Source organism: Lithobates pipiens, unplaced genomic scaffold (assembly GCF_037356315.1).
Source record: "Lithobates pipiens isolate NorthernLeopardFrog02 unplaced genomic scaffold, aLitPip1_a1.2 Scaffold_16, whole genome shotgun sequence".
In the NCBI taxonomy this organism is placed as follows: domain Eukaryota; kingdom Metazoa; phylum Chordata; class Amphibia; order Anura; family Ranidae; genus Lithobates; species Lithobates pipiens.
In genome coordinates, this window is record NW_027507748.1 from 127,804,943 (window position 1) to 127,877,031 (window position 72,089).

A 72,089-nucleotide genomic window follows, 5' to 3' on the forward strand; every position below is an offset into this window, starting at 1 on the left:
TTCAAACAGCCGAGCGGCTGAAATCAGCTATCTGGAGATGTGGAAGGAAAATGGAGTGACGAGGAACAGCTGAATACTATCACTGGCAGAGAAACTGAGTAGCAGAGTGTTTGAATGGCTGAGCAGGTCCTCTCCCTTAGGCTACACAGTTTTGTTGCTCTTGTTTGAACTTGGAAGCTGGTAAGCAGGTGCGGGGACTTGGATTATATTTTTTTTTAATTCTGCATTTTCCTTACTGTATTTTGCAATTTTTCACATAAACTGGGAACAGTGCAATTCTGGAAGGACTACAGTGTATTTGGCCTAAAATGAACTCCTGCACTATGTGGTAGCTATCCAGGGTATAGATTAATATAACCCTGATTGTATTTTATTTGTATTTCTTCATAGACATTTTGTGCATTGCACTTTAGTGCTACGGATATTTATTTTGTGCTTTTAAAATGCTGCCATTGGTACCATTATTACGTCTGAGTTATTCAGTTAAACAGCTGATGAATTATACCAGTTTTTTGGCTCCACCATGTATTGCGGTGATTAAACAGCTGGGACTACTCCGCCGCCCACGTTATATCCATAGAAGCTCTCGGCGAAAGTTTGTTTGTTCACAGACTAATCATACCATCCCGACTCTTTGGTCAGCAATACGAACTGTTACTTCACGCATGCGTCAGCGGCGCGCTGGTGATCATCAGTTATGTGGTTTAAACATTTCTATGGCAACATCGCTTGCTGAGTTGAAGGAGAAACGTGGGGTGGATTTTAGTCTGTTGCGACCGGTGCGAAGATGTGTTGCGTTTTCAAGTAGCAAAATTGAACTTTTAAACGCACAATCTATCACAAACAAATCGTGTTTTATTCATGATCATATTCTGGATAAATGTTTGGATTTTATGTTCGTTACAGAGACTTGGCATCAGCCAAATATTTTTTCTTCTTTAAACGAGAGCTGTCCTAAAGGGTATAGTTATCTTGAAATAGCCCGTAGCACAGGGCGAGGTGGGGGCCTGCTAGTTATCTACCGCAGCCATTTGGAGCTATCTTTGCAATTAGTACCAGATTTAGTGTCATTTGAATGTCTTGCTTTTAAATGTAAAATTCCTTTCCCTGTGTTGTTCATTCTTGTTTATAGGCCACCGAAAATTAGCTCATCATTTACTGCTGAGTTGTCAAATCTTTTAACAACCTTTTGTATATCAAATGTAAATGTTATTATTTTAGGAGATTTAAATATTCATGTTGATACCCCTTCGTGCCATCCCGCAGCGGAATTTCTTCAGCTGCTGGATTGTTTTAATTTAAAACAACTCGTTGATGTCCCCACACATACTAGGGGGCATACCTTGGATCTGGTCATTACGAATTTTGCTCCTTTGACTAATTTGCAGGTGTATGACCTAAGTGTGTCAGACCATATGGCTATTTCAATGGATTTGATATCATCATCCAGTTGTTATAAGCCCAAGCGGGACATTTGTTTTAGAAACTTAAAAAATATAAATCCTGAACTTTTGGCAATGGATTTTCAGCATCTATCTACACAATTTTGCTCTGTTGATGATGCGGTGGCTTATTATAATAGCCAGCTTAGCAGTCTGTTGGACTTTTATGCCCCACTTAAAACGAGAGCTGTTACTTTTACTCACTCAGCCCTGTGGTATACAGATGAGCTTCGTAAGATGAAGGCAGTGGGACGGGTTCTTGAACGGCGTTTTCGAGCCTCTGGCCTCACTGTCCATAAACAAATTTACCGGGAGCATCAACATCTATATGCACAGTCCCTTAAGGAGGCTAGGTCGCAGTTCTATTCTAAAGTTATACAAAATAGTTCAGGAAATTCTAAGCAGCTCTTTTCAACTATAAATCAATTGCTTAAGCCAAATTCGCCATCGACTACTGCTATTTCGGAAGAGCGGTGTAATGAATTTATGGATTTTTTTAGATCCAAGATTGATCATATCCGTTCCTCTCTGTCTGGTCCTTTGGCTCAAACTGTCCATTTAAACTGTTTTGTGCCACGACAAATGGATCATTTACCAGAGGTGTCATTGGAAGAGGTACAGGGTATTGTTAAGCGAATGAAGCCCACAACCTGTTCCTTGGATCCTTTTCCAACTCCACTGGTAAAAACTTATGTTTTAGTTTTAAGTCCATTGATTACTGCTGTTGTTAATTACTCTTTTCGAACTGGCCATGTTCCTTCCATTTTAAAAAGTGCTGTTATTAGACCACTGCTTAAAAAATCCACTTTTGATCCGGAAGTCCTTTCTAATTATAGGCCTATTTCTAATCTTCCCTTTTTATCTAAGGTACTTGAGAAAGCAGTTGCAAGTCATCTTCAGGATCATCTCAAGCATAACAGCCTTTTTGAAAAATTTCAATCAGGCTTTCGTTTTGCTCATAGTACGGAGACCGCTCTTGTTCGGGTTACAAATGATCTTCTTATGTCATCTGATGCCGGTTCTCCGTCTTTACTTATTATGTTGGATTTGTCAGCTGCGTTCGACACTGTCGATCATGGCATTCTTTTAGATAGTCTTCGTGATAATGTTGGACTAAAAAATTTTGCCTTCAGTTGGTTCGAGTCATATCTTACAGATAGGATTGAACAAACTACATTGGGTCATTTTAAATCTAAACCGCATATGGTTACCTGCGGAGTTCCCCAAGGGTCAGTGCTTGGCCCGATTTTATTTATTCTATATCTTACTCCCTTGGGCCATATTATAAATCGTTATAATATTTCTTTCCATTGTTATGCTGATGATACACAGCTTTATGTAAAAGCTGCAGCTGAAACTCCTTCAGTGCAGTCACCCCTATCAGTCCTTACCGCCTGTCTGGAGGAGATAAAGGAGTGGATGGAACAACATTTCTTGCAACTAAATAGCTCCAAAACTGAGTTTATTATGATTGGAACATCTCACCAGATTAAATCATCGCTGATAACAAGTATTGCCTTTTCAGGCTCTAAAATTCCAGTTTCGTCTGTTGTCACTAATCTTGGTGTAAAAATGGATTCCCAACTCACTTTTGAAGCTCATATAAATCAAGTATGCAAGACTTCTTTCTACCACCTTCGTAATATCTCTAAACTTCGTCCTATCCTTTCTTTTTCCGATGCTGAAAGATTGATTCATGCCTTTGTCTCCTCCAGGCTGGATTATTGCAACGCACTTCTCATTGGGATTCCGAGAAAGAGCATGCAGAGGTTGCAATACGTTCAAAACTCTGCAGCGAGGATCCTAATGAGAGTGCGGAAGCATGAGCATATCACTCCAATTTTAAAATCTCTTCATTGGCTGCCGGTCTCTACAAGGATTGAGTATAAGGTCTCTCTTCTTGTGCATCAATGCATACATGGACAAGCTCCACCTTATCTTAAGGAACTTCTTAGATTGCAAAATCTACCGCGTTCCCTTCGCTCAACTAATTTGAATTGTTTAGAGGTTCCAAAAACTAGGTTGAAAACCATGGGAGATAGGGCTTTTTGTGCTGCTGCCCCACGTCTGTGGAATGCTTTGCCTGATAGTCTGAGGGTTTCTCAGTCTACTGAAAATTTTAAAAAGGGGTTGAAGACTTTTCTTTTTAGCAAATGTTTTGTAAATTAAGCGGTTTGTTTGTTTTTATTGTAATTATGTAGCACTTTGAGGTCTTTTGATGGAAAGTGCATTATAAATAAAATTTATTATTATTATTATTATTATTTTTGTCGCAAACCACCATTCCTGGCTTAAGCTGGCGTGGCGTCAACCACCTCTCGGCCTGCCCCTGCAGAGCTGACAAAACATCCGCCCCAGTGTGGCTCCTGTCCCCCAAACAAACCAGCGCAAGCACGGCATGGCATCGTTTTGCCTGCGTACTTGCGTAGCCCCTGGAACGCCTACGGAGCACCGCTGGTTCTGAGGACAGAGCACTGGAAGAGGCCATGGAGGAAGAAGAAGAGGAGGGGGTGGAGGAGAGAGGTGTGTCACAACCAATAGTAGCATTTTGGAGGCGTGGTGGCGGAACAACCTCCAACACTACTGCACCTTGTCCTGCATCCTTCCCAGCAGCCAGAAGAGTGACCCAATGGGCCGTGAAAGACAGGTAACGTCCCTGTCCATGCCTGCTGGACCATGAGTCAGCGGTAATATGCACCTTACCGCTGACCGCCCTGTCCAGCGAGGCAAGGACATTGCCTTCCACATGCCGGTAGAGAGCCGGAATCGCCTTCCGTGAGAAAAAGTGGCGTTTGGGGACCTGCCACTGAGGAACCGCACATTGTACAAACTCACGGAAGGGGGCCGAGTCTACCAACTGAAAAGGCAGCAGTTGAAGTGCTAGCAATTTAGCCAAGCTAGCATTCAACCGCTGGGCATGTGGATGGCTGGGAGTAAACTTCTTCTGCCGGTCCAGCAGCTGGGGCAGGGACATTTGCCTGCTATAATCGGATGTGGATGTACCACTAGCAGATTTCGCGGAAGCACTTGGCTGTGACACACCTAATTCTACACCTTCATTCCTCTCAGAGCAGGTTTCAGAGAGGACTGAAGGTCTAGTGGGGTTGGAGATGCCAGCTGATGAGGAGCAAGGAGAGGTCCGCTTTGTTCTTTGGTGTGGGTCTTTGAGGTACGCTTGCCAACGAGCTGCATGGCAGGTCAACATATGTCTGGTCAAGCATGTGGTGCCCAAGCGGCTGATGTTTTGGCCACGTGAGATACGCTTGAGACATATGTTGCAAATAGCAGCGGTGCGATCTGATGCACTCGTCTCAAAAAAGGCCCACACCAAAGAACTTTTAGAATAACGCGCAGAGGAAGCACTCTGCGCAGGCGGAGCTCTGCGGTGTGATTCAGTCGGTGTGCTGCCCCTAAGCTGGCCCCCAGAGGGCATCCTGCCTCGTTGGACATGTGCCTCCTCCTCCTCCTCCCTCCTTCCAGGCACTCACGTGGAGTCAGTGCCCTCATCATCCCCTCCCTCTTCATCGCTGTAGCAAACCTGGCAGTATGCTGCAGCTTGTGGAACATGACTGCCAGATTGCTGTCCTTCTTGAGCATCCCCTCTCTCTGCGCTCACGCTACTGCCTTCCTCTAGCTGAGTGTCATCATCAGAGCCCACCAAACACTGGGCATCCTCCTGGAGCATGTACCCAACACTGTGCTCAAAGAGTTCAGGAGACTCCTCAGGAGGACGTGGTGGGTCTAGGGAAGGAGTCACTGATGATGACATTGAGAGGAGGGAAGACGATGCGTTGGCAGCTGCTTTGCTACTACCCTGAGACTGGGTGAGAGAGGATGAGGAGGATGAAGAGGGCTTGGTCATCCACTCTACCAAGTCGTTGGCATGTTGCGGTTCAACATGTCCAGCTGCAGAAAAGAAGGACAAGCATGTCCCATGGCCACGTGATGATGACAATGCACCGCGTCCACGACCAGCACTGTTGTCTCTAGACACAGAGCCTGCTTGCCCTCTTTTATCGGCTCGCGCCTGTCTGCCTCTCCTTGCTGGCCTTCCAGACATGGTAATGGCCTGAAGGGAGTTGGGTAAAACAGTAGTTGGGTAGTTTATAATGTGCTGGAGGCACACAACACTCACTAAATCATGCAGATGCCTTTTTTATAGAACAGCAGAGATAAACGGGTATATACAGATGTATACTGTGCTGTGCTGGAAGCACACACAACTTCCAATAACTCCTGCAGATGGCAATTGGGCTCAAATAGAGAACAGCTATGTAGGTGGATTATAGCGGTATGTACTGGGTACAGAGCACGCAGACAGCACGCACTATCTCCTGACACTACTGACTGCAAGCTCTATTATTAAAGATGGACCACTAGCTATATAGGTGAGGTGAATATCACGGTGTATACTGCGGTCAGGGCACGCAGACAATAACCAGAAAACAGCAGAGTTAAAGGGGTATATACAGATGTATACTGTGCTGTGCTGGAAGCACACACAACTTCCAATAACTCCTGCAGATGACAATTGGGCCCAAATAGAGAACAGCTATGTAGGTGGATTATAGCGGTATGTACTGGGTACAGAGCACGCAGACAGCACGCACTCCTGACACTACTGACTGCAAGCTCTATTATTAAAGATGGACCACTAGCTATATAGGTGAGGTGAATATCACGGTGTATACTGTGGTCAGGGCACGCAGACAATAACCAGAAAACAGCAGAGTTAAAGGGGTATATACAGATGTATACTGTGCTGTGCTGGAAGCACACACAACTTCCAATAACTCCTGCAGATGGCAATTGGGCTCAAATAGAGAACAGCTATGTAGGTGGATTATAGCGGTATGTACTGGGTACAGAGCACGCAGACAGCACGCACTATCTCCTAACACTACTGACTGCAAGCTCTATTATTAAAGCTAGATCACTAGCTATATAGGTGAGGTGAATATAGTGGTGTATACTGCGGTCAGGGCACAGACAATAACCACTACACAAGAGCAAGATAGGAAATCAGCCAAAAACGATTGGTGTGTAACTGTGTTGAAGGTACACAGAACACCCACTGCTTCAGATGCCAACACACTACACGAGGCCGCCTCAAAGGCGGCCTTATATAGTGTGGGGCGTGCACTACACAGCCTGAGCTATGATTGGCCACAGGCAGGATGCCTGTGGCCAATCATGGCTCTCCTCGCTGCTGGCGCTGCGATTGGCCAAGCATGCGGGGTCACAGTGCATGCTTGGCCAATCACGAGCCAGCAATGCACTGAGCCATCGCAGTGCATTGTGGGCCGTGCCCGCCACACGAATTTTGACGCGAACGGACCAAGAGTTCGGATTTCGCCGAACGGACGAACAGCCAATGTTCGAGTCGAACGTACGTACGTACGACTCGAACACGAAGCTCATCCCTACCCACAACAATGTGCCTCCCTCGCATTTATTTTGCTATATGCAAATGTCTCATGCGTTTAAAGCCCAAATAATGCCCAACTACATGCAAATAGTGCTATCCAATCTGGAGAGGTTCACAAGATTTGAATGCACCAGGAAACCGACCTTGGTCCTGTATGCACATGTCCTTAGGGTCTCCTCTCCAGATCTGTCAAAGCTCTGTCAGCAATGGACACATGACATCCCTGGACTAGACTCTGAGGACTGGGAGGACATGTGGGATTTCACCATCAAAATGTTGGTCTCACTTCGAGACCGCCTCCAGGATTTCTCCAGAGCTTCTCCCATCCTTTTTAACTCCCTACCCCAATCTGTCTGACTGTCCCCTAATCTATCCATCTTTAGACGATCCCTTAAAACCCTTCTCTTCAAAAAAGCCTATCCTGCTTCTAACACTGTTTTACTTCCTCCATCAGCTCATCCCTCCCACAGCTATTACCTTTTGTATCAATTGACCCTTCCTTTTATAGATTGTAAGCTCTAACGAGCAGGGCCCTCTGATTCCCCTTGTACCAAATTGTAATGTAACTGTAATGTCTGCCCTCATGTTGTAAAGCTCTGCGCAAACTGTATATAACCTGTATAATAATAAAATACTACACCGGGCATATACTACCCCATATAGATTGCATAAAATGAGAACCTCCCTGTCCTCGGAGTGTTGGAGGTGTACAGGGGATCCGGGCGACTTTATACACATCTTCTGGGCCTGCCCAGCAATTAAAAACTACTGATCACAAGTACTATCTGTAATACAAGAAGTGGTGGGAATAGATATAGCCCCAACCCCGCAGATATGCTTTCTAGGCTTAGTAGAAGAATAAGCCCCCAGGATCGCAGAGAGAACTCTCATTTTCTATGCCAGGAAAATGATCAATCTCCGCTGGAAAAAACATGCCCCACCGTCCATATTGCTATGGAAAACACATGTTAATAAATTATTACCACTCTATAAGGAAACATACCAAAATAGAGGATGCCCCAAAAAATACGATAGAGTGTGGGCCAAATGGCTAGCAGAGGCCTCCACGGCAACCGCAGACTGACTGAGCATGTACATAATACCACTCTACGGGTGGATGTGATTTTGATACATTGGGTGACTTCTTTGTGATGTAATCTCTGATACGGGTTTATTTGATATCTATAAAGGTCCTTTGGGTTTCGACTGAAAGATCTGATCCTTAGATACTTCAATTGAGCAAGAGCCAATACAGCATTAGGTTGTTTGTATGTTCTTTTCTTGTAGATGTGTTACAGCAGTATGTCACTAGAGATGGAAGCAGCCCAATTGCCGGCTGGCACTGACTCCTGCGTGGGTCTAGTCCCAATGCTGTGGCAGGTTTACTGTTGTTTGTCTGTTTGTATGTTTTATACTCAATAAAAAGATTTAAAAAAAAAAAATTGCTGAGCCAGCAGAGCATCACAGTTTGTGCTAAAAACACTAAAAACTACATCCTTAGCACTAATAAATTGTAAAAACCAATAATAGAAAAATAGATCATGTACATTATCCCGTGTCCAAACTGATTCTCATAGATCTCCTACTAATGAGTCAATATTATATAATCACATAAATAGCAGAAAAAATTGAAAAATATATATATAAACAAAAAACAACATCTACCGATCAGAAATAAAACAATTAGTATCAAAATCCACGTTCAAGCCTCCCGGCATTAAAACTTTAGTCTTATAAATCCAATAAGATTCTTTACGGCTAAGCTGGTGGATGAAGTTACCACCTCTCCAGTGTTTTAAAACTTATTTATACTTGACTTGTTTTAAAACTTACTTATACGTGACTTCTTCATGGGGATAATCATACTATCCTCATGAAGTCACGTGGTATGACGTAACGCGTAGGGAGTGGCCGTAGGACAAACCGGAAGTAGAGTAAGACTGGCGGAAGAGGCCAGACAACCATCTTCCTCACTGTGATTTTTATTTTATCTGAAATGTGAGAGTCTTGGATACTATTCTAATAAATTTATCTGCTTATTTTAAACTACTACACTATTGGAGTCCTCTCTCTCTCTCTCCTTCCCCTCTCCCTCTTGTTTTTGAGCCACACACTATGGAATAGATTGGAGAATCTACAGTGCAAAGCCTATATGCTGGGATTGGCCCTCTAGTGGCGGAAGTTTTGTATTACATCCCTCACCTGCATTTCCTTAGTGGCTTAATACAGTGAACCAAATGAGAAATTCCTGGGGCTATATTTGATCTGCTTGTTTATTCTATCTCAAGGTGAGAGTTCTGAGAGCCTGGACTAGTGGACTTTGCATCATTGGTCCCCCTTTTTCCATATTTTATCCTCACTCATTTGTGTGCTTTTTTTGGACTATTTTTTTCTTCTTATACATTTATTGACTGTTTCAAGCTTTTATAATTTTTATACATTTTTTAATATATTATATGAGTGGCACGATTTGCGCAGGACTCCTTGTTTTACCTATTTCACTTGATAGTCTGTGTTCACTATTCTGTCCCGCTGCATTTTTTGCACTATTGATTAGCACATGCACTTTATATCACTCAGTGGTTCACATGTTATTTATTTATTGATTATATCTTTTTCTATAATTTTTTCTATTTATTTATGAATACTAGTTTAGATATTGATTCACTTTAGTCACTTTATTACCAAGTGGCGCGAGGGCTTATTTTTTATACACCTCGTGAATGATACCTTCAAAGAGTACCTTGACCTGTTTCTGATCATTTACCTGGATGACATTTTGATCTTCTCAGCATCACTTGAACTCCACCAGGACCAAGTCAAGAAAGTACTAAACACCCTGTGAAGTCTTAACTTGTATGCTAAAGCAGAAAAGTGTGAATTCAAGGAGCCGTCCATCCAGTTCTTAGGGCTCATAATCTCCACTGAGGGGATTTCAATGGACCTTGATATAAACAAACTCAAGGATAGATCCATAGAAAAAAACCAAGCTTTACTCACCGGCCAGCCCACTGACAACCGAATCTAACAGTATGCGTGAAAACAGGGGTTTAGTCTGCACACATTTACAAATAAATGCGTAAGCCACAGAGAATCGTCAAGGCACCCTGGTATCTGTGGTCCTATCTCTAACTTATGAGAGACTCCACAGTGGGTGCACATGCATTCTAATGGATAGGTGGAGGACAGGTGGACTGAAGGGAGCCACCCCTTCTTAAAGGTACAAGAGCACACTGAACACCCAGCAAATCGCACAATGGCTGCAAAGGTGCCAGTGCGCCGCCTGACCAGTATAACAGTAATTCTACAACAAAAAAGGTGTCCACCACCCCCACCTATAAATGGCCTTTGCAGTGAGTAGCATAGGAAGGCTACATATGATATAAACAAACCCAAGGATAGATCCAAGGAAAAAAACAAGCTTTACTCACCGGCCAAAGCTTCAGGATGAAAAATTATAGGAAGAGATAGTCACAGCCCTTTTGTTTCCAGACAGTGCTATGGCCCACCTTCTAATGCAAATGCAGTGAGCCGGCTGCATGACAGGCATATCCATATGTCCTCCCTGGTACCCCTACCCAAAGAACACCCCAAAGAAGATGTCATGTCTGCAGAAAATGCGGATTTAGGTGAGACACCTGTTTTATTGCCCCTCCTGTCCTGACCAGCCTGGTCTCTGCATCGGTGACTGTAGGGTACAGCACTACACAGTCCTAAGGCACACTAACACAGGGTCTCGAAAATGAGATAGCAATCACATTTTGAGAGACCCTAATCTGGAACGTTCAGTTTACAGTTTTTATAAAAGTGAAAAAGTAAAAAAAAAAAAAAAAACACACACAAAAATACAAAAAAATATATATATAAAATAATACAGCCCAAAAGAGTTGGTTTTATTTTTCTTCTCTATTTCTATTGTTCTCTCTCTTATGTTCGCTCTCTACTGTCCGTTCTATTGTTTGCTCATTATTTTTTTATATCTATTGTTCTCTCTCTCTGTTTTATTTTTACTATGTTTTATTGTATTTGCTTTGCAGGTGTGGTGATAATAAGACTCTGAAAAAGATGACCTCACTTCTCTCACCACAGACTTTTGGGAAAGCCTTGTGCCTACTCTTTATGCTGACACTGATGGTGTTTCTGCCCACGAGTCATCACTGACTGTATGTATTATCCTAAGGACTTTGGCACCCTAAAGATCATATGCACCCCCCCTTCTAATGGAACAGTAATTAGACAAAGGAGGCAATCCAACGTGGAGGGCCTAAAGGACTCATACATACCCTTCACTGATAAAATGTTGTTACTTCAGTATAAGTATTCTTTTTCTCAGAGGTCAGATTATGACAAATGTTGGGTATGTAATAAATTGCATTCAAGCACACTCCAAATTCCTCTTTTAGCTGCCCCTGTAATTATAACCCAGAACTTAATATAAATTTAAGAACAGTTTTGAATAGAGGAGCTGGTGTCAACAATCCCGTGTTTCGTTTTGAACCAGTTGGCCACTGCTCTGAAAGTTTTCAGGATACTATAAGCCAACGGTCATTTTCCCTAGGGGATAGTGTATATGTATGGTGCAGCAAAGAATGCTATCCATGGATACCGATTGGTACCCTTGGGTGGTGTTATTTGGCCTCATTGATTCCAGTTATGGGAATCATAAGAAGATGAAAAAGGAAAGCACCAACATCTTTTGAAAGCTAGCGCATACCCCATTTACCACCTTAAACACATAGAGAAAAGAGAGTTGTTTTCTAATAAAGACCAAGCCTGAGCATAGTTTCCTTCATGGACAGGATGGGGAATAGAAATAATGAAGAGATTGAAAAACTACTCCAAAATTATGGATGAAATTATTGGAAAAAAATCTGTAGACATCAAACAGTTAAGTATTGAACAAAGGGCTATTTGTAAACAACTAGATATGCACGAAGTAGCTACCGAATCCAGTGCTGCTCTAACTGGACTCTGAAGTAACGGAGGACTATGAGTGCTGCACATGGATTCATAAAACCAGTATTGAAGTTCCTGATTATTATGATATAATTGATAAACACCGAAAGTAGGTGTCAAACCTCCAAGCTGAAGCGAGAAATATTGCCAAAGATGGGTAGAACCCCTTTAAAGGGACTAGGAAGATTTTTTTGGTTCCATTTTCTCTTGGTTCTGAAAGGCAGGAATGTTAATTTTAATGTTCCTGTTTTTTTCCTTGTTATATATTGTTCAAGCTTATTCAATGTATCTGTAATTATACAATGCAACAAAATGACCCCACACAGAGAACATAAAGTGATCATGGTGAAATCATGTTTTATGATTTAAGAGGGGATTGAAGGAAGAGAAAGAGTTAACATGAATGAAACTTGAATATAGCTGACAGAGGAATAATCTCTTATTTTTAGGGGCTTATTTTTCACAATGACCACAGTATAGATAAGGTCTGGTAAAAACTGGTTTTGAAATGATGTCTTCAGACAAAGTCAGAACATCAGTATTACATAGTTAAATTATGTTTTCAGGTAATATCCCCTGTCAGCTAAAATACTAGTTTAAGACTATGTCTGAAGGCTAGATGTTCGTATAAGGATTATGTGTCATGTAATGACCTCTGTCCTCCCTCTCTCCTTCTCTGTAAGTTGTGCAATATTCTTTGTTCATAATTTGTGTAAAGATACAAGTCTTACCATTAAAGCCAAGCATTCAGTGAAGGACTCTCTCTTGTCTTGTGAATTGAATGCTTCCAGACCTCCGAAAGAATTCTACTGATTGTCCCAGGTCTAAACAGAATTAACCCTTACAACAAGCAGTACAAGTCTTGCTGGTCATTGCAGCACATACGGGGATTTGCATCCTCTTGGCTTTCAAATGGGGAACCCATAAATGAAAAAGTAACACCATGTTTCATTATAAAATACATAATATCTTTTAAATCACGCATTACTAATGATACTTCAATTACAATGAGCAATAACAGCTTAAAAAAAAAAAAAAAACACAAAACAAAAGCAAAATGAAAACTACTGTATTTGACAAGATAACTGACCATACAGTCAGATATTTATCTACAGTTGGTGCAGCGTAGGGCTGTAGGTCAGACAATTCCCATTACTACTGCATCTCACCTTCCACAATATACATTATGTGTATAAATTATAATATATAAAAAACAATTACAATGTTAATGTATAAAGAGAAAATAAACATTTGTATAAACACTGTATAACAAATAACCTTAGGCCCCTTTCAGATGGAGTGGAATCCGTCCAAGTGGATTCACCTGATCTCTCCGCTGATCCCCCTGAGCAGACAGATGACAGGTTAGCAGAGCAGATATAGACACAGTTGGCTTTTCTCTATTGGGCAATCAGGCACTCCAATTCCATCCGATTGTGATCCGATCCGATCTGCCGGATGGATGGGCAAAGGATCCCTGTCTGTCTGTTTTTAGCGGACCGAATTGAATGCCAGCGGGTGTCAGCAATAAAGAACACTGGTTGATCCGATTGGGTCTGCCTGACAAATAAGAAGGCGGACTGGATCAGTCTGCTGGTGTGAAAGGGGCTTTGAAAAGCTCACAAATATTCAATAAAATACAAGCTTACGGATCATGCATGTGTGGCCATCCACAACCAGAAGTCACCTTTAATCAAAAGATACGATATTCAAAATATGAATTCAAGTAGTTAAAGCGGACTTTGTAGTAAAATTTGAAGTCTGCCTATGAGGGTTGATTTGCTAATGGCAAACAATGTGTTCACTTTAAAAGGAAAGTTGCTCTTTGCAATGGATTGTAAAAGCACACAAGAAAAAATTATGTTTGTTATTTCCCTGCATGTTATTTGGGTATTCTTTGCAAAATGAAATTTCCCCACATTCATTAAGCTCTAGAGAAAACTCACTTGCAAAGTGTAAATTCCTCTTCAAAGTGAACACCCTATTTGCCTTTAGTAATTAAAAGGCTATAAGTGAGCCTCCCATTTTACTGCAAGATCTGCTTTAAAGCAATTTAAACATTATATATATATATATATATATATATATATATATATATATATATATATATATTCATATATATACACATACACACACACGCACACATAAATATTTATTTATAACAAATATGTTATATTTATCTGCTTTGTGCAATGGTATTGCACACAGCAGCCCCAACCCTATTCTTCTGGAGTCCACCAATGAAGCTCTCGATAAATATAGACTTTCACCATGTCAGATAGTGTAGTGAGTTTGCCACATCCCTGTATATGTAGAAAGGTAGTTTCCCTCCAAAAGGGAATTCAGACTTTAAATTGGCAAAGACACTAGAAATTGATTAAAAATCTGAATTTATTATACAAATAACATGTAGATTTAAAAAAAATCATCTGAGCATGATGATTGTAGAAACAGATATTGACAAAGACATGATTACTATAAAAATAGAACATAAAAAACAAAAACACAAAAATATGTAATATCTTGTAATAAATTGTATGATATAATAGGTATCACTCCATTGTCCGTTAGTACTTTCCAGTGTCCGACATCCGGGATAAGTTCTAGTGGGACCCAATGCTCTTCAGCTCTCAGCTCCTCCTCTGTATCTAAATAGGACTTGGGTAAGTATTTAAGGACTTCAACTACTTGGTTCATATTTTGAATATCCTGTTTTTGACTAAAGGTATTTTATCAACTCTGAGTTAAGTCTAAGCATGCTTGCTAACATTATATAAACATGCAAATTTATACTCATTGATTTTGATGGATGGTACAAATCCCATCCTATATTTATGGCTATTCTGAGACACTTGAGAAAAGCCCTTATATTAAAGCCGCTGATCCATTTGTTTCTATTAATATTCATCTGTTTTTTGTTTTGTTTTTAAATAAAATTGTTCATTGTACATATATATGCATATGTATAAAGTGTGCCTTTGTATAAAGTATATATTCTTGGCAAGTAGCCTCATTAAATACATCATTCAGTCTTCTTTTCATCCAGAATTTGCACAACCATTACACTATAAGTAATGAGAGTGCAGACATTATGGAGAGGAAAGTCTTTCAACCTTCGTATTCGCAGATTCGGTTGTTCTGCCAATGGTCTGATCCATCCAGCAGGCGTCTTAACAATCCAGAGGTAGCAAGCAGCAAGCGCCCCACTCCTTGAAGACCTTTTGATAGGACTTTTAAAAACTCTCTGGTAAAGTAAACACATATAATCAGGTTTGTTATAAATATATTGTTAGACTTATGTATCACTATCATTAAATAGAGTCTTCAAGAAAAAAACAGCTTTGGGATTTGGACTTTACCATGTAGCAACATGAGTGATCCTCACCCAGCATTACCCTCTAGTAAGGAGCAGTAGGAACCACATTTATTGATGCTTGCATTACTTGGTGATCAGAATTCATCATACTAAATTGAACAGTAGTTTCAGGTCATAAAACATTTAATAAAAGGTAAGCCCATGATGCTGGTGTCACAGAGCATCAATTTTCAAAAAAAAAGTACAGCTAAACCTGTTTTTCTTTAGACTGTCAAACTGAAATTCTATATACCTGCATAGGAACAGGGCTGGTGCTAGGCTATTTTGCGTCCTAGGCAAAACAAGCTACTTGACCGGGGGTGGGATGGTAGGAAGCTGACAGGGGGATGAAGATGACAGGGATGGAGTGGTAGGAAGCTGACATTGCGGTACAGGGTGTGGACTGTTAGGATTCCAGGCACGGGGGATTATGATGAGGATGGAGGGGGTGGGGTGGTAGGAAGCTGGCAGTGGGGTACAAGGGAGATACAGATGACAGGGAGGTATGGGGGGGTGATTAGAAAATGAATGATGACAGATGACAGTGGGGTACAGGGGGGACAGTGCGGGGGGTGAAGATGACAGGGGTGGGTTGGTAGGAAGCAGGCAGTGGGGCACAGGGGGATGAAGATTACAGGGTGTGGAGTTGTAGGATGCCAGGTACAGGGGGAGTATAATTAGGATGGAGATGATAATGACAGGGGGTGGGGTGGTAGGAAGCTGACAGGTACAGGGGGATGAAGATGACAGGGGGTGGGGTAGTAGGATGCCAGGCACAGGGGGATTAGGAGGAGGATGGAGATGATGATCACAACTGACTTGGGTGAAGATGACAGGGGGTGGAGTGGTAGGAAACTGACAGGGGGTATGCACATGACAAGGGATGGGGTGGTAGGATGCTGACAAGGGGGATGAAGACGGCAGGGGGTTGGGTGGTAGGAAGCTAACAGGGGGATGCAGATGACAGGAGATGGGGTGGTAGGAAGATGACAAGGGGGATGAAGATGACAGGGAGTGGGGTGGTAGGAAGCTGACAGTGCAGTACGGGGGGATGAAGATGACAGGGGGTGGGGTGGTAGGATGTCAGGCACAGGGGGATTATGATGAAGATGGAGATGTGGGGTGGTAGGAAGCTGACAGTAGGGCACAGGGAAATGCAGATGACAGGGGGTGGGGTGTTAGGAAGCTGACAGAGGGTAGGTAAGGTGGTGGGATGCCAGGAGGCAGGGGGAAGATGAGGAGCACGCTAATGAGGAGCATGATGATGATGACGACAGGTGAACAGTAGGTGGCATCATATCATCGGGGCTGTGTGTGTGTGAGGTCGCGGGCGGCTGGTAGCGGGGATGTTCGGGGCACCCTCGGTTAGGGAGTGACATCCCAGCCAGGATGCTGTCATTGTCGGGCAGGGGTAGCTGGATTGTCATGCTGTACCTTGAGAGAGACTCTGGCAGACTGGCTCCCCGAGGGAGCTGCTCAGCCACGGCGGCCATTATCAGCACTCTGCACATGGTAGGAGATCTGCAGAGCGTGGGAGAAGGAGAGGAGCCGGAGGAGGGGAGCACATGGATCCTCCCACTCACCCAAAAACTGTTGGTTCGAGGTTGCGATAAGCTCCCAGCACCTCCTCCTGTTCCTTCACAGGACTGCACGGCAGCGCCTTGCACCCTGAAAGGACTACTACTGTCACACATTGAGTGAGATAGGAAACCAGTGGCCATAGCTGCGTCTAGGCGGCAGTGCCCCTTAGACGGCTGCCTAGTTCGCCTAGCGGTAGCACCGGCTCAGCATAGGAATAGAGTAAGAAACAAGAAAGAGATGTGTTATTTCTCTGATCTCTCAGTTGTGAGTCTAAAGCCTAGTACACACGGGCCGAATGCTGGGCGGCATCAGCCGGTTCAATAGAAATCGGCCAACATGCGGCCCATGTGCAGGGCTGCTGATAGAAATCGTAGGGCCCCATACAGACTACCTGACAGCCCCCCCCCCCCCCCCCCCCGCCCATGAAAATATTAAAGCTATATTTCGCTAAAATGACACTAAAATTATTTGCAGACACCAATACAACATAACTCACAGAATTCCTGCTAAATCAAAAAGATAAAACTGAGTTAATAAATAAGTATGAAGATGAGATGAAAAAAATATACAGGCTCCGGGATCAGAGAGACAGAGGGAGAGATGTAGTCTGTTCCCAATAACAGCTAATCACATGTAAACAGACTTGCCGGTTATCGCAGTCCTTTCCTCACACGCTGTCACAGTGTGAGGAGAGGAGAGCCAGTAACTGGCAATTCTGATAGGCTAATCAGGGCACTGATCATCAGTGTAGCTCATCAGTGTCCATCAGTACAGCTTATCAGTGCAGCCTAATCAGTGCCCATTAGTGCCACCTGATCAGTGCCCATCAGTGGAGCTTATCAGTGCAGCCTCATCAGTGCCGCCTCATCAGTGTACATGGATAGAATGCAGAAGGGTTATTAGAGCCTTTGTTAACCACCTCAATACAAGGCATTTACACCCCCTTCCTGCCCAAGCCAATTTTGAGCTTTCAGCTGTTTAAAGTGGTTGTAAACTTTGACCTACAGGTAAACCTAGATTAAGGCTTACCTGCAGGTCCAAGAAATATCTCCTAAACCTACACGGTTTAGGGGATATTTACAAAAAGACAGACAACGCTGTCTAAGGCGCATTCGCGCCATAGACATCGGCGCGCATGCCGCTGCTAACGCCGATATGCCGTTAGAGGTGGCTCCCATGTGCATGCGCGGGAGTGACATCATCGCTGCACACTGTGAGTCGCAGGAGCAGCGATACATGGAAGAAGATGTACGCTCCATACTACAAGGGACGGCAGTGACATTGCTGGCTCCTGTGTCAGGTAAGTGACACAGAATGGGCTACTATGCGATGCATAGTAGCCCATTATGCTTTACCTTTGCAGGGAGACAAAGAGGAAGTAACACTCATCAGGGTTTACTTCCTCTTCAAATGACAATTGTGCGTCATGCCACACTGTACCGAAACAGAATTTTTATAATTTTGTTCCCATAAATAGAGCTTTCTTTTGGTGGTATTTGATCACCTCTGCTTTTTTTATTTTTTGCTAAACAAATAAAAAAGACCTACTTTTTGAAAAAAAAAAGTTCTTCTTTTGTTTCTGTTATAAAAATTTTGTAAATAAGTATGTTTTCTCCTTCACTGATAAGGCAGCACTGATGGGCACTGACAAGGTGGTACCGATGTTGTGGCACTGACAGTGGGCACTGATAGGCAGCACTGATGAGTGGCACTGATATGCAGCACTGTTGAGCATTGATAGGTGTCACTGATGGGCACTCATGGGTGGCACTGATGGGCACGGTTAGGTGACACTGATGGGCACTGAAAGGCTACACTGATGGGTACTTATGGGTGGCACTGATAGGTGGCACTGATAGGTGGCACTACTGGGCACTAATATTTGGCACTGATGGGCACTGATAGATGGCATTGATAGGCATCACTGATGGCACTGGCCGGCATTGGGGATAGGCACTGATTGGCAGCTGCCTGAACACTGATTGGCATTTCCCTGGTGGTCTAGGGTGGCATACCTGGTGGTCCAGTGTGGTGGCAATACCTGGTGGTCCTGGCGGCGTCCTGGATGGGCATCGGAGGGGGGGGCAGCGGCTGTACTGATAAACAATCAGCACAGACCCCCCCCTGTCAGGAGAGCAGCCCATCGTCTCTCCTCTACTCGCGTCTGTCATGCTCTTCCTGTTCTCATCGTGATCAGCCGTGATTAGACATGGCTGATCATGTGGTAAAGAGCCTCCGTCAGAGGGTCTTTACTGAGATCAGTGTAGCGGCATGTCAGACTGACACATCACACCACCGATCGCGAGATGCGCGCCACCACGGGCGCGTGATAGCGGCGGCTTTGGAGGGCTGTCATATGAACGAGGGCCACGCCGCCAGCCATCATTTGACGGCCAGCGGATGGGAAGTGGTTAAAGTGTTACTACTCTGTCCTTATTAGGGAGATTTCCTTTCATTTCTTGGCAGAGACAGCAACAGTAGAGAATTCCAGTAAGGATACTATCTGCATGGAGTTTGCATGTGCTCCCTGTGCTTGCATGGATTTCCTCCAGGTAGTCTGGTTTCTTTCACATTCCAAAGACATGCTGGTATGTTAACTGGCTTCTTTCCAAAATAGCCCTAGTTTGTACAGTATGTATGTGCGAGTTATAGGGACCTTAGAATGTAAGCCCCTCAAGGACAGGAAATTATGTGAATGTACAGTTTATCAAGTGCTACAAAAATTGTTGGAGCTACATAAATATCTATAAAAAATTAAATATTAGAATGGGGAATGTGGAATTCATCTAATTCTCAATTTAGAGATTGTGGTACATTGAGTGTAAACGATGTATGGGCTTTTCTCAATGGATTAGAGGAGAGGAGGGGGCAAGTCCCCTGTCTTTAATGACATTTGGCCCAAAGACCCAGAGCTACTAACCCCTGCCATGCTGAAAGTTCAAAACCAGGAAGAGGACCAGGCACCGTACATAAAAAATTTCTTCATTGTGCAACAGCCTGTATTATGTGGGACATACAGGAAAATGATGCGAGTGTAGCTATAGGGTAAAAAATAGTAAAGTAGCCAGATCTTCATAGACATGCATTATATTGTCTCTCACCTGAGCACTTTCTTGGGTCCCAGACATTGGAAGTCACAGCTCATGGAGTACAAGCCATAGAAGGTGGCCTTAACGTTCAAACTACCAAAAAGATCACGTGGGTTTAGCTTGTAGATGTCAAATGTTATCCGTGCAATATCACGGCTATTCTTTGGTTTCTCCTTCTGCAAGGAGTATGACAAGACACCCTGTAGAGAAAAAGGTGCAAGCTGAACATTACATTATACATGCATACAATGCACCACTTTGGAGAACATACTACATGAAATATATTTTAAGGTTGAATATATATTGTATTTGGCAAAGAAGAATAAAATACAAAATATGACAAAGTTATTTACACATCAATATATTGGGATGAGGAGGGGGTATGGGAGGGGAGGGAAAGTAGTGGGATCAGGCAGGAACAGAGGGGAGAGAAGAGCGAAGCAGAGACTGTCCTCGCCCTGCTGTATAACACATCGACATGCAATTACAAACAGCTTCATAAACCAGCAACAGTTTCCAATATGAACATTAGTGATCACGTGCTGTGTCTTCACTCTTTGGACACCGCCCAAGGTTTCAACTTCTTATCAATGATCTGTCCTCCAGTGGGGGATATCAGATGGGTCATTATGGGTTGAATAATAAATAAATAAATAAATAAATAATAATAAAAAAAGAGGGGGGGGGGGTAGAGAGAGACTCAGTATACATAAAATAAAGGTAGCTAGCCAACTTGCCTAGTTTGCACTGTTGTCTATCTACCAATAATCACTGACCCCATCCTCAAGCCCATAGACTGTTGAGGAAGCACTCAGAGGTGGAATGGTGGCGACATAGGGACCACAGTGCGACATATTTGCCTGCAGTTCCTCCATAAGCATTATATCATTGAGGATGTCCAACCACCCTGACACGGAGGGGGTGGAGTCCTTCTTCCAATAAAGTGTAATATTATGACGGGCAGCCGAGAGAAGGAATCTTAAAAGACATTTTTTTGGTGACTGAATTGAACCAGGGATGATGGATAGGAGAGCAACTAGAGGTGAAGGGGACAGAGAAACATGATACATATCATTATACATTTCAAAAACGTTATCCCAGAATGGATGAACCTTGATACAATCCCACCATACATGAATATATGATCCCCTTCCTCCGTGACATCTCCAGCAAGTGTCTGTAGCAGCGGGGAACATCCTGTGTGCCAAGACTGCAACTCTATACCACCTTGAGATCAATTTATAATTCTTCTCCTGTGTGAATCCCGACCTGGATGATTGGTGAGTAAGTGCAAAGGCGGTGTTCCACTGTGCTGGAGTTATCTCAGCACCTAGGTCACTGGGCCATTTGAGTGTATAAGCCGGGAGAGTGGTACAGAGGTTGGATGTCTTTGTATACAAGTGACAAGGTGTGTTTGGGAGTCTGCGAGAGATTACACAGTTCCTCAAACAAGCTGAGAGGTCTATGGATTAAGCCTGAGAGGTGTAGTGATCTACAAAGGAGATCGTGGAGAGCCAATCCATGGTGGTGGAGGGCTGTGGGACTGTGGGCGACTGGAATAGTCCTGTGGAGGGGTGAACAAATTGATTAGCCGTAGGCCATTCCTCTCGTCTGTATGTACCAAAGTGTTCTCTAGAGAGGGAGGTAGACAGGTTTACGTTATCAAAAAAAAAGGAAAGAGGACTAGGGTCTGTGGAAAGAGCAAGTTTACTAGCTTTATTATACCACATTGTGATGAAATATATTTTAGACTAAGCTCACAGAAGTGTTGAGACAGCCGTTGAGAAAGCAGGGGCGTACGTACAGGGATTGGCATTGTGACCTGGCCCAATGCTCCAGGGGGTCCCCTTAATGTCTGGATAGAAGGGCAGTGGCATGTAGAGGAACTGATCCCTCCAAGTAGTCGCTGAATGCCTACTTCTATTCATCTCCCACCCACAGACATTCAGCGGCTGCATGTGGTAAATGGAGGGCATCAGTTCCTCCACACGCCGCTCCCATTGCCTCCCTATCACTTTCCTGTTGTCCTGGGCCCCTGTGTCCTTCCCCCCCCCCCCTGCAGTGCTGCTGGGTTTCCTCCTACCACCTCCTGTTGGCTGCTGCAAGGATGGAGAGTGGAGAGTACCAGCCCCTTCCTTGTTTTAATGAATAGTCAGTGATCAGTAATGATCACTGCCTTTTTTTTTTCCCATTCATAGCTGGGGCATAGTAAACTGTGTTTACGAATGAACGGGAAGCTTAGTAGAGAACTATTCCTGTCCATTCAATCTTTCCAGCTGAGGCTGCAGAGAAAGGGACTGATGGATCTGTCCTCAGTTCCTTTCTCTGTCTCTGTCTTTTCACCAAAGCCCTTCAAAGGTGCTAAAAGGTCCTAAAAAATATATGTCAAAAAATAATAAAAAATAAGCTGGTAAAAAAATAATAAAAATTGACACCAGTGGCGGAACTACCAGGGTTGCAAAGGCCGCACTTACGACTGGACTCTGGATTTCCGCCACCATGGAAGGATCCCAAGATGACAGGAAGGTGGCCTGCTGCAGGACCATAATAAAGGGTCCCACGATGGAAGTAAAAGACCCCAGGATCAGTGGGAAGGGTCCCGGTCAAGGGCCAGATGAGCCCTCTATGGTTTCTTGCACTGGGGCCCTGAAGGTTCTAGTTACACCTCTGCTAAAAAACCTCTAAAATGCCTATAGCGCTAGTTTACATTTCAAATACATTTTAAATGCGCCATATAGACATTACAAAATGATTTCTAAAGCTTTTCAAATGCCTGGGTTTTTTGGGGGGCAGCAGAGAAAACCAATAAAAGAGCCTTGCTGAAGTACTCCATAAATGAATTAGCAGAACATGTTTGTAGCTTGCTTTAATTGACTTAAGGCTAGGTTCACATCTATGTGGCTGCGCTTGATGACTTTTTAAGGCACATTTTACATTTTTAAACCCTTGTTTTTTATGCATTTTTGCATGCAGTTTTTTATTAATTTTACAGCTTTTTTTTCTTTTTAAACACACTGTAAACATACTGTATATAGCTGCTTGCTAAGCAGGGGGCCGAGAAGCCAGCCGCTGTGTCCTTAACAACCGATGAGTCATCAGCTGTCAGCGGGGTTCACTGCTGACAGCTGAATGTAAAAAAAATAAAGATTGGCAGCAGAAAAAAATCGTGAACAAAATGGCATGGGGTCCCCCCTCCACCCCAGGTCCATACCAGGTACTTTGGGGGGGACCCCACGCAATTAAAAAATTGGCGTGGAGTCCCCACCAAAATCCATACCAAACCCTTATCCGAGCATGCAGCCCGGTAGGTCACAAGGGGATGGGCTCTCTGGGTGATGTCATCGGATGGCCACGCCCCATGGCTATATAAGATGCCAGATAGTAGGCGAACACACAAAGGAGGAAAAACAGCCACAGAAGAAGATTGGATTTTTTTTTATATCGGTTAACCGGTGGCAAGGAAGAAGACAACAGTGAGAGAAGATAGCACAAGAAGACAGCTTGGTGAGAAGACAGCAGCGGGAGAAGATGGCGGCGGTAGAAGACGGCAACAGGAGAAGGCAGCAGCGAAAAAAGATTGCTCGGAGCTATTTTTTAAATAAGGACTTGCCAAAAACCGGGTCTTGGCTGATGTTTTTACATTTCACTGCTTTTTGAGGTGAATGGGTAGGGGTACAATGTACCCGATGCCCATTCACATAGGGGGGGCCTGGGATCTGGGGGCCTCCTTCTTAAAGGGGGGCTTCCAGATCCCGATAAGCCCCCTGCCTGCAGCCCTCGACAACCACCGGCCAGGGTTGTCTGGAAGAGGCCCTTGTCCCCATCAACATGGGAGAGCCCCCCATGTACTCATCCCCCCCATGTTGAGGGCATGCAACCTGGTATGGTTCAGGAGGGGGGCGCACACTCATCCCCTCTCTTTTCGGACCTGCCCGGTTGCATGCTCGGATAAGGGTTTGGCATGGATTATGAGGGGGACACTCACACCATTTTTTTTTACATTTTGGCGTGGGGGGTCCCATCCGAATCCATACTAGACCTGAAGGTCCTTGGATGGACCTAGGGGGGGACCCCACGCCATTTTTTCCCGGAATTTTTTTTGCAATTTTTTATTTCTTTTTACTTTCAGTTGTCAGTGGGGATCTCCGCTGACAGCTGGTGACTCATTAATTGTTAAGGACGCGGCGCCTGGCTTCTCCTCTGCATAGCAACCAGCTATATACAGCGTTAAAATAAAAGTTGCAAAACACATCAAAAATTGCATCACAAACACAACGCTTGCATTTCTGGTGCTATTCCATTGAAGTCTGTTACCCGCAAATCATGGAAAAAAAGACCCCAACACATTACAAAAATGCATCGGCTGCAAAACACATAGATTTGAAGTTGTAGCACAGGAAACCATGTTAAATGGACTGTAGTGAATTTATGCAAACTGCAAAACGCACTAAGAAACCGCATAGGTGTAAACCTAGGGTAAATGAAGACATAAGACTTGCAAGTTGTAACACCATATACTATTCATATACAAATGTTTGCTTCGCAAATCGTTTGGTAAGCTTTATTAGGGCTCATTTACACATTCTTTGCTCACTGAAGAGAGATGTGCATTCAGATTGCTCATCAGAGAGAAAGCATTGGTTCTCTTCCTCACCGCCTGTTTTACCCCCTAAATGCAGACTACCGCGCCACAACAGCTGCATTGTGGCCCTATTCACTTGAAAGGGTCGCGACTGGTGGATGTTAGAGCCCACTTAACTCGACCAGGTTTCTAATTCCTGCCATGTCAGCCAAGTAAAGTATCACAGCCATGACATATGTAAAACCCCAGCTGCTACCCCTGTTTTTGCATGCCAGTGAAATTTCATCAAAAGATTGTCTTACAACCTGTAACTGATACAAATTAGTATAACGAGCACAGATTTAAATATACTGGCACCTTTTTTGGATTCCATTTTTGCCCCTGTTCCAAAACCATGATCACCGAACCATCTTCAAGTGTTTCAAAAAACTCTTCTGTATCCAATACCGTCCCATCTTCCTCCAAAACTAAACTCACAATTCTGTTAAGAAGAAAGCATCCATAGCCCTGTCCAGAAACAGAATAAAGGGTTTTTTATAATGAGCTCAATAAAGATCAGCATGGCAATGCAGAGTCTCTCTGATACTCCAGTGAACTGAATTTTGCACCCGAGTACCCAGCTGCTCATTGCTAGAGCCACTAATAGGGAATTTCACTTTCCCATTGAAAAATGCAGCAGAAAGAGTGAAGGTTAAGAAATGTTACCACTGTAAATTCGTTCTGTGTGAATGCAGCAAAATCAAATGTTCTCAAATTGTATTCTCTGCATATTGAAAATGTGAATGGGGAAAATACAACCCTATTGCCACTAGTCAGTGCTGACTATCAAAGGAAATAAATATGCTCCTCAGCTCCATCTAGTGACCATAATCGGGTATTTCACACATTTACACATCTTCAGAGATATAGTCTGAAAACAATCGATTTTTCCCTATTTGCCCTGAATGAATATACAGGCAGTTTCAAAGCACACAACCAGCTATGCAAATATTTTATTAATATACCCTATAGTGATGTTAATCAGTAAGGAATGGGTAAAGTATGCAAGTGTTCTGTATCCAGTCATTGAATTTTGTTATAAGAATGAAACTTGCGCGCTACTATGTGTAGTTTAAAATAAAAATAAACCTTCAAACTCCAGTGAATATAGTGGAATAAAAATAAACCATCAAACTCCAGTTAGTGTAGTGGAATAAAAAAATCAGAGTGAACTAAAAAAATAAAAAAGTATAATAAATGTGATTAGCTGCAACTACTTAGTAGTGTACTCAAAATCACTGTGTAAACAAATGCAAAAAGAAGGGGAAGTGATGCACTTATTCAATATAGTGTACGATAAACATAAAACCCAAAAATAAAATAAACTAAACTAAAATAAAGTGCAAATATACCCTACATATGGAACTACCAAGTGCTTAGTGCATGTCGGTGCTAAGGTTCAATGCAGCATTTCATCTTCTCTTGGGACCTGAATGTCTACACAGATCCACCAGCAGGATTCCTCATTCGCTATCTGATGAGCCTTGTTTGACCTTTTGGTCATTGTTGGAGATGAGCGGCCAATCTATAAATTTTACAATTGATGTTGGATTGATGCTTTGTTTTCCTTCTATCAAGCTATCATTCTATGAAACATCCATCTCTATATAAACTGATTCCTACCATTGGGTTTTATTTGGACTTTTTTGCACTTTATTTTAGTTTATTTTATTTTTGGGTTTTATGTTTATGGTACACCATATTGAATAACTGCACCACTCCCCCTTCTTTTTGCAGTCACTGAATGCTCCACTGCATGCAAAGGGTTTGCATTTATGTTACAGTCAAAATTCAACTTTAAGGCTGTGTTTACACTGTTGCTCAGCAGTAATGTGTTAACCACTTCAGCTTCCGGAAGGTTTAACCCCTTCATGACCAAGCCATTTATCTTTTTTTGCGATACTGCACTGCGTTATTTTAACTGACAATTACGTGGTCGTGCAGCACTATTCCCAAATATAATGTATATTTCCCCCCCCCCCCCCCCCCCCAAGAATAGAGCTTTCATTTGGTGGCATTTGATCACCTCTGTGTTTTTTATTCTTTACACAATAAACAAAAAAAGACTGACGATTTGAAAAAATAAAAAACGTTTTACTTTCTGCTATAAAATATACACAATAAACAAATGCAAAAAAATGTAATTTCTTAATCAATTTAGGCTCAGCCTGTGGGCATGGAGCCTAAGCCTGTGGGCATGGAGTTCACCAGAGTTTAGCACTAATCACTGTATTAGTTTCACTGATTCCTGCAAAGTGTCAGTTAGTGTCTGATTGTTTGTCGCAATATCACAGTCTGACTATAAGTCCTTAATTGCCACCATTACTAGTTAAAAATAAATAAATAAAAATTCCATAAATATATCCCATAGTATGTAGACGCTATAACATTTGCGTAAACCAATCAATATACACTTATTGGGATATTTTTTACCAAAAAAAAAATACATAACAGAACACATATTGGCCCAAATTTATGAAGAAAAGTTGTCAGTTAAAACACACAGTGCCGTATCTCAAAAAGTGACCTGGTCATGAAGAGGGGTAACTCTTCCAGAGGTTAAGTGGTTAAAATCTCACTTTTTGAGGGATATTATCCTTACACTAGTAACAACTACCAGCCACCAGAGGGAGCAAATTGTTTAAAGAGTATCTGAATCAAGTGAAAATAATCCACGTTTCTGTAATATCACAAAATTCATCTCTTCATTGTTTAATGTGCTTTATATTTTATAGTTTTTTAAGCATTCCTGGAGATCCTACGACCAATGTATTCACAGGGCATCTACTTTCAAGGGTGACAATTCTTACTTAATTCACCTGCACAATTGTTACAGTATATCACAAAAGTGAGTACACCCCTCCACATTTTTGTAAATATTTTGTTATATCTTTTTATGTGACAACACTGAAGAAATGACACTTTGCGACAATGTAAAGTAGTGAGTGTGCAGCCCCTTCCACATGATCCATTTCAGCAAAGTCCACCAGCTCAGCAGGAGATCTCTCCATTGATCTCTGCTGAGCCAGCGGATGACAGGTCCATCTCTGCTCACTGACCGGAGAGGAGCCTGTCGAGCGCCACTGATTCCTATGGAGAGATCAGACGAAAATGGACAGGATCCGAGTGGGCTTGTCGTGTGAAAGGGGCCTAACAGTGTAAATTTGATGTCCCCTCAAAATAACTCAATACGCAGCCATTAATGTCTAAACTGCTGGCAACAAAAGTGAGTACACCCCTAAGTGAAAATGTCCAAATTGGGCCCAAAATGTCAATATTTTGTGTGGCCACAATTATTTTCCAGCACTGTCTTAACCCTCTTGGGCATGGAGTTCGCCAGAGCTTCGCAGGTTGCCACTGGAGTTTTCTTCCACTCCTGCAGATATCACGGAGCTGGTGGATGTTAGAGACCTTGCCAGGGCTGCTGTTAGAAATCCCGGGGCCCTGTACAGCCTGACAGGGCCCCCACCCCCAAAAAAATGTAAATAAATATATATATATATATATATATATATATATATATATCAAAACAATATTTTCACTAAAAATACACAAAAATCATCATTATCGAATACAAACACAACATAACTTAAAAACATATGGGTGGAACAGGAGGGCACAGTAAAGGGGGGGGGGGGGCAGGAGGGCACAGTACAGCAGCTAAGAGGGTATAGTACAGGGAGGCACAGTAGGAGGGGGACAGGAAGGTACAGTGGGGGGGGGGCACAGTACAATGATTAAGAGGGTATAGTACAGGAGGCAACAGAAAAGCACAGTACAGGGGTGGGTAAGTGGACACAGTACAGGGGAGGTAAGTGAACACAGTGCAGGGGGTAGCAGGGTACAATATAGAGATAGTAATGTATTATACAGGGTCTCCTCAAGCAGAGCTGCACAGGGAAGAGGCTGTCATGGATTCAACCTATTCTGGCAGGCTGTCTCTGAGCTAAATCTACATGAATGAAATCTCTCCCTCTATCTTCCCCTCCAGAGCTTCTAGCTTTCTATCAGTACTTTGCAGGGGTTAAGGAAGAACCCAGAGCATCTTATTATTGCTGCTGCTTGTGGGTGGGATGTGTACTGTGCCAATCACATGGAATAAATAGGAGAAGAAAAGGTCAACCAGGATTGTCACAGTACACATCCCACCCACACAAGCAGCAGCAGTAGTAAGATGCTACACCTCGGATTTCTTCTAAAAAAAAAATGGGGGGGGGGGGGGTGGAAACCATGGAGTAGGGAAGAAGGAGGAAGGGGGAAAAAGGGGAGCATGGGTAGGAGATGGGGGATGGGTAGAGAAGAGTGTAACTGGGGGGATTCTGGTCTATATAGGGATAAAAAAAGCAGTAGGATTTGTATTGGCATGAGGGAAGGGGGAGGAGAGGCAAATAGAGAGGGTCAAGGAGGCTGGAGAGGAATGGTCAGGGATGGACATGGGGAATACTGTTGGCTAGTAAAGAATAGCCATAGTGTAATAATAGCAAATTGGTTGGCTGAGCGAGGGAGAGATCTTCATTGACTAGTTAAGATTCAGTGTTGGAGGTGTGCAGGTTGGGGGGTTTCCAACCATTTGCAGTGTTTGTGTATGGGACACACATACAACCGTGTGAAGGTGAAATGCCTCCAGAGAATAAGTGGTAGGGTTGCGAGGGATGACAACGACCTGAGAGGCAGGTGGTGTGACAGGCAGAGACGGATGGATCTGTGTGAGGGTGATAGGGAGCAGGACAGGATAGCATAGCTCCCAACTGTCCCTGATTTCGAGGGACTGTCCCTGATTTGGAGAAATGTCCCACTGTCCCTCTTTCCTCCTCATTTGTCCCTCATTTTGGTCTGATCTATATAGTTGTATATAAAACGCATTTTTTATTTTTCAAAAAGTGTTTCCCAGTGCTAAACCTTTCATCCAATTTCTAAATTGCTGCCTTTGTACATTTTAAAAAACAATATGAAGGAATAGTAGTGGTTAAAAATAGCCCTTGTGGATTTAATTAACCTTTTTTGGGGTTAATTCTCCTTTAAGCGGGTGTGGCAAGGGGCGTGCCCTATGCCTACATCTCTGTTTTCCAGGAGAGGAAAGCTGGCAGCCCTGTGGGGGTCAGGCACACATGGAGCCCAGAAAGGGAGGTGCATCGGTGTGGTGATTACAGAAACGATTCCCTGTGTATCTCTAGCACACCAGCAGCTGAAAGCCGACAGGAGGAAGAGTAACCGGCTTTCAGCTGCTGGAGTGCTGGAGACACAAAGGGAATTGTTTCTGTAATCACCACACTGATCCGCCTCCCCTTCCGGGCCCCCATGTGTGCTTGGGCCCCCTACAGGAGGACTGGTGATTGCCCCCTATCAGCGACCCTGGACCTTGTCCTCTTCAACCTTCCGTTTGAGGATGCCCCACACATGCTCAATAGGGTTTAGGTCTGGAGACATGCTTGGCCAGTCCATCACCTTTACCCTCAGTTTCTTTAGCAAGGCAGTGGTCGTCTTGGAGGTGTGTTTGGGGTCGTTATCATGTTGGAATACTGCCCTGCGGCCCAGTCGACGAAGGGAGGGGGATCATGCTCTTCTTCAATATGTCACAGTACATGTTGGCATTCATGGTTCCCTCAGTGAGCTGTAGCTCCCCAGTGCCGGCAGCCCCAGACCATGACACGCCCACCACCATGCTTGACTTTAGGCAAAACATACTTGCCTTTGTACTCCTCACCTGGTTGTCGCCACGCACGATTGACACCATCTGAACTAAATAGGTTTATCTTTCTCATATCTGATCACAGGACATGTTTCCAGTAATCCATGTTCTTAGTTTGCTTGTCTTCAGTAAACTGCAGGCTTTAGTGCATTATCTTTAGAAGAGGCTTCCTTCTGGGACAACAGCCACGCAGACCAATTCGATGCAGTGTGAGGCGTATGGACCGAGCACTAACAGGTTGAATCCTCACCCCCTCAACCTCTGCAGCAATGCTGGCAGCGCTCATACGTCTATTTCCCAAAGAAAACATCTGGCTATGACGCTGAGCACATGACCTCAGCTTCTTTGGTCGACCATGGCGAGGCCTGTTCTGAGTGGAACCTGTCCTGTTAAACCCCTGTATGGTCTTGGCCCCTACTAATTAAGGGGAGTGGTTAATTGGTCACATGTGCTTGAGGTCTATATAACTTTCTGTAGAACACATTGTGAGTCTGCTCATCTTTGAGCCTGCTAGAACTTATGCCAAGTGGAACTGGACTAGTAGTGAGTTAAAAACCAGAGTGGAAAACAGGAGGTTATAAAAGGGGTCAAAGTACCTATGTAGTGTGAGTGTGTACCTGTGTATTGTAAGTACATAAGTGCTGCGAGTGCACATAGGCTGTATTGAGTATTAGTGTCAGGTAGTACCTGTGTATTATGAGTACCTGAGTGTTGTCTGAGTAGTGTGTGTGGATTGTTAGTACTTGTGTATGGTGTATATTGTGTATGTATTGTGCGTGCACGTGTATTATCTGTTGAGTATTAGTGTTAGGACGCTAGTTGTTAGGTAATTTGGACATAGTATAATCCCCAATCCTCATTAAAGGGGTTGTAAAGTAAAATTTTTTATTTTTTTAAAATAACAAACATGTCATACTTACCTCCACTGTGCAGCTCGTTTTGCACAGAGTGGCCCCGAACCTGCTCTTCTGGGGTCCCTCGGCGGCTGTCTCTGCTTCCTCCCGCAGGTGCTTCTCACGTTAATGCGAGCTCCCTCGCATTGGTGAGAAGCACTGTGGGCGCGCCCCCGTGATACAGCCGGCGGCTATAGCCGCTCGCTGTATCAAAAGGCACCGCCCCCCGGTGCGCTGCGTCATTGGATGTGATTGACAGCAGCGCGAGCCAATGGCTGTGCTGCTTTCAATCCATCCACTCCAGCCAATCAGCGGCCAGGCTGAGCGGCGAAGAGGACGGCGGGGGCGAGCGCGGGATTTTCGAGGGGTCAGGTAAGTAAAACGGGGGGACTGGGGGCGCCGGCAGTGTGAGATGTTTTTTCACCTTAATGCATAGAATGCATTAAGGTGAAAAAACATTTACCTTTACAACCCCTTTAAATTAGTAGCTACGATGCCCGGTGTGTGTGGAGATGCAACTCGGTGTAAATCTTGCGGCATGTATGCATTCCTTGATCATCTGATCCAGGGCAAATACTGCTGTGCAAAACGTAAGCACATTGTTTCCCCGGAAGCCCAGGTTCTGAATCTGGGGAAGCAACTGTCAGCACTGAGAAGACCCTCCATGCTAAAGGAGAGCTGGGAACATACCCGACAGGGGCCAGCACAGAGGTGGGTGGAGAGAAAGAGGTGCAAGCACTAGAAAAGAGTAGATGGGTGACAGTCAGGAAGGGTAGAGGGAGGTTACTGGGAGGGTCTGGGGAAGACATGGTTGTCATAGTGTACGTCGGCACTAATGACAATGGCAGATGGAGTGTCCTAAAGAACAATTTTAGGGACTTGGGAGCTAAACTGAGTAAAAGGACCTCCAAGGTAGTATTCTCAGGAATACTACCGGTACCTTGAGTCACACCAGAAAAGCAGAGGGAGATTAGGGAAGTAAACAAGTGGCTGAGGAGCTGGTGTAGTAGGGAGGGGTTTGGGTTCCTGGAGGACTGGGCCGACTTCTCAGTCGGTCACCAGTACTATAGAAGGGACAGACTGCCCCTAAATGAAGAGGGTGCAGATCAGCTGGAAGTGAAGATGGCCAAAAAGTTAGAGGGGTTTTTAAACTAGGTGACGGGGGGAGGCCCAGAGGTAAAGATAGTGAACACGAACATATTCCAGAGGGTAGTATTGGGGGCATTAGTTGTAGGTTGACTAAAGCACATTAACCCAAGGTAAATATTTTAACAAGTCTTAGTGGCAATCTCGGAAAACCCAATAAGAGGACAGCATGTGACCGATCTAAACTATGTGGCATGTTCACCAATGCCAGGAGCCTGGCGGACAAGATGGGTGAACTAGAGATACTGTTGTACGAGGAGGATTCGGATTTTGTGTGAATTATTTTCTTCGTCTGTTCTTCTCTTCTGGAGATGTTGCCTCATTGCTGCCTCCGGTCACAATGGCAGGGACGCGGCGTGCGGCGACTTATATAGGGACATCCCGGATGATGTCCCCGCCCATTATGATGTCACAGTCCCAGAGGATGCTGGGACTGTGACATCATAATGGGCGGGGACATCATCCGGTAATGTCCCTATATAAGTCGCCGCGCGCCGCGTCCCTGCCATTGTGAGCAGAGACAGCGATGAGGCAACATCTGAAGAGAAGAAGAGAAGAACAGAAGAACAGAAGACGGCGACAGCGGTTACAGAAGACCGGGCCACCGCTTGTAAAAGAGCTAGAAGAAGGCGCGGTGGCCCGGCAAGAAGAACCGAAGAGGGGGACAAGACCCCCGAAGTCGGAAGAAGAGGGCGGCGGCGAAGAAGAAAGCCGGGCTCTTCCGCTAGTAAAAGAGCTAGCAGAAGATAGTGGAGGAGTCCGGCGAGAAGACCCCCGAAGAAGGAAGAAGACCCCCGGAGCTGTGCAATAAACTATTTTAACCCTTGTGTGTTGTGTTTTTTTTACTTTTTTTAACAGGTGAATGGGTAGGGGTACATTGTACCCCATACTCATTCACATAGGGTGGGGGGCCGGGATCCGGGGGCCCCCTTATTAAAGGGGGCTCCCGGATTCCGATAAGCCCCCGCCCGCAGACCCCGACAACCAACGGCCAGGGTTGTCGGGAAGAGGCTCTTGTCCTCATCAACATGGGGGTCAAGGTGCTTTGGGGTGGGGGGCCGCCTGGCCCCCCCTTCCCCAAGGCACCCCCCCATGTTGAGGGCACGCGGCCTGGTACGGCTCAGGAGGGGGGGGGGCGCTCGCTCGACCCCACCCCTTTTACTGGCCAGCCAGGTAGCGTGCTCGGATAAGGGTCTGATATGGACCTGGGGGGGACCCCCACACCGATTTTTTGGTGTAGGGATTCCCCTTTAAGTCCATACCAGGTGACGGGGCCAGCGACGCCTCCTTTGCTGGCCCCTGCTACCTGGAGACGCGTTCAAAATGAGCGGACTTTCCCGCGTGTGTGGGCGGGTCCGTTCATTTCAAAAGTACGGCGGATAGTCCGGCGGACTTAGTACGCCGCATTAGTCCGCTGAAAAAGTGCTGTGTGTGGGCAAGTAGCTCGTTCGGAAAGTCCGGCGTACAGTCTGTCGGAAAGTCCGCCAGACTAAGTCCGCCGGATAGTCTGCTACGTGTGTACGCGGCATTAGAGTGCAATTAGGACAGCTCAGATAGAACACAAAAGGAGAGCAAAAAATTATTTAACAAAGGACAGAATTAAAACTAGACCTGGGAAACGTAACATTATTAAATCACCAGGACCAGATGGCTTGCATTCAAGGGTACTTAGGGAACTCAGTCAAGTAATTGCCAGACCATTGCTCCTAATTTTACTGACAGTCTACTGACTGGAAGGGTACCAGCTGATCAGAGAAAAGCTAACGTAGCACCAATATTTGAAAAGGGCCAAAATACATCTCTGGAAATTATAGACCAGTTAGCCTATGTTGGCATGGACCATATGGTGAGTACATGGATTAAAAACTGGCTACAAGGGCAAGTTCAGAGGGTGGTGATAAATGAGGAGTACTCAGAATGGCCAGGGGTGGGTAGTGGGGTCGCCCAGGGTTCTGTGCTGGGACCAATCCAGTCAAATTACAGACCAGTTAGCCTAACATCAATAGTATGCAAGCTCTTGGAGGAGATAAGGGACTATATACACGAGTTTAATAATGAGAACGATATCATAAGCAGTAATCAGCATGGATTGATGAAGAATCATTCTTGCCAAACCAATCTATTAACCTTCTATGAGGAGGTGAGTTGCCATCTAGATAAAGGAAGGCCCATAGATGTGGTGTATCTGGATTTTGCAAAAGCATTTGACACTGTTCCCCATAAACAATTACTGTACAAAATAAGGTATATTGGCATGGACCATATGGTGAGTATATGGATTGAAAACTGGTTACAAGGGCGAGTTCAGAGGGTGGTGATAAATGAGGAGTACTCGGAATAGCCAGGGGTGGGTAGTGGGGTCCCCCAGGGTTCTGTGCTGGGACCAATCCTATTTAATTTGTTCATAAACAAACTGGAGGATGGGATTAACAGTTCAATCTCTGTATTTGCCGAAGGTACTAAGCTAAGCAGGGCAACAACTTCTCTGCAGGATTTGGAAACCTTGCAAAAACATCTGAAAAAAATACTGGGGTGGGCCACTACATGGCAATGAGATTTAATGTAGAAAAATGTAAAATAATGCATTTGGGTAGCAAAAATATGAATGCAATCTATACACTGGGGGGGGGGGACCTCTTGAAAAGGACCTGGGGTTCCTAGTAGATGATAGGCTCAGCAATGGCATGCAATGCCAAGCTGCTGTTAACAAATGCCAAGCTGCTGCTAACAAAGAATATTGACATGCATTAAACAGGGGATCAACTCCAGAGATAAAACGAAAATACTCCCTCTCTACAAGACTCTGGTCCAGGTGCACCTAGAGTATGCTGTCCAGTTCTGGGCACCAGTCCTCGGGAAGGATATACTGGAAATGGAGTAAGCACAAAGAAGGCCAACAAAGCTAATAAAGGGTCTGGAGGATATTAGTTATGAGAAAAGGTTCCGAGCACTGAACGTATTCTCTCTGGAGAAGACAAGCTTGAGAGGGGATATAATTTAAATTTATAAATACCGTACTGATGACCCCACAATAGGGATAAAACTTTTCGCGAAAGGGAGTCTAACAAGGCCACTCATTAAAGTGAAGAGATGAAAAGAGGTTTAACCTTAAACTACGTAGAGTGTTCTTTAGGCAAGGATGTGGAATTCCCTTCCACAGGCAGTGGTCTCAGCGGGGGGGGGGGCATCGATAGTTTAAAAAAACTATTAGCTAAGCACTTGAAGGACCACAACATACAGGGATATACAATGTAATACTGACATATAATCAGGGCCGTACTTGCCTACCGGGATACCAGGAGATTTCCCGGTAGGCCGCCTGCCCTGGGGCCGCTTTGCAGCTGCACTGCTCCTCTCTTCTGCTCCTGTGTATCACGGAGCTGGCTCTGTGTTCGGCGGCCGCGGTGTAGCAGGTCCCTCCCCCCTAGACCAGCTTGTGTGATAGTAGAGAGAATCAGTGTTCCGCCTATCACACAAGCCGGTCTAGGGGGGTGGGACCGTGTTACAGCGCGGCTGCCGAACACACAGCCAGCCAGCACCATGATCTACAGGAGGAGATGCCGCCCTGGGTGCCTGGATAGGAGGATCGGCATATAGAGATGAGCTTTCTATATTCCTCCATGCAGCTGCTGAATGCTTGCAGGAGGGAGAGGAGGAGAATCAAGCATTCAGCGGCTGCATCGATAAATATAGAAAGCTCATCTCCTCTATATGCCCTGCTTCTCCTCCTATCCAATCCAACTACTTTTACTGCCCCCCCAGTTCTCCTTGTGCCCCCCCATGCTCTCCTCCCCCACCACACTCTCCAGCCCCCCCCCCCCCCACAGTTTTCTCAACCCCTGTTCTTTCTGCCCCCCACCCCTCCTCTCCAGCTCTCCCCATCCCTCTCCAGCCCCCACCCCAGTGCTCTCCCCCCCCCCCCACAGTGCTCTCCAGCCCACACAGTACTCTCCAGCCCCCCAGCTCTCCCTATCACTCTCCAGCACACACACCAGTGCTCTCCACCCACCACAGTGCTCTCTACCCCCCACAATGCTCTCCACCCCCCCCCCCCCCCAGTGCTCTCCAGCCCACACAGTGCTCTCCAGCTCTCCCTATCACTCTCCAGCCCACACGCCAGTGCTCTCCAACCCTCCGCAATGCTCTCCACGCCCCACAGTGCTCTCCAGCCCCCACAGTGCTCTCCAGCTCTCCCTATCATTCTCCAGCACACACGCCAGTGCTCTCCACCCCCCACAGTGCTCTCTACCCCCACTATGCTCTCCAGCCCCCCATGCTCCCCACCCCTGTTCTTTCTGCCCCCCGGCGCTCTCAAGCTCTACCCATTTCTCTACAGCCCCCCCAGTGCTCTCTGCCCCTGTGTTCTCCACCCCTGTTCTTTTTGTTTCCCCCTCCAGTGCTCTCTCAAGCTCCCCTCAGCACTCCCCGCTCCCCACTCCTGTACTCTCCAGTCCCCCCTGCATTTTGCCTCCACTTATGTGCTTTCCAACCCTGCCAGTGCTCTTCGCCCCCCATAGTGCTCTCCAGTCCCCTGTGCTTTCCACCCCTGTTCTTTCTGGCCCCCACTGGTGCTCTCAAGCTCCACCCATTGCTCTCCACTCCCCCCTGCTCTTTGTACCCCCAGTGCTCTCTAGCCCTGTTTTTCTTCCCCCCAGTATTCTCAAATCCCCCCCCAGTGCTCTTCGCCACCCCACACTCTTAGCCCCCCCAGTGCTCTCAGCCTCCAGTGCTCTCTACCCCTGTTCTTTTTGGCCCCCACCATTGCTCTCAAGTTTCCCCCCAGCACTCCCCAAACCTGTGATCTCCACTCCCCCCTGCTCTTTGCCCCCACCCATGTGCTCTCCAACCCCCGCTAGTACTCTCTGCTCCCCCTTCTATCCAGCTCCCACCCTGTGCTCTCCACTTCCCCAGGACCAGAGGACAGGTTGACGGGCCTGGAAAATGAGGATGGCTGAAGGTGCAGGTGGCCAGGGACCACTTCATCTCACAGCAAACAGATCCTCTGGAAGGAGCACTGTCCCCATCCAGAGCGAAAACAGACCCTGCCTGCTGCTGGCCGTCATGGATATCCTGCTGGCATGCAAGGTACCATACCGAGCATCAACAGCACACCTCCCCACAGACAGGGACTGCTGACTGGGACATGGGGCACAGGAGGGGCTGCAATGATGGGCACAATGAGGCTGCATTCGTGGGCATAGTGAGGCTGCATTCGTAGGCACATTGAGGCTGCATTCATAGGCACAGTGAGGCTGCATTCATAGGCACAGTGAGGCTGCTTTGAGGCTGTAGTCTGAGGGAGTCTGGAGAGGAGTCAAGAGTGGGAGTGCAGCCAGGATGGGGGTCATCAGAGAAGTCAGACTTGTGTGGACTGTGGAGAGGAGACTATAGGCTAAAACCAGAGCCAACCAAGCTGGAGCCAACTGACTGAGCCCTGCACGGTACACCTGAGAGGTCGTCAGTGACAGCACCACCAGACCAGTCTGAAGGGGGGTCACTGATGTAAGGGGGGAGTGAATACGATAATGGCACTGATATAAAGGGTTTCCCCCTTATATCAGTAACCCACCCCCCCTTACCTTTGTGTATCCTTTCTGCGGAAGGTGGTTCCCCCCCACGTTCTGAGTTCCTGGGGTCCCCCTTGATGATTGACCACTTTTAACTAGAATTTGCTTATATATATATATATATATATATATATATATACACTGTATAAAGCCCTATGTGATTTCATATCTGTCTTTTCTATATATAATACAGTCTTAAAATGTGCTTTAAAATATATGTATGGTTTTCCCTTTTATGAACAAGAAAATACTGACGTTATGCTGTTGCGCTGGTATAATAATGCTGTGTGGCTGGTATGAAATGTTTTCCAGGGCTGAATTTTATTCCCAGTGTGGCCCTGCATATAATCACACACATAGGTTGGACTTGTGTCTTTTTTCAACCTCACCTGTAACTTTTTTTTTTTTTTTCAGATCATCAGAGAGTTCTTTGCCATGAGGTGCGATGTTGAATGTCCAGTCACCAGTATGAGAGAGTGAGAGTGATATCACCAAATTTAACACACCTGCTCCCCATTCACACCTGAGACTTTGTTACACTAACGAGCCACATGACACCAAGGAGGAAAAATTGCTAATTGGGCCCAATTTGGACATTTTCACTTAGGGGTGCATTTACTTTGTTGCCAGTTGTTTGGACATTAATAGCTGTGTGTTGAGTTATTTTGAGGGGACAGCAAATTTACACTGTTATACAAGCTGTACACTCACTACTTTACAATGTAGCAAAATGTAATTTCTTCAGTGTTGTCACATGAAAAGATAGAATAAAATATTTACAAAAATGTGAAGGGTGTACTCACTTTTGTGAGATACTGTACCTTTTCCTGTGTACCTGGGTTGGACTGAAAGTAGTCATAACATTGTGGAGATTCACCGATTCATTTGTACTGTGACCATTGTCATTGAGGAATAAAGAAGGTGAATTCCAAAATTTTAAGCTAACTATACACTAGTAGAATTTCATTTGAAATACTTTATTTTAAGAATGTTCGATTTCCTAATCATAAGTGGGATCAAATCGACATTCCTTTTTGACCATAGTGATAAGAAAATTCGAAAAAATCAGGACGGAAATTTTTTCTCAAGCTTCTAAGCCCTTGTACACACGGTCGGAGATTCCGACAACCAAATCTGTTGGATTTTGTCCGAAACTGTTGCATACACACGGTCGGACAAAGTTGTCGGAAAATCCGACGTGATGGCGTTATTTCGTTACGACAGGACTACGTTCATGCTAGTAGCCAATAGCTTTGGTGTAGGAATTTGATCTGAGCATGCGTGAATTCTCTACACATGATTGGAGTGTGTCCAATCGGAGCATTTTGTCGGAAAAATTTACCAACAAGTTGGAAAACTTGGTCCGTCGGATCCGACGGAAACAGTCCGATGTAGACCACACACAGTCGGAATATCCGACAAATCGGTCCGATCGGACACATTCCGTCTCCGACCGTGTGTACAAGGGCTTACAGAGTATGTGGTTTTTCCTTCGGCAAATGACATTAACCCCTTGTCGATGAACGTAAGCAAATATGCGGCCTCTCGGCGCCTGGCCCTTATATTTGTGTGAATTGCTGCCTATACACCCGTGTCCTGCCGCGGTTTCCATCGCCTAACCAAAAGCTCAAGTTTTTGGACCATGGGAGGTGCTGCGCTAAGAGGTTAATTCCAAAGTGAATTGTAAAAAGCAAAGTGTTGATGTACTTTTGAGCAACATTCATAAAGTTGTCAAACATATTAAGAATTTCCATAATCTACTAGTATATCACCAGCTTTACAGTTGTCCCTGGAAAAACGATATGGGGAAAGCTTTCAATGGGGACACCTGTCCAGGGGACAACTATCTAAGAGGGGAATTCCCCTCACTTTAGGAGATTTTCTCTAAGCTACTGCTGTGGCTGGAACACGAAGTGAAGGGAAATTTTCAAATGGTACACAGACACCAATAAATGCAAGCAATACTGTATGTCAAAATAACACATTACTGTTTGGAATATCTATGTGTACTGAGAATATCACTCAGGTGTTATAGCCTGAGCGATAAAAACAAAATCTCTTCACAATTCACTATAGTTTCTTATACCTTTGCTACAAGTTCTCGGAGTGTTCCAGCAGTAGCCCCTTTACGCACACTGCGGTCATGGCTACAAATGCGAAAGGGTCTCTGTGGTGGCGCAGATGCTGTTTTCACTCTTCGTGATATTTCTGACCCTACAGAAGATACAGACCTGTAATACAACAGACGCATGATGATCATTCATAACGTTTTACAGGGCTTGTTAACAGCCAGCATCATGTTTTCATAGACAACATCATAAATTAATGAATATCATGAATCGCATTGATTTGACGGTCATAGTAAAAGCTGAAAATTACATACTTGATTAAAGCTGATGGGCCAAGATTTGAAATAAAATCCATGTCTTTCTCCTGAAAGCTGACTATGTTGTTGGTTCCTTACAGTCCTGGTTTTTAGTCGGTTACGATGGACTCTGACACCTTCCAACAGACAAACATGGGGTAAAGTTCACTGGAATATCACAGAGAATTAGACTGGGCATTGCGACACTGGAACAGGAGCCAGCTGTGAGGTCATATATCATGACTCATACCTCTACCATCATGATGAAGAAAAGGCATACAGGGCAGAACCTCAGTCTTACAGAAGACAGTGTCATGAAAGTCCCTTGGACTTTGCTTGTTAGAGTCACTGGAAATTACAGAATAGAGTATTTAATAAGACATTGGGGGTTACGAAAGGTAAATCCACTTTGCACTACAAGTGCACTTTGAAGTGCAGTCGCTGTAGATCTGAGGGGGACATGCAAGGAAAATAAAAAACAGCATTTTAGCTTTTACATGATTGGATGAGAAAATCAGCAGAGCTTCCCCTTATTTCAGATCTACCCCCTCAGATCTACAGCGACTTGCATTGTCCTTTGTTACGTTTTATATACTGTTCAAACCATGTGCAGCATACCTCCCAACTTTTTGAGATGGGAACGAGGGACATCTATTAGCAAAAGTATGTAGGCATAGGACATAATCCCTTTCACACCCCCTTAAAGGAGAATTCTACAAAATAAAGATTAGGTAAACCCACAAGGGCTTTTTACCACTACTATTTTTTTATATTGTCTTTTGAAATGTAAAATTGCAGCAATTTAGAAATTGAAAGAAAGTTTTTAACGCTGGAAAACACTTTTTGAAAGATAAAAAGTGCACTTTATATACAACTATATAGATCAGATCCAAAATGAGTGACAAACGAGGAGGAAAGAAGGACAGAGGGACATTGCTCCAAATCAGGGGCAGTCCCTCGAAATCAGGGACAGTTGGAAGCTATGGCGTAGTGACCTGCCTTTTTCTGAAGCAAATCAACGCAGGTCTCTGCAAGATCATATAGAAAATCATGGCTTTCTATGGGCCTCATTCACACCACAACACTTTGCGTTGCAGTGTGTTGGCAGAAAATGCAACGCACATGAAGGTATGTACAGTAAATGCAACCCAACTGAAGGTAAAGAAAAAAGAAATTGATTGTTAATATTTTAACCCTTCTTTCTGTCGCTTCACATTGGTTTTTCTGTAGGGATGGGCCGAACACCCCAGGTGGGGGGCTTATCAGAATCTGGAAGCCCTCCTATACCAAGACGCCCCCCCTCTTGTGAATAGGTATCGGGTACACTGTACCCCTACCCATTCACCAAAAAAAGTGTCAAACAGTAAAAAACGCAATAGACAGTTTTTGACAATCCCTTTATTGAAAAAATAAAATAAAATAAATAAATAAAAAGTATCCCACGATGAACATCCAGCGTCAATCGCCCTACCCGACGGACCCGCAAAATAGAAGAAAAAACCTCAACCTCCATGGAAGGCCTCCCGGCAAATGCTATCTTTTTGCTTTGAAAGCTCTTATATAGGCAAGGGTGGGGCCACCCGCTGACATAACTGGATGACCCCGCCCCCTCTGACGTCACATGATTCAGAACGTGGTGGGGTCACTCGGTTACATCACCAGGTGGCCCTGCCCTTGCCTATATAAGCAGCTGTAAAAGCCAAGAGACAGCAGTCACTGGGAGGCCTTTTTTTCTATTTTTCTGGTCCGTCGGGCAGCGTGCTTGAAGATGGATGGACTTTGCAGGACACTTCTTTTTTAATAAAGTAATTGTCAAAAACTGTCTGTTGTGGTTTTTACTTTTTTACACTTTTTTGGGTGAATGGGTAGGGGTACTATGTACCCGATACCCATTCACATAAGGGGTATCGGGTACATATGAAAATGGGGTTAAAGTGGAAACAGAGTCTGCATATCAGCAGATTGCAGAGCTACAGAGCCTAAATTTGAAACAGAAAACTGCTCTGGCAGTTTTCTCCGGATCTTGCTATTTCTGGAAGGGGGTCTGTAGTTTTGAGATCCTTCAGAGCTTGGGTGGGACGGGATCTCCAACCCTGTGTCTGGGTTTTGTTGACAGCCAGCAGGGTGTGTGCCCACGTGCACACAGTCCATATAACGAGGGACTGGTGAGAGCAGAAGGAGAAGGAAGGTGGAGCAGTGGCTGCTAGCGAGTGTCTCTGTGTGAGAATAGATGCTGTGGGCATTAAGAAGCTCAAAGCTGTGTGCGTCCAAAGAGCCAGTAGCTGTGTGCATTGAGGGGCTTGAAGCTGTGTGAGTCCAAGGAGCCCAAAGCTGGGTGCGTTGAAGGGCTTGAAGCTGTGTGCAGCCAAGGAGCCTAAGACTGTGTGCATCCAAGCAGGTCGTTTGAGGGGCAAGTACCTATAGCAGCAGTACTGCTGAAGTGTAGCCAGGTGGGCAAGCATTTTCATTTGGATTTTGTGTATTTAATTGAAGCTTGGACTCCTGCGTGGGATTCGTGGATGGACTTTTTTGTTTTTCCCTTTAATAAACGTGGGCTACCAGGCCCTTAACTATAAATGCCTGTCTGTTGTGGACTCACTGCCCCAAAATGCATCTATCCACTTGAGCTAAACACCCCAATATCACTATATATATATATATATACACTTTTTGAATGCAAAGAGATTCATTGTCTCTTGAACAGAACTGTGGGAGGGGGGTTAGGGCCAGGACACTCTTAAGTAGGTTCAATGATAATCCACCCAAATAGGCTCTCCCAGTAGGCCAAGAGACCAAAGAAAATCCCAGTCCATTGACTGAAACACCCCATCCATTCATGTCTGAGCTTGCAAAGCCCCTCTCTTATCTAAGGCTCTAGCATAGTGCCACCAGTGACAGAAGAGAAAGGGCGCAACAGGTCCAGATTTATGCCATGTACACACGACATGATGGAAAAGTCAGAAAATCCGATCATGTGTGGGCTCCATCAGACTTTTTCCATCGGAATTTCCGACACACAAAGTTTGAGAGCTGGATCTAAAATTTTCTGACAACAAAATCCGATTGTTTAAATTCCGATCGTGCGTAGACAATTCCGACAGGCAAAGTGCCACGCATGCTCAGAATAAATTACAAGACGAAAGCTATTGGCTGCTGACCCGTTTATAGTCCCGTTGTACGTGGTTTATGTCACTGCGTTCAGAATGATCGGATTTTCCGAAACTTTGTGCGACCGTGTGTATGCAAGACAAGTTTGGGCCAAAATCCGAATGATTGGCCAAGGCTACTAAATTTCATAGCAACCCTGCCTAAACATCAGGGTGCTACATCCTCCCCCTGCCTAGAAAAACTATGTCTCACATGCATAAATACATGAGCAAGTGGCAATTTACACAAGGGCAAATAAATAGCAGACATTATATACAAATTTACATATGGGGTACCACCCAAACAGTTGAGGTTCACCTGTTTTTTTTTTTCTAAATTCCAGCTCCCCATGTACCAATATAGCATTCATGTACTTTTTTGCAAAAATGTCAAATCTTTCCATAAAATCTACAGACACTTACCTTACTGTCCTCCATCCATGATTCCATACTTATCTATTGCTTCTGTCTTATGTCCTTACAGACTATAGGTTATGACACAGGAAGGAGTTGAACAGCTGACCTCATAAGCACATACCCTGCATCAAGCTCGGACTGGGACAAAAAATAGGCCCGGGTATTTTAGACTGAGCAGCCCATGACATATTTACTGGGAGGCAGTGAGAGCATGTGGGGGTGGTGTGGAGAACATGGGGGAAGCGGAGATCACTAGGGGGGGATGGAAAGCACTGGGGGGAGAGAGCCCAGAGGAGCCAGGGAGCACTGAGGGGGGCTGGAGAGTACAGGGGGCTGGAGAGTACAGGGGGGCGATTAACACGGGGGGAGGAGAGCACGGGGGTGGAGAGTACATGGGGGTTGATGAGCAGAGAGGGACTGGACTGCACGGGGGGGTGAAGAGTACAGGGGGGTGATAAGCACAGGGGGGCCTGAGAGCAGAAAGGGGCCTGGAGAGCACTGGGAGGCCAGAGAGTATAGGGGAGGGCGATAAGCACAGGGGGGCCTGAGAGAAGAAAAGGGCTGGTGAGCACTGGGGGGCAGAGAGTACAGGGGGCCAGAGAGCACAGAGAGGGAGATGAGCACTGGGATGGGCTGGAGAGCAGTGGGGAAGTCTGAGAGCATGGAGAGAGGGAGAACCTAAAGAGCATTAGGGGCAGTAGAAAGAGGCTGGATAGGAGTAGCGGCTGCATACACAGTAGAAGAATCCAACTCTTTATTTTTCTGCTACAGCTTCTGAATGTCCACAGGAGGGAGAGAATGAGAAGCAGGCATTCAGAGGCTGTAGAAGAAAAATGAAGAGATGGATTCTTCTACTGTTCAAAGTAGTTTATTATGGCAAGACAATATGATTAAAGAGCAAGGCCGCAGAAGGCTTGAGACATTTCGGACTGTGGGTCGGGAATATACTGAGCGAAGCAGGTGGATTTCCATCTTCCCAACTTCCTGATCACGTGTGCTGGAACTCCGTTGTGTGAGGCTGCTGATGCTGCTCCAATGCGGAAAGAATGTCCTGAATAACGAGCGGGGTCAAGGCCTATATTGCGTAGGAGGATCTTGACGTGACTGATAAAATGATTACAGCTAAGAGGTTTAACTGGAAATGGTAATAAGGGGCTGTTGGGTGATGGATCGGATAAGTGCACTAGTAACTGGTCCAAGACGGCCATGGGGCACCAGGTATTGAAGGTTTCGAAAAACTTGATGTCTGTCCCTGGGCCCACCTGTTGTGTTTTAGACACCTCTAGATGTAGGATGAAGAAGGTTTGGTGGCGAGTGAGGTGCCGTCTGCATAGCGTCTTACAGCGGGAGCTGGTGACTGTAAATTCGCTGGGGTGCAGAAAACCGTAGAAGGCTAGGTAAATGGATGCTTTAATGACCAGGCTAGGAAAGGGGCCAAAAGGGGAACGAGAGAGGATGAGCGATATCTCACGAAAGATGGCGCCGGTCACGGGAAGATGTTTGCTGCTGTAGTTTGAGAATACCACGCAGAATTGTCTTGACTGCGTGAGCGGTGAATAAGGACGGCTTGGTGGGGTCTTGTAAGGAAATAAAGTGTTGAATGCCCGCCAGATAGAGTCTGATAGTATTGTGAGCCAAAGTCATCTGCGTGTGGCAGTATGAAATGAAAGCGAGGATATGATGGAGATCGCCTGGGCTTGCCCCGGGAAAGGCCGCTAGGAATCTGTTGTACATTTTCCAGGCAGCACGATAGGCCTTGATCGTGTTGTGAGACAACGAAAGGTTAATGAGCTTGGTAGCATTGCGCAGGTATGGATTCAATGCAGTGTTAGCTGAGACCAGTGTGGGATAGTAGTCATGGTTGGGTCGGCTCCAGGTTCCTGTGAAAAGAACGATTCGAAATTAAGGCGGGACAGGGCATCAGCTAAGGTATTACACTTGCCTGGGATGTGGATGCAGAGAAGATTAAATTGGTGCTGAAGGGACAATTGTACCAGCCTGCGTAGAAATGACATTATGGCCAATGACTTGGAACGGCCTTTGTTTATGATGTTGGCTGTGGCTTGATTGTCTGTAACGACAGTAACTGTCTGTCCTGCCCAGCTAATGCCCCAGGCTTGCGCTGCAGCCACTATAGGATATAGCTCGAATAACGAGGATGATAGACTGAACCCGGGGATTGCGAGAATTTCTGGCGGCCATGGGCCTGCAAACCAGCGATGGTCAAAAATCGCTGCAAAGCCTGTGGAGGCTGCAGCATCAGTGACTATCTGGGGTGAAGAGGGGGATACTAATGGGATAAACATTGAGATGCCGTTCCAATTTGCTAAGAAATCGTCCCACATGTTGAGATCGGCTGTCGCAGCTCGATTTAGCCTGAAGACATGGTCGGCGTCTTGGACTTGAGAAAGAAATACCAAGAGACGGGAGACGAAAGATCGACCCTGGGGGGATAATCCTTACCACGAAGTTGAGCATCCCGAGCAATGACTGAAGTTGCCTTATGGTGCACCCTTGGGTAACCGTAAAGGTATGGATGACCTCCCTGATGCGGGTTAGTTTGTCGAGAGGTAAGCTAGCCTGCATGGTTTGAGTGTCGAGAATGATACCCAAGAAGGTGTTGCGTTGTGCAGGGCCTTCCACCTTCTTCTCTGCTATGGGTATATTGAGTTTGGCAAAAACTTCTCTAAGGCTATTTAGATCTACTGGAGGTTCCCCAGGTTTCTCAATAAGCAGAAAGTCGTCCAAGTAGTGAATCACTTTCTGACAGGACGCGTGGTGTGAAAGAATCCAGGACAGGCACTGGGCGAACGTGTCGAAGAGCCACAGACTGCTTTTGGAGCCGAAGGTTAATTTTGTGGCGAAATAGTACTGGTCCTTCCATTTGACACCGTGCCATTGCCATAGGCATGGATGAATCGGTAATAACTTAAAAGCGTCCGCGATGTCGGCCTTGGACAGCCAGGCGCCAGCTCCTAAGCTGAGGATGGTTTGGATGGCAAGGTCTACGGATAAATATTAGAGGGCGAATTCCTCTGAGGGTATAAAGGAATCTGAGTTTATTAGAGATTTTTCCTTTCACAGGCCCAATAGGGCTGACTCTCCAAACAGAAAAAGGTGGGTGTGAGAAGGGGCCGATCATGTATCCCCGGTCAAGTTCATTTTGCAGCAAGGTGCTGATTGATTCCTCATCTGTGGCTGCTGACAGTAGATTTCTGCATTCATGGGTGGTGTCTGGAAGAGTGATAAACCCTGTGTGGAAACCTATGATGAAACCTTGCACTAGGAAGGCTGCTAGTGAGGGTGACGGGTGTGAAAGAAGGTAGAAGTGCAGCCATCCGATGTGTATGCGGCTTAGTCATGTGTGGTTAGGTTTTTTGATCCCACAGGCGATTCTGGGGTGAGCTTGGTGGCAAGCGAGGCAGACATGGAGGACATTGAAGGAAATTGCAACCCCCGATGTTGAAGTTATTACAAATTTGTGCCCCTCCTAGCGTTTTAATGGGTCGACCTAACTTGTCTTCTTGTGGACGCTGTGTAATTGCTCCTGAACTCTGAGCTGTGTTAGAGAAGGGGGGAAAGTACGAAGGGCGTCTGCCCTCGTTTTCCGAACACCAGCTAGCTGTGTGGGTGGCCGACTGGCAGTTGGTGCACAGTGGGGAGCGTTGACCAGCGAAATGGCGACAGAATAGTTCTGTATCGACTGCGCTCCAGTCGGTAGCCATCTGAAATTGGTTGAGCCTGGCAGCTGCTTTGGCTGAAAAGGAGCGGTGGTAGTCATAAAACGCGCTACCTCCATACCTATAACCTAGATCCGTCACTGCGTGTAAATACAGATCTAGTTCTTCCCTCTTGTTGGGGTTGAGGGAGCAAATTATGTCTCTGACCATGCCGAAGGCGAGCACGAACTCAGTGACTGTGAGCTTGCGTGCGAGCCTACGGTCTTTTGCTTTCAGGACGACGGAGACATCACCCCATATATAGGCTTTGTTCTCCGCTGCGTCGTGTACTGAAATAAGGAGGAATGCGAGATTGACGTCCCGGCCATCTAGGATGTCCTTCCTAATGCTAGCTGGGACGAGATGTGCTGGGAAGACGGTGGAGCTGTACTGGGGCGTACCTAAAGGCGTTGGCATGGGGGTGTTGGTGGCGGGTGTAGGTGGTGTGGGGACCACTTGTCATATTTCCAGAGACACTACTCTAGTCTGAACATCGGAGACTGTCGATGAAAGTGAAGCCACTAAGGAGTGCAGCTGAGCAACTGCTGATGCAATGGAGTGTAGGGACGCCTGAGAGTCTGGTGGAGCTGGCGTAGATGGTGGAAATAGTCATTTGAAAAGTTCAGCTTTTCTTGCGGTAGCCGGGTAGGGAATATCCCTACGTCGCAGCTCTGCTGTGAGTTTCGGGATGGTCGAGGCTCTGTAGAGCTGCCCGTCATCGTTGGTTGAGCCTGCCCCGGGTGATGACGGGACGGGGGAAGGGATGTCGCTGCCGGCCAATGACATTGTGTCCGCTAAAACGAGAGGGGAAATGCATATGTTTTAAGAAAAGGTTGGGGATACAGGAGGGGACAGAAAGGTATTTCGAGGAAAGCACAAAGTAGGAAGAATCAGGAGGAGTGACAGCCATAGCGACAGTTGGTTTGCACACGAGCGCTGTTGAGTGAAATTTTAGGAAACTCATAAGAATGCGTGACAACCGAGGTGAGCCAGGAGGTGACTAGCTAGGTAACCGATAGCTCGGGTGTCCGTCTGTGCTCGGCACAGACTAGTGCACCAGAGTCCCCGGGGCGAACCAGGGAGGGTAACGGAAGTCTGGTGTGCTAAGTAGGAATGTTGCGGTCTGTAGTAAATTGACGTGTGTTCGGTCGGCTAAATGCTTGCACTGCCAGCAAGAACAGGGTTTAAGCGACCTTGTCTGCGTAGTGGAGGCTTGTGCTCCGAAAACAGAGTGAGATGCATAGAAGTATGTGACAGTTGCTAACGCCTCAGAACCAAAAATAAAATTATGCATGTGAAGTTAAATATGTCGTGAAAGTGTGTAAGAGAAAGGAAATTTATAAATCTTATAGTTCCATACCTTCTAATGATGCACCTGCCTTTAAGCCCTGGTGCTGGCGTCTCTGTTGGGGTCAAGGACTGAGTTTGCGCAAGAACCTACAGCGGGGTGACATGGGAGTAGTAATAAGGTGGGTTACAAGCTGTTTCGGGGCCATAGCCGACCCCCTGGTGAAGAAATGCAAACCCTAGCCAGGTTACCCTGTGTTCTACCCCCCCCCCCCTTTTTTCTTTTTTTTTTACCTGGAATGGATGGTCCGAGCCTGTTGCAGGATGGACCAATGGCAAACTTACTGACCTAAAAAGAGGAAACAGGGATAGAGAAAACGTACGAGTTGCCGTGTTGCTACTGGAGACGTTGGCTGTTTGTGAGCCAAATGCAGAAAGACTTGTGGTTGCAAGAAAGATGGTTTAGGTAGAAAGAGAAAAGGTAAGAAAATGATTACAGTGGTGTGAAAAAGTGTTTGCCCCCTTCCTCATTTCCTGTTCCTTTGCATGTTTGTCACACTTAAGTGTTTCGGAACATCAAACCAATTTAAACAATAGTCAAGGACAACACAAGTAAACACAAAATGCAATTTGTAAATGAAGGTGTTTATTATTAAAGGTGAAAAAAAATCCAAACCATCATGGCCCTGTGTGAAAAAGTGATTGCCCCTAAACCTAATAACTGGTTGGGCCACCCTTAGCAGCAACAACTGCAACCAAGCGTTTGCGATAACGTGCAATGAGGCTTTTACAGCATCCTGGAGGAATTTTGGCCCACTCATCTTTGCAGAATTGCCCTAATTCAGTTACATTAGAGGGTTTTCGAGCATGAACGGCCTTTTTAAGGTCATACCACAACATCTCAATAGGATTCAGGTCAGGACTTTGGCTAGGCCACTCCAAAGTCTTCATTTTGTTTTTCTTCAGCCATTCGGTGGTGGACTTGCTGGTGTGTTTAGGATTATAGTCCTGCTGCAGAACCCAAGTTCGTTTCAGCTTGAGTACACGAACAGATGGTCGGACATTCTCCTTCAGGATCTCTTGGTAGACAGCAGAATTCATAGTTCCTTTTATCACGGCAAGTCTTCCAGGTCCTGAAGCAGCAAAACAGCCCCAGACCATCACACTACCACCACCATATTTTACTGTTGGTATAATGTTCTTTTATGAAATGCAGTGTTCCTTCTACGCCAGATATACTTGGACATACACCTTCCAAAGAGTTCCACTTTTGTCTCATCGGTCCACAGAATGTTGTCCCAAAAGTCTTGGGGATCATCAAGATGTGTTGTGGAGAAATTGAGACGAGCTTTGATGTTCTTTTTGCTCAGCAGTGGTTTTCTCCTTGGAACTCTGCCATGCAGGCCATTTTTGCCCAGTCTTTTCCTGATGGTGGAGGCATGAACGCTGACCTTAACTGAGGCAAGTGAGGCCTGAAGTTCCTTGGACGTTGTTGTGGGGTCTTTTGTGACCTCTTGGATGAGTCGTCGCTGCGCTCTTGGGGTAATTTTGGGCGGCCGGCCACTCCTGGGAAGGTTCACCACTGTTCCATGTCTTCGCCATTTGTGGATAATGGCTCTCACTGTGGTTCGCTGGATTCCCAAAGCTTTGGAAATGGCTTTATAACCCTTTCCAGACTGATAGATCTCAATTACTTTCTTTCTCAATTGTTCCTGAATTTCTTTGGGTCTCGGCATGATGTGTAGCTTTTAAGGATCTTCTGGTGGACCTTACTGTGTCAAGCAGCTCCTATTTAAGTGATGCCTTGATTGTGAACAGGTGTGGCAATAATCAGGCCTGGGTGTGGCTAGAGAAATTGAACTCAGGTGTGGACAACCACAGTTATAGTATGTTTTAACAAGGGGGGCAATCACTTTTTCACACAGGGCCATGATGGTTTGGATTTTTTTTCACCTTCAATAATAAACACCTTCATTTACAAATTGCATTTTGTGTTTACTTGTGTTGTCCTTGACTATTGTTTAAATTGGTTTGATGTTCCGAAACACTTAAGTGTGACAAACATGCAAAGGAACAGGAAATGAGGAAGGGGGACACTTTTTCACACCACTGTATGTAGGGTTGACCGTGCGTATTCGAGGGATTTGGTGCAGAAGTTGTGAATGAACATGCAAAATAGATTTGAGAAAGGTGAAAGAAAGTATCGTAGTGCTTGTGCCGTGACTAGTAGAACCGGGCTGGATGCGAGCCCTGAAAGAACGGTTGGTGAAAGATTTGACCCGTTTGGGTCGATGATGCGATAAGATTCGGTGCGGTAGTTGAACAATTGATTCCGTGGGGATTCGAATCATAGTGCTGATGCTGCGACTAGATGCAAATCCTATGTAAACAGTTGTGAGTCAAGCTGAATCAGTCGATGACTGATACCAACTTGAGTAAAAGATAACGGGAATAGTCCTACCTGCGACGACATACCCGCAATTGTCTCACGGGACGGCTGAATGGAGAAATGCCGTTGTAAACAGCATTTCTCCATTCTGCCTAGCAACTAGTGACGCTGATCTCTGCTCCATGTGATTGGAGCAGAGATCAGTGTTCACTAAATGAAAGCCCAACCCCCCCACAGTTAGTAACACACCCCTAGGAACACTTAACCCCTACACTGCCACCCAGTGGTTAACCCTTTCACCGCCAGTGTCATTTACACAGGAATCACTGCATTTATATAGCAGTGATTGCTGTATAAATGACAATGGTCCCAAAAATGTGTCAAAAATGTCTGATGTGTCCGCTATAATGTCGCAATCACAATAAAAATCGCTGATCGCCGCCATTACTAGTAAAAAAAAAAAATTAAAAATTATTAATAAAAATGCCATAAAACTATCCCTATTTTATAAACGCTATAACTTTTGCGCAAACCAATCAATAATCGCTTATTGCGATTTTTTTTTTTACCAAAAATATGTAGAAGAATACGTATCGGCCTAAACTGAGGGAAAAAATGTTTTTTTTATATATTTTTGGGGGATATTTATTATAACAAAAAGTAAAAAATAATGCATTTTTTTAAAAATTGTCGCTCTATTTTTGTTTATAGCGCAAAAAATAAAAACCGCAGGGGTGATCAAATACCACCAAAAGAAAGCTCTATTTGTGGGGAAAAAAAAGCACATCAATTTTGTTTGGGAGCCACGTCGCATGACTGCGCAATTGTCAGTTAAAGCGACGCAGTGCCGAATCGCAAAAGGTGGTCTGGTCTTTGACCAGCAAAATGGTCCGGTCTGTAAGTGGTTAAACACCACCACCAACTCAAATAAAAGTGCTCGCTTACCAGCTCACACAGATCTTCTATTACAGAAGGACAGTGACACTTGTGGTTTTATGCCCAGCCTGGGCCTTTACTATTATCAGAGGGATCCTTCCTATCGTCCAACCAAGCGTCCGGGAAGTGGTACCATAGACCAAAAATGCAGAAGATAGTGTAAAATTCTTAAAAACCTTAACTCCAAAGCTTACAAATTACACTTACATAAGCAGAAGTAAAATTTGCCTTTAAAACAAATTTGCTAAACAGCAAATCGGCAACAACCTGTTCTTTCAGAACACGTGGACCGCGATGATGTCATTCCTACGGGTTCTGTCATACTAAGATGTTGTCTGGAATCGGTGAATTTGTTTTAAAAGGCAAATTTTACTTCTACTTATGTAAGTGCAATTTATACGCTTTGGAAATGACCTTTTTTAAGGATTTTACACTATGTGGAGCCTTCTGTATTTTTTGTCTATGGTACCACTTCTCGGACACTTGGTTGGACGGTACGAGGTATCACTCTGATGATAGTAAAGGCCTAGGTTAGATCAGGGGCGGATCCAGAGTCTAGTCTCAGGAGGGGCACTGCCAGAAAATACGTTTTTTTTGTGGGTAATTTATTGGGGAAATGGCTGGTGTTGGCACTTCAATCATCCTGGCACCATGGTTGATATGGTGTCAGGATGATTGAAGCGCATTATTTCTATTATTACATTGTTATAGAAAATGAAATAGTTCAACTCACCATAATGCAGAATCGGTGGGAGCCCTGAATGTGTCATTTACCACCAGATGCAGATTGTCACTTGCCACGTCACTTGCCACAGGTTGCGGATTGTCACTTGCCACATGTTGCGGATTGTCACTTGCCACATGTTGCGGATTGTCACTTGCAACGTCGCCTGACACACATTGCGGATTGTCACTTGCCACGTCGCCTGCTACGCATTGCAGATTGTCACTTGCTACGTTGCCTGACGCACATTGCAGATTATCACTTGCCTGCTACAATTGTCACTTTCCTGCTAAAGGTGGGGATTGTCACTTGCTGTGTCCCAAAGTGAAGTCAGGCAGCAGAGAGATGATGTAATCTCTCTGATGCCCGTGGCTGCCTGCACAGTGAGCAGAGAACTGCAGGGATGCAGGACGGGAACTGGGTGGTGAGAGATGGTGTCATCTCTCTGCTCCTCCGCTGGCCCCCTGATTGGTCAGCTACTCGCTCATCCACCGAGCCGCCTGCCTGCTCACCCACGAGTTCTTGGTGATTTTAGGGGCGACAATTGAGAAAATTGGTCACCACTGCTGTATACAATTTTTGCCAAGCCTTACCTAGCAGCAGCCATTACCCTCTTTCATGTTTCTCCTCAAACAACAACAGATGAAATAGCATGTGAAGGGAAGGGGTCTAGATGGGTAATTGTTGACAATGTACACTTTCTCTGTAATCTGCATTTAGGATGAGCTCTGCCCACATCCACCTGTCCCGCGTTTTCCACTACCACTCCCCTGTGCACTCTGAGCGGCTGGGATCCACACATGTGCGAAACTTAACTCTCGAACCTATCTACAGGATGGGAACCTCTGTTGCACGAATCCGCTCCCGTTGCTCTGGGAGACAGACTGCTGGTGGAAGGAGTGCTGACAACATCTCCCTCACTGCTAGAGGTCATTCCACCTATAACAGGTACACGCTATCGACGGGCTGTTGTAAAACTTCCATTACCTTTTGGCAACCACTTACGTCTGCACATTACTCTACTCCACATGAATACCCAAAGTGATAACACCCACTCGGTGAACTGTATGTGCCAGTTACTTGCGATATACCCCTTTCAGTAACTTCAGACCAGGAAAGGGCAAAGTTTCAAACTTAAGAAAGGTGCAAAATGAACATTCCAAAAATCCAAAATCCAACATATATGTGCAAGGTCTTTCCTACATCCCTACTCCTAACAAGAGGCATGTGCTGCCCCGAGATACCTGAAAAGGTAAAGTTCAAGTAATTACAGTCCTTCAGAGGCACTCTCATGCAGATTTATGTTCCTCAGAGGCATGTGTCCAGTGCTGGTATCTTCGGGCAAATCTCAGGTTCAGATGTCTTTACATCCCCATAGAGCTGCAGGATTCTGGCCAAAATTAGTATCACAATTTTTTTACTTAGAATAAAAAGACCACGATTCTCACAACGTAATTTTTTTAGGAGACAGAGAGATTGATACAGACAGAGAGACTGATACAGAGAGAGAGATTGATACAGAGAGAGATTGATACAGAGCGTGATGGAGAGAGTGATGGAGTGTTTGATGGAGTGATTGAGTGATAGTGAGGTTGAGAGAGTGAGATTGAGAGCTTCTCCAATCCTCTCGGGTGTTCCCCTCTTCTTTCAAGTGACCCCCCCCCCTTTTCCCTCTCAGTATCCCCCCTATCCTCTTTTCAGGTGCCCCTACTTATCTCAAATGCCCCCCCTTTTTTCTGCCCTCTCTCTCTAGTGATCTCGCTCTCAGGTGTCCTCCCTCCCTGTTTTTTCCTCTGTCATGTGTCCCCCCCCCCTCCCCATCTGTCAGGTGTCACCTCACCTGCTGCTGGATCCTGAAGTCCTCTGTCACCACCCAGTGTGTTGTGGCCCCAGAGGGACACACCTGGCACAGCAGGCAGAGGACCCCAATCAGAGATACCCCCCATCTGGGGGATCCGGGTGGTTCCGGTCAGTGCTCCGGTCTTGGGGGCTGTACGGCACGCTCCTGCTCTCCGCCATGCTTCCAGCTTACATCACACGGATCCACACAGAAAGAGGCAATGTCCCCTACCTACCAACACCGGAGGGCGGGGCTATCACTCTGACATACTTACCGACCAATCACATTCTTCTTTGCTGACGTCAGATGTTTCACTCTGCCTCGGACGGATTCCCCTCCGTAACAGGGAAACAGGAAACATCCCGGGGACACCATCGATCGGAGCACATTACAACAAATTGCTTAATGGGTCAGAATCGCCCAAATCCAGAGTTGCGTGGCGGGCGAAGAATCGCGATAACGATTCTCTGCGATTAATCGCGCAGCTCTACATCCCGATGGTGATACATAACCTCCTTCTGCTCCTCAAGGGTATCATTCTCTGTCTCTCTCCCTAACCGGTCCTGCTCTCATCTGCTCTCTCCCTGGCTCTCTCCCTCGCTCTCTCTCGCACGCTCTCGCTTGCTCTCACACACGCTCTCTCGCTAACTCTCTCTCTCTCACTCTGTATGGAGGAAATCACCAAACTCTTCCCCACTACCCCTCTGGGTTTCTCTCCCAGGGGCTAACCTCACCACTTCAGGGGCTCTCCACATACAGGACCACTGTCCCATATTCATATGTCACGGGATTAGTGAGCTGCACCCAGCAAAGAACCCTCCAAAAAGACCAAAGAACCCGGGAAAGGCATTAGCTCCTACCCTCCCAGCCAGGACAGCACCTATCTGGCTAATTCAATCCTGGATAATTCAACCCACTTACAAGCAGTTTGCTCCTGTATCCTGCCTAGTGGCTACTGCAGACTGCACGAAAGCATTTTTCTGGGTCACAGGGGATGGAAAGGATGCTGAGGGAGCCCTCTAATGGCACACCAAAAGCAGAAAAATAATGCAAACTCTTCATCTTCAGTGAGCATATGCTTCCAGCAAAATGGTTTGCAATCTTTGACTCACACAGATAACTACTTAACCCTACTGGGGTGCTGAAGCTTTGGCACTAACTAAAAGGTCACCCTGCTCAGCCTGCAGTGCCACCTATGGCCACAAGGTGGTGAAAGAAACCTTTGTATAGTATTTTGTGTAAGCTTCAAATGTAAACTATGGTTGGATCTAGGTCTTTTTCATTTTACTTGTTTATAGAATATGAAAGTCTTGATTCACTAAAGATCACTGGCGGTTACATGGATATAGTTAATTAAAGTTAACAGAGAAAGCACTCGTTTGAGTATTTACACAATTCATGGAAAATGAGGCTAGTGTTGGCAGAGGTTTTAAAACTTTATAGAGTAAAACAAATGAAGATATTATTCCAGAGAGACATATACTGAACATATAAGCTGAAAGTGGTGCCACTTGCCATACCAAGTAGTTGAGCTTTTAAAAATATGTTGCCCCAACATGTCCTATTCCTGACATGTGCCTACCTGCTGTTCTATGTATTTGTTCAAAAAAAAATATCCTGTTTTCTTTTTTATTTCTTCCTTTGTGTTAAAAATTCTGGTCTTCCTATGTGTCTATGCATCCACTGGATTACTTTTACAGGCGCTGCTGTCGTCTTTACCAGGCTCTCCCATCCCATCCGAGAGCCCGGCACTGATGGGACCACTTTGATGCCCCTCTTCTGTGATGTTAGGAACTTGAAATTGCAAGGATTTTGTCACTTTCTTGTTATAGCAATAAAGTTGAGAAAAAAATGTTAAAGGTACAGTGTTAGAAAAAAATAATAATAATACCATTATAAAACGTTTAAAAGTGCTCCCGCCCTGCTGTGCTCAGGTGGAAAGATGAATGCGTGCATTGGTCCCACATTCATATGTAAACCACGATCGCACCACACACTTGAAGTATTGCCGTGAATGTCAGAGTGAGAGCAATAATTCTAGCACCAGACTTCTTGTGTAAGTCTAAACTGGTAACCAGTAAAGGCTTTTAAATTATCGACTATGGATATATTTAGGTTTCGTAGTTCCGTAGTTTGAGTGTATGCAATTTTAAAGCGTGACATGTTTACCAAGCCTAACATCATCTTTTATACTTTACCAAACAACTGGGTATTATATTTTGTTTTTTTGTACATTCAAATTCATTGAAGTGTATTGAAGGCACAAGGCCTCAGCTCAACTGCTCTCACACACCCTCCCTAGACCGTAGCCCATGGGGAAGAGCAAAATCACTTGTTCCTCCCCAAATATTTTTTCACCATAATGCTCTACTGGCAAAGAAAGTCTTGGTAGTTGGCTGGGAAAAGCAAAAAATAAAAACCTTTCATGACCAGGCCATATTTTGCATTTCAGCACTGGGCTATTTCAACTGGTAATTGTGCGGTCATGCTATGCTGTACACAAACAAAATTGATACAATTTTTTTTTCACAATAATAGAGCTTTTTTTTGGTGGTATTTTTTTTACCAATGTGGTTCATATTTTTTGCAATATAAAGGAAAAAATAAAAATAATTTTGAAAAAAAAAAAACCCCAAAACAATATTTTCTACTTTCTGCTATAAAACATATCCAATAAAAAATTAAACAAATCAAATCTCTTCGTACATTTTGGCAAAGATGTGTTCTGCTATATGTTTTTGGTAAAACAAAATCCCAATAAGGGTATATTGATTGACTTGCGTGAAAGTTTTAGCGTCTGCAAACTATGGTATAGATGCTGGAATCTGTATTATTATGTATTATGGAATACGTATCAAATCATTCTCTGCAGCTATTACCTTTTGTACCACCCCCACCCTTTAGAATGTAAGCTCTATGAGCAGGGCCCTCCTGTACCTTTTTGTATTGAACTGTACTGTAATTGTGTTGTCTCCCCTATACATTGTACAGTGCTGCCTAAACTGTTGGCGCTATATAATAATTTTTTATTTTTATACTAGTAATAGGGTTAATCAGTGACTTATAGTTGGTCTGAGATAGTGTGGTGAATAATCTGACACTGGGTGGGAACTACCACTGACATGTCCAGTGACACTAATACAGTGATAATATTAGTGACACTGGCTGGGAAGGGGTTAACATCTTAGGTGCCATAATTGTGTGCCTAACAATGTTTAGTGTGTGCACTGTGTCGTTTTTTACTAAGCAATGTGCCTTTTTTTTGTTTTGTTTTTTTAATCCCCACTTTGCAGGGCGAGAAAAGACAGCCCATTGCTGCTGTATAAAGAGCCAACGCAGGGCTCTCTTCTGTCATTCATTGAGCTGATCAGCTGCCATTCATTGCAGCGTACGCCGAATACCGGGTCCTGGTCAATTATTTATGGCTAGGACCTGGTAAACGGCTTGTGCTGCAGTTAATGGCAGCACAGTCCTCCAGGTCTACGTGCGCTTGCGTGAGCGGACCTAGAAGAAAGCTGCAATGTACATATATGTGATTGTGCCTGTACGAGACAACTGGCCGCATTATATTTACTGCGACGGGTCAAAAAGCAGTTAATCCGAACCACATTGAAGTTTGTAAACTTACCGTACTTTGTGAAGATCCACACATTCATTTCCTTGAATTCTGTGACAAGTATTTACTATGTCTTGTGAGGAGGCTTTATCACACATTTCTCAGAGCCTGCCTTCTGAACTACAGAGGTGCTGAGAGGAGGAGTTTCAAAAGGGGAGTCAGTACAGGAAGCACTACTTGCAGGCAGCAAGGTACCATGGGATATGTAGTCTTTGGAAATTGAAAGTAAACAGCAGAGGAGAAGCTGCAAAGTGTGCAGGGAATCCAGGAAGTTGCTGAAAGGTATGGCCAGCAACATGAAAGGAGATTTCTCAAGTAAGCTCATATTGGATTGTCAAAAATATTTTATTATATTGTTTTTACAATGCTGATGTTGTAAAATGAAAATGTGTGTTGTTACCATACATCTCCCTTAGTTTTGGAGGACATCCAGCATCATCTAGCTGTTTTTTTTCCTCAGCTTTACCGTACCTGGCCCTCCCCATTCATTCATTGGATTTCAGTTCCTTCAAACATGGATGCTAAGAATAGGCGCATGCAGGGGGGCGTGCCGGATGTACCTGGGCACACCCTAATCATCCCGTATTATGCATTATTAGGGTGCTCACTTGTCCCGCATTGCCCGGGATTGTCCCGCAATTCGCATTTGTGTCCCGTTACCCGGGCACCTTCATTCCGGGACAATACAGTGTCCCGGAATGAAATGAGGACACATAGCCAACCTAATAAAATATTGCCAAACTGGTTGCTAGGGCCGCCCCACCTGGTGTCTAGCAACCAGTGACTTTACATTCGCAGAGTCCCAGAGCGATGCCGAGAGGAGCAAGGCATTTACCCAGGGCTGCCCTGTGCTTCGAGTCCACCCACCTCTTCTCCCTCTCTGTCCATGGCAGCAGCAGCAGCCAGAGCATCTTCACTGTGTCTCCTCCTGACTCCTCCTGTCTTCAGTGACCTCCCGGTGGGCAGCGCCATTCTGCAGTGCTGGCTGGCTTACAGCCATGGCTCAGCTGCCCATCTCGACTCCCACAGCGCATTGCCCGACTTCTCCCACATGCAGCCAAAGCCGGAGGGGGGTCCCCCAACCTGGACCAGGGAACAAAGACCGGTGCTCAACCGCTCACCACACCAGACCAGTCCAGATTAAAGGCGAACAAATGGAACCTGATTGGAGCAGGTCAGGTGACAAGTCGAGGCACTGGGGCTGGGGACAGCACAGTAATAAATGAGGCTGACAAAGGGGAGCCGTACCCTGGGGGGGGCAATAAAAAATGAGACTGACAAGTGGGGGGCAATAAAAAAAATGAGGCTGACAAGTGGGACAATGAAAAATGAGGCTGACAAGTGGGGGGGGGGGGCAATAAATAAAATAAGGCTGACAAGTGGGGGGCAATAAAATGAGGCTGACCAGTAGGGGCAATAAATAATATATATGTAGAGAATGTATACCACCTGTCTAAACTGGTAAACACTGTTTGCTTTTGTTTTTCCAAAAATTGGCAAACAAAAATCATCTTTTTTTGAGCTGGCGTTAGGGCGTGTGTGTGTGCGCACGCGATGAGGGGGGTTTGTGTCCCTGAATGGCAGTTTGGAAATGTGTTCACCCTATGCATTATGGCTATGTGTGCCGGCTGAGAAATGGGAAATATCACCCTCTCAACAGTTCTGCCAATAATAAAGTGCTATTGTACTTCTCTTTCACTGTGCAGGTTCTGCCATAAGTGTGTGTGTGTGTATATATATATATATATATATATATATATATATATATACACACACACGCATGTGTGTTTGAGCTTTGGGGTGCACATCCTAATGCATGGTTCCTCAACCTGTGGCCCTCAAGCTGTTGTGGAACTACAAGTCCCATCATGCCTCTGCCTTTGGGAGACATGCTTGTAACTGTCAGCCTTGTAATGCCTCATGGGACTTGTAGTTCTGCAACAGCTGGAGGGCAACAGGTTGAACACCCATGCCCTAATGCAATATGCTATGCACACCTATGATGCCCTAATGCAATATGCTATGCACACCTATGATGCTCAGCAGGTATTAACTATGGAAGTCTGCAGGTAAATACAGCCTACCTAGATCCACTCACTGCTCCAGACTGACACCCTCATGAAGGCATTTTGATATTTTCATAACTTCTCCTATGATTCATTCCACTGCTTACATCAAAACTGAAGGCTATTGAGAAGAGTATTGAGTGCAGTGATGTTTTTGGGAAGCTATGTACTGCACCCTGCCATTCCTTCCCATCAGCCATGATCTCTCTGCATTGCATAGACAAGTACAGAGACCTGGTGATAACATCTCTGGATTTAAATAAGGTATGTAATGAAAATAGATTTTATTTAAAAATATCATTAGAATGTGGATGAAGGAGGGAGGGGCAAAATAGGGAAGTCAAAATATAAGCAGATTTAACTTGTTTTTTTTTTTTTTGGCATGAGGTAGAACTAAAAGGCACACTTTTTTTTCATTTCGGAAGAAAAGTTTAACCACTTCAGCCCCGGAAGAATTTACCCCCTTCCTGATCAGAGCACTTTTTTGCGATTCGGCACTGCGTCGCTTTAACTGACAATTGCACGGTCATGCAACGCTGTACCCAAACAAAATTTTTTACTTTTTGCTATAATAGCTATCGCGCAAAAATATGTAAAACATTTTTTTTTTTCCTCAGTTTAGGCCAATACGTATTCATCTACATATTTTTGGTAAAAATATTTGCAATAAGTGATTATTGATTGGTTTGTGCAAAAGTTATAGCGTTTACAAAATAGGGGATAGTTTTATGGCATTTTTATTAATATTTAATTTTTTTAAATGGCGGCGATCAGTGATTTTTATTGTGACTGCGACATTATGGTGGACACATCGAACATTTTTGACACATTTTTGGGACCATTGTCATTTATACAGCAATCAGTGCTATACAAATGTACTGATTCCTGTGTAAATGACACTGGCAGTGAAGGGGTTAACCACTAGGTGGCAGTGTAGGGGTTAAGTGTGTCCTAGGGGCGTGTTGCTAGCTGTGGGAGGCGTGGCTATGTTTTACAGATCACTGATCTCTGCTCCAATCACAGGAAGCAGAGATCAGTGTCACTTGTTGCTAGGCAGAACGGGGAGATGCTGTTTACAACGGCGTCTCCCCATTTTCCTCTCCGTGAGGCGATTGCGGGTATCCCCGTGGCGATCGAGTCTGCAGGACCTGCGACCGGACTCACGGAGCTTCCCGTGGGCGCACGAGCGCGCCCCCCGCAGCTTCTTAAAGGCAACATACAGGTACGTGATTTTGCCTGTACGTGCCCTTCTGCTGGCGTATATCAGTGTGAGGAGGTCGGGAAGCGGTTAATAACTCATCTCGTAATTTATTTAATTTTTTGGGGGTTTTTTTGCTATCTATGTCCCATTCAGCCAATTTCTCTTCTCTTCCTATCCATTAGCCAAACAGGCAGTGAGAGGGAACTTCTCCAATGTAAGGGGAATCCCTGGTTGTCACCAGAACTATCATTCCTATTGGAAAATGTTCTCTCTATTCCTTTGAACAACCCAAAATCTGTGATTTTCTATTCATTTCATTTTCAATAATGATGGTAAACAGGACAAATAGAGTGTGAATCTCCCTATCAGGGGCACAAACAGTAATAAAAGTCTTTCTAAAAAAAACTTTTGCCTGTAGTTCTACCTACTGTACTAGGAGCAATAATAGGACATGGCTCCGAATGTGGTTTTGCCAGTACTGAAATACTCGTTCATCGCATCGGACAAATGATTTCTATATGTCTAAAAATAGGGCATGTGTGTGTTTGGTCAATTAAACAGTTTCTGTGCTAGAAAATTAGCATTTTCTATGAGTGAAAAGAGATGAAAGATACTTTTGTAAATTATGCAAACCATCATTTACGCCATGAAAAAAATAACTTCTATAGCCTTAATTTTGACACAAAAACACACACACACACACTACATTCACACATTCAACAACAGGAAATCATCATGCTAAATCATATTCTGTGGTGTATTTGTTGGTTCATTGCTAATGGAGGACAGTGAACCACCCACTGGTAAGATGAAAGCTTTCGCCATCTTGTGTCTAACTCCTGGCCATAGGCCCGCTCATGACATTCGTAGGCCTTAATATTTATGAACAAAGGAATGTCCACCAAGAATATAATTTTCACACATTAATGTAAAATTTCAAAGATGGCCTTTATATCAAATTGACATACTGAAAGAGTTTGTCGACACAGAAACTCCATAGACAGGAACAGACATTCTGTAGTAGTCATTTGGGTGAGAAACACCAGCATATATAAACTCATAAGCCATCTTCCCTTTGAATCTCCCCACTCCTTGGGAGCCCCACAAGGGTTGGAATCAATCTCCTCTATACAGCATTCTGCTTTTGTCACAAGACTAACAAGGTGCCTTTAGTATATTATTCTCCCACTCTCAATCCCATACTATAGCTTTGCCCAGCTGGGCACGCTCCCAGATGTCACTGTTACTCCCAGGTATACTAGTACTCATGCCAGAGAACACTTAGCCTGGCCTAAAATACTTTTTTGCATCCCGCTCACAGTCTACTTCAGATGTTAAAGTGGAAGTTAACCCTTCTATCGTTTTCAGTCAAGGAAGCTGCCATCTTGGCCTCTAATAATTATTCAACTGCCATAATGCTGCACATGTCATCAGTTTGACACCAGCCATTGGATGGTTTGAAAGTTAAACGTTAGCATTTCCGGCATGCCAGGAATGTAAGTGTTTTTTTTTAACTGGGTTTACTCCCGCTTTAACCACTTGCCTACGGGGCACTTTCACGTTCCTGCCAAGGCCAATTTTCAGCTTTCAAAAAGGATAGATGTATCAGCACACCAAGTGTTATAGTGGATACAAAATTGGTAGGAAATCGTGCCACGTCCTGAATTAAAGTTGTATGCAAATGAAAAAAGGAGGGGCTATGGACTTTCTAGGCACAGTTACAAAAACTATTGAAGTTTAAAAAGATAAAATTGTATTTGCATATATAACAATAAGTTCATAGACATCTTTAAAAAAGTCAATAACAATCACAATTTCATCCAGGAGATGTTACCGCTCTGATGCTATAGCCATAACATACTTAATAGCAAATTCTCTTGAACATTGGACAATCCAAGATATAGTATATGGGCAAGATTGTGGCACATCAAGGGTGATTAGATGCTGGTTCTATGCTCATGCTAGACATGTTTCACGTGTCTTCACGCTTCTTCTGCAGCTAATTATGACTAGTCATAGTTTGCCCTCTTTGCCCTGATTGGTGATGCGCTGTGTCCGAGGGACACGGCTCACCAATGGTCTCTTACACATGAGTGGCGTAACTGGGAGGACGTCATATGACATCCACTCGGAAGGAGGAAAGTCCAACCCGGCCGTCAATCTGCTTTAGTCCAGGATGGGACTGGTTAAAAAAAGTAAGGGCAACTACAGCTGCTCTGGGTGTTGAACTACCTCACCCAGGACTTCAGCCCTGTGGAGGACCCTTGTAGTAGCAGACTACATCCACAAGACTCTGGGATGTTGGCTGCCATGCGCTAATTCTCTGGGCTGCTCCCACCCTGGCACTTATATGGGCACAAACTCCACCCATTACATCACTTTGGGAAGGTTTACTTAAGGGATAAGCCACAGAAAAAAGGCCCAGAGACATGGTACATTTGCCAATATCCAGCATGGCCATGCTCGCTTAATGGCATTGAGCCCGTGCAAAACTGTGCATATTGGTTGCACGCTTGTGTGTACTGGCACACGCTGTGCACAATATCTTGGCATGTTCTGGCCTTTATAACAGATGACAGATACTCTCAGACTTTGCTGATTGGTCTTCATCCTTCTGTAACCTATGTGCTCCATGGACCTTGCCTGCCTGCCTGCACATCCCAGTCTGCCAGCCTGGACCAGCTGCCTTCTCCACCTGGTTCTCATCTGAAGAGATCTCGCCACTGCAGATCCATTTGTCTAGAGTACAGTACACTTGTCACTTATCTACAGTACAGTATACTTGTCTAACCAGGCTTCTTTGGGCTCAGCATCTCTTGTCAACCTCCTCAGGGGTGTTGTGCACTGAGCCACAAGGGTATCCCTCTCATCACTTCGACCTCAAGACCAGGAACGTTATAAAGCAAGCTAAATACTTTCTTGTATTGAAAGAGGTATAAACTCCAGAGAGAGAAAAATAATTTTACCCCCTACAAATCATTAGTAAGACCTCTTCTTACTTTTTGGTGCCCAAAACTAAACATGCAGTTTAGTTTTGGGCACCAGTTCACAAAAATGATATTGGAAAACTGAAGATAGAGCAGAAAAGGGCAACCAAACTGATAAGAGGCATGGGAGGAGTTCAGCTATGAGATTAGAGGAACTGAAATTATATTGTCTTGAGAAGAGGAGATTAAGGCAGGATATGATCAATATGTACAGTAAATATGCATAAGTGGTCCAGGGCTGGCCCTACCATGGGACCCAGTGAGCCCATGGTCCCAGGGAGCATTTTAAGAAGGGTGGCAGCCAGCAGTGACAAGTTGTACCCATAGGCGTGCACATTGGGTATGCTGAGTGTGCCTGGGCATACCCTAATCACCCGTGTCTGCTGTCTTCTGAGATCTGCCTGTGGGACTGCTGTGAAAGGCTGCATCCAATGAGTGTGCCCTTCACTGGAACTAAGGGGCCAAGCACAACCCCTGAAAAAAAAAAACACACCATATTCTCCCCCTCCACCAAATAATTTGGACCAGTGCACAAAGCAAGGTCCATAAAGACATGGGGGAGTGAGTTTGGGGTGGAGGAACTTTACTGCCCTGCACAAAGTCCTGACCTCAACCCGATAGAACACCTTTGAGATGAATTAGAGTCCAGACGGTGAGCAAGGCCTTCTCGTCCAACATCAGTACCTTACCTCACAAATGCGCTTCTGGAAGAATGGTCAAACATTTCAACAGACACACTCCTAAACCTCGTGGCCAGCCTTCCTAGAAGAGTTGAAGCTGTTATAGCTGCAAAGGGTGGGCCAACTTAATATTGAACCCTACGGACTAAGACTGGGATGTCATTTTAATTCATGTGCCTGGAAAGGCAGGAGTCACAATACTTTTGACAATATAGTATATGCCGCCCAGTGACTAACAACCAGTGATGTCAGAGGCCGCGGCCGCCCCAGCATTCAGAGCACTCAGCCTTCATAGTTACTAAGGTTGAATAAAGACACCAGTCCATCCAGTTCAACCTGAGTGTCTACAATTGTCCCTATCCCTGTACATTACACACTCACATTGGTGCCTACCCTCAAGGAGCCCACAATCCAAGGTCCCCGTTCATATACTACGGCCAATTTTGCCCAGAAGCCAATTAACCTACCTACATGTCTTTGGTTTGTGGGAGGAAACCGGAGTACCCGGCGGAAACCCACGCAGGCACAGGGAGAACATGCAAACTCCAGGCAGGTAGAGTCGTGGTTGGGATTCGAACCAGCGACCCTTCTTACTGCTAGGTGAGAGTGCTAACCACTACACCACTGTGCCGCCCTCTTGCCTAGTCAATAAGGCCCGTCTCCACCCACCCACCTCTTCCATCTTCTTCAGCGTGTCTCAGAGCCTGAGGGAAGGGAGCATGTTTGAAGAGAGCTTCCTATGCCTGAGTGTCCACAGTACACCTGCCACTGCCTTGACCCTCACCCTGTCCATTGTGCTACCAGTGAGTTCCCCATAGCAGCACTGTCTGCGGGAGTCCGAATCTGAGTACTGTAAATACACTGTCACACATCACAAGTTGTATGAGACATGGGAGCCTGGGTGGGACTTGCCTTGCCCAGCCCTGATTAACCACTTCAGCCCTGGAAGATTTGCCCCCTGACCAGGCCATTTTTTGCGATACGGAACTGCATTATTTTAACTGACAATTACGCAGTTGTGCGACGCTGTACCCAAACAAAATGTACATTCTTTTTTTTTCCCAGAAATAGAACTTTCTTTTGGTGGTATTTAATCACCTCTGCGGTTTTCATTTTTTGCGCTATAAACAAAAAAATAGAGCCAATTTAAAAAAAAAACTATATTTTTTACTTTTTGCTATAATAAATATCCCCCCCAAAAAATTCATCAGTTTAGGTCAATATGCATTCTGCTACATATTTTTGGTTAAATTATTTTAGTTATCATGATATAAAATAATTAATGTGGGGGCCTTTTCGGTGGGCGTGATTTTTTTATTTGGGGGGGGGGGGCAGCATTTCACTCTTGGGCCCAGGCAGCACAATATCTTGGGCTGGCCCTAAAGTGGTCCATATACTGAACTTAGTGTAGTTTTATTCACTTTATGGTTATCACAAAGAACAAGGGGCACTCTTTATGTCTGGAGAAAGAAGTGATTTATCCTTTAAATATGGAGAGGTTTGTTCACAGTAGTGCCACATACAAGCGGTCGGATTTTCCGATGGGAAATGTTCGATGGGAGCTTGTTGTCGGAAATTCCGACCGTATGTAGGCTCCATCTGACATTTTCCATCAGATTTTCTGACAAACAAAATTTGAGATCTGGATCTCAAATTTTCTGACAACAAAATCCGTTGTCGGAAATTCCGATCGTGTGTACACAAAGTTCCACGCATGCTCGGAGTCAAGCAGAAGAGCCGCAATGGCTATTGAACAATTTTCTCAGCTCGTCGTACGTCACTGTGTTCTTGATGCTCGGAATTTCCGTCAACATTGTGTGACCGTGTGTATGCAAGACAAGTTTGAGCCAACATCCTTTGGAAAATATCCCATGGATTTTGTTGTCGGAATGTCCGATCGTGTGTACACAGCATAAGAGCTGTGAAAATGTGGAATAGACTCCCTCAAGAACCAGCTCAGTAGATTGTTTAAAAAAAGGCCTGGGTTCCTTCCTAAATGCACAAAATATAAATGTACACTAATATTTATAGGTAATAACTCCAGGGGTAGCTGATCCATGAAGTATTCAATTACCTCTTGGGGAATCAGTAAGGAATTCCTCCAACTACCCTTGCCTCCCCCCTGGAGCATGCTCCATGCTTAGGTTTTTTTTTTTGTTTTGCCTTCCTCTGGATCAATTGTGGATATAGGATTGTGTATAGGGTGTTGAAAAGCCTGTTCCAATAAAAAGTGACTCCAGTAAAAATGGTCTAGGTTGTTGCCTTTTGCAGAAAGGTCAGCCAGTTACACATGCGTCCAGAGCTCTTTTATCAGCTGAGCGAAATTATGCACAAATTGAGAAGGAATGTTTAAGCATTGTATTTGCTTGGAAGCATTTCCAGCATTATCTTCATGGACGGGATTTAATTACAGCTGAAACTGATCACAAACCGCTCATAGCCATATTCAAAAAGCCCCTTTTGTGTGCTCCCAAGCGTTTGTAGAGAATGAGGCTTACATTGCAGCATTACAACCTCAATGTTGTCTACAAGCCAGGCTGTGAAATGTATATCAGTGATACCCTGAGCAGAGCTACATCGGCTAATGTGGCACCTGGAGGTGAGCATGAGCATCATACAATTTGTCTGCTGCAACAGGAACAAAATTTCTTTGCCAATATCAATCAAGCGGACTATCTTAATGTCACAGATCAGCGACTATATTAACACATACAGCACACCGACAGTGATGCAACTTTACAAGCTTTGAAGTGGTGACCCAATGAAAAAGAGGCAGTACCTGGAATTGTAAGGGAATACTGGTCCGTTAGAGATGAGATCAGCATACAAAATGGTATCTTGTACAAAGGTCTAATGCCGCGTACACGCGACCGGACTTTTCGAGGGACTAGGTCCGACGGTCTTTCTGACGGACATTCGGCGGAGTTCCGACGGACTTTCCGGATGAACGGACTTGGCCACACACAATCACACCAAAATCTGAAGGATTTGAACGTGATGACGTATGACTGGACTAGAATAAGGAAGTTCATAGCCAGTAGCCAATAGCTGCCCTAGCGTCGGTTTTTGTCCGTCAGACTAGCATACACACGAACGGATTTCTCCGCGTGGCGGAGTTCTGGTGGAAAAATGTAAAACGTGTTCTAGTTCTAAAGTCCGCCGGATTTTTGGCAAGTAAAGGTCCGATGGAGCCCACACAAGATCGAATTGTCCGACGGACTCGTTCCGTCGGACCTTTGCTGTCAAAAAGTCCGGTCGTGTGTATGCAGCATAAGGGTCTTCGTGCCAAAGTCTCTGAGAGCAGAGATGTAATTACGCATACACTCCAGCCATATTGGTGGTGAAGCATGCTACAGACAAGCTTGTGATACTCTTTACTGGCCCAACATGCATGGTTAAATCAAAGACCTTGTCAGTAATTATCCCACCTGCAATGAATATGCCCATTTTCAACAAAAAGAAACCATGATGTCACATGAGATACCTACATGTCCGTGGCAGTTTATCAGTATGGACTTATTCAACTACGCAGGCAAGGAATACCATCATTATTCAGACTTCTGGGAAATAGACCTTCTTCCCGACTTATCCACTGAAGCTACAATTAGGAGGTGCAAGGCTCAGTTTGCACGTCATGGCCAACCAGATACTGTCATCTCTGACAATGGCCCTCAGTTTGCAAGCCAGCAATTTAGAAAATGGGCCATTGAATGGGAGCATGTTACTTCCTCACCACGTCATCCACAGGCTAATGGCAAAGCTGAATCAGCTGTAAAGATTGTTAGAAATTTATGCAAGAAAGCACAAAGTGATGGTAAAGATCCATGGAAGGCTATTTTACATTGGAGAAACACTTTGACTGAAGGCATGGATAGTAGTCCGGCACAAAGACCGATGTCAAGGAGATTAAAGACCTCCTTTCCAGTAGCAAATAGGTTGCTTGATCCCTCTTCATACAAGGTGTTACAGAAAAGTTAAGAATTAAGAGACACGTGTCAAAGTTACAATATGACACATTGGCCAGAGATTTGCCAGAATAGAATATTGGGCAAAGAATCCGTATGAAACCATTACCTGGAGATCGAACAGGCCGTTGGAGAATAGGTACTTGTCTGCAAAGGTTGCACCACGCTCCTATCTTGTGAACTTTGAAGGAACTCTCTATCACTGTAATGGGGGGGATTTGAGAGTGGCAGAGCAGCCTGAATCTCAGTATCCCATTGGTAGATCAGACTTAGCCCTTGTACACACGATCAGAGATTCCGACGCAGTGTGTCCGATCGGAGCGTTTTGTCGGATATTCCGACTGTGTGTAGTCTGCATCGGACTGTTTCCCTCGGAATATCCGTCGGACCAAATTTTCCAACTTGCCGGAAATATTTTCCGACAAAATTCTCCAATCGGACATACTCCGATCATGTGTAGAGAATTCCGATCAGACAAAGTGCCAGGCATGCTCAGATCAAATTCCTACATCAAAGCTATTGGCTACTAGCCTGAACGTGGTCCCATTGTAACGAAATTACGTCATCACGTTCTGAAAGATCGGATTTTCCGACAACTTTGTCCGACCGCGTGTATGCAACAGTTTCGGACAAGATCTGTCGGACAAAATCTGACAGACTTGGTTTTCGTAATCTCCGATCGTGTGTACAAGGGCTTACCCAGTATCACATGGACATACTCATCCATTGACAGTGAAGCGTGTAGAGAGGCGATGCCTCATACCAACGGCAATGACATTTCTGGACAAGCAAGTATACCCAACAGCTGTCAAGCACAGAGCCTGCCAATATGTAATGAGAGGAGCCCAGTAACTTCAGAGAGGGCTAAAGGAATCCTTGCACAAGGGCCAGTCTTCATTCATAGTGGTCTTCCTGTGTGATGTTTCCTGTTTGTGATGGGTCATCCAGTGAACATGGCTTCTGTACAGTAATGGCTTGTGCTGTCTCTTTACTTATATGACATCAAACAGGTCCCAACCACTGCTCTGCTCTCTGCACAGGCCAAGTACAGCACAGTAATGATATCACCACTACTTTCACAAGGTGAAATCTGGTTTGTAAAGGCATTTGGAATTTACAAAGTGGGTTTTTTAAACAAATGGTATACCCCTGAGGAAGTCACTTGACCATGACAACACACATTGGGTGGATACCGGAAGTGACGTGGGTCCTTTTTAACTGTAAATGTAGCAGCAAATATTTTAAATAAATGCCTTGTAAATACATACTACACTATGGGGATACCTTCTGTTGAATGAGTTCATATGCAGAGTCGGGACTGTGGAATTTAAAGGGCCGTACACACGATTTTGTGAGACATCCCAGCACACTCATAAGCATATTGGAGGAGGAGGAATATAAAGGAGCCAGTTTCTTTGTAGCCTAGAGTGGGGAAAGCGTGATGTGACCTGGTATGACAGGTCTATTAAGGAGGTGAGCGCAAATGTTGAATGAGTAGCACACAATGTGGATTATATTAATGCACAAAGACTTGTTTTTTTTTTAGATTGGAGTGAAAAGGACATTTATAGGAGATTGTTGATTTCTAATCAAATTTTCTTTTTTGGTAGAATAATCATATATATTTTCTCTGCAACATAAAAATATGGACAAGAATTAAGTCTATTCAAACACCACTGGAGGATATACACATGCACATTTAAAGGGATAGGTGCAGCATTATTTGGTTAAATTATACACGGTAATTATATAAGCAGAATTTAAAGTGATTGTAAAGGATTGTTTTTTTTTTAAAACAACATACATATTATACTTACCTCCACTGGGCAGCTCATGGACACAGTGGCCCCAAATATCCTCTTCTGGGGTCCCCTGGCGCCACCCTGCATCAGATAAGCCCCCTAGGAGAAGCGTTTTCCCGAGGGGGTTACCTTGCGGGCGCGCTCCCAAGTCCAGCATTTGCGTCCACAAACACGAATGCTGGACTCGACCCCGCCCCCGAGCGCCCGTGTCATCGGATTTGTTTGACAGCAGCGGGAGGCAATGGCTGCGCTGCTATCAATCTATCCAATCAATAGCCAGGACCCTGTGGAGAGAGGGAGAGGGACAGTGCATCAGATGGGCTGGGATATTTTGGAAAGCAGACACCCCAACGTATATTCTATGAGGCATAATGAGTCTTTTGAACGGTTAATTTTTTTCCTCAAGTCTTTGGAAAACGTGGAAAGAAAATGAAAACATACTTTTTTTTACACAAAGTGGTCAGTTTATAAGATATTTCTAACTCAAAGCATGTACATAGCAAAAATTAGACCCCAAAATACATTCTGCTACTCATCCTGAGTATGACAATACCACACGTGTGTGACTTTTACACAGCGTGTCCACATACAGAGGCCCAACATGCAGGGAGCGCCGTCAGGTGTTCTAGGAGCATAAATTACACCTCTAATTTCCTAACGACCTATTACATTTATGAAGGCCCTGGAGCACCAGGACAATGAAATTACCCACAAAATGACCCCATTTTGGAAAACAAACACCTTAAAGCGGGAGTCCACCGGGACTCCGCGTTTTTTTTTTTTTAAAAGCCAGCAGCTACAAATACTGCAGCTGCTGACTTTTAAAATAGTGACACTTACCTGTCCAGCGTGCCCGCGATGTCGGCACCCGAAGCCAATCTCTAGATCGACACTCGAGTGCTGCCGCCGCCATCTTGGGTATGGGAATCAGGAAATGGAGCCTTTCGGCTTCATTTCCCGGTTCCCTACTGCGCATGCGCGAGCCGCGCTGTGCAATGAGGACGGTCCCCGCTGCCTCTGGGATCTGTGTGTTTCCCAGCAGGCAGCGGGGCACTTGCGGGAAGGGGCGGGCACTTGCGGAAAGGGGCGTAAGTTACGCCCCTTTCCGCAGAGAGCTATCCCGGAAGTGGGTGCAGTTACCTGGATTATCCAGGTAACTGCACCCCCCTCCCCCCTGAAAGG

The 72,089-nt window shown here is 44.9% G+C and overlaps 1 protein-coding gene across 1 annotated transcript; it reads right to left on the reverse strand.

The window, feature by feature from the left end:
* Positions 1-14,199: 14,199 nt before the first annotated feature.
* Positions 14,200-40,305, reverse strand: CIDEB (cell death inducing DFFA like effector b). The gene is made up of 5 exons (XM_077480448.1): positions 40,151-40,305; positions 39,854-39,998; positions 24,791-24,940; positions 19,864-20,051; positions 14,200-15,070 (listed from the first exon to the last, which is right to left on the reverse strand). The coding sequence occupies exons 1-5, from the start codon at positions 40,189-40,191 to the stop codon at positions 14,935-14,937; spliced, it is 660 nt and encodes a 219-aa protein (XP_077336574.1). The 5' UTR covers positions 40,192-40,305; the 3' UTR covers positions 14,200-14,934.
* Between the last annotated feature and the right edge of the window lie 31,784 nt (positions 40,306-72,089).

Coding starts and splice junctions, on each gene's coding strand:
- CIDEB (XM_077480448.1), bottom strand. CDS start 40,191: ATGGATTTTATTTCAAATCTTGGCCCATCAGCTTTAATCAA. Junction 24,941..39,853: donor TCCGAGAACTTGTAGCAAAG/GTATAAGAAACT, acceptor GTTTCTGGACAG/GGCTATGGATGCTTTCTTCT. Junction 15,071..19,863: donor GGACCCAAGAAAGTGCTCAG/GTGAGAGACAAT, acceptor TTACTTTACCAG/AGAGTTTTTAAAAGTCCTAT.